Source organism: Ostrinia furnacalis, unplaced genomic scaffold (genome assembly GCF_004193835.3).
Source record: "Ostrinia furnacalis isolate ACB-3 unplaced genomic scaffold, ASM419383v2 OfSCF1653, whole genome shotgun sequence".
NCBI classification, from domain to species: domain Eukaryota; kingdom Metazoa; phylum Arthropoda; class Insecta; order Lepidoptera; family Crambidae; genus Ostrinia; species Ostrinia furnacalis.
The window spans coordinates 462,049-522,996 of NW_021131892.1; the positions used below are offsets into that span (position 1 = coordinate 462,049).

At 36.4% G+C, this 60,948-nt stretch overlaps 3 protein-coding genes across 3 annotated transcripts; 1 reads left to right on the plus strand and 2 right to left on the minus strand.

Annotated features, from left to right (window-relative positions):
- Positions 1-21,124: 21,124 nt before the first annotated feature.
- Positions 21,125-34,978, plus strand: LOC114353347 (uncharacterized). Its single transcript, XM_028305315.1, has 8 exons — positions 21,125-21,299; positions 24,320-24,515; positions 26,955-27,055; positions 27,527-27,553; positions 27,765-27,791; positions 32,062-32,199; positions 32,959-33,082; positions 34,876-34,978. Exons 1-8 carry the CDS (start codon positions 21,224-21,226, stop codon positions 34,964-34,966), a joined length of 780 nt encoding a protein of 259 aa, XP_028161116.1. The 5' UTR covers positions 21,125-21,223; the 3' UTR covers positions 34,967-34,978.
- Positions 34,979-40,234: 5,256 nt separating this feature from the next.
- Positions 40,235-48,707, minus strand: LOC114353349 (cytochrome P450 6k1-like). Its single transcript, XM_028305316.1, has 6 exons — positions 48,610-48,707; positions 42,655-43,550; positions 42,344-42,568; positions 42,000-42,274; positions 41,017-41,197; positions 40,235-40,580 (listed from the first exon to the last, which is right to left on the minus strand). Exons 2-6 carry the CDS (start codon positions 43,310-43,312, stop codon positions 40,420-40,422), a joined length of 1,500 nt encoding a protein of 499 aa, XP_028161117.1. The 5' UTR covers positions 43,313-43,550; positions 48,610-48,707; the 3' UTR covers positions 40,235-40,419.
- Positions 48,708-57,576: 8,869 nt separating this feature from the next.
- LOC114353334 (cytochrome P450 6k1-like) lies at positions 57,577-60,188 on the minus strand. Its single transcript, XM_028305296.1, has 5 exons — positions 59,534-60,188; positions 59,223-59,447; positions 58,882-59,156; positions 58,627-58,807; positions 57,577-58,281 (listed from the first exon to the last, which is right to left on the minus strand). Exons 1-5 carry the CDS (start codon positions 60,186-60,188, stop codon positions 58,124-58,126), a joined length of 1,494 nt encoding a protein of 497 aa, XP_028161097.1. The 3' UTR covers positions 57,577-58,123.
- Positions 60,189-60,948: the final 760 nt, after the last annotated feature.

The following is a 60,948-nucleotide window of genomic DNA, read 5'->3' on the forward strand; positions in this document are numbered from 1 at the left end:
ATCTACCAACTATTACTGGTAAAAATTTTAAATTTTTACCTGTAATAGTTAATAAAATAACAGGGGTTTCCGAGACCTGTTAGTCATTATAGAGTCTGATGATAGAGTTGTTATTTTTATTACAACCAAGAGAAAATAGACATTTAAATATTTATTGTGGGCACTTTTCAGGGTTTGTACTCGTCTTTTAGCTTATTCTACCAAAAAACCGAGCGAAAGCTTACTGGATTTCCTTTTAAGCCAGTTTCATAAGCCTTTGGTAAGTCCAAGAAGAGTCCGTCGATATGTATCGTCTACTATGTATAATGTAAATGTATGTATGTAGTCTTTAGAAGCCGAATTGCAGCGAAAATCCTTTTTGTAGACGGTTAAACTAAATAAAAGTGACACAACGTTCAATTTCTTTGGGACACTTGAATCTGACCGCTGGGTCTGCCGTCATGAATAAAATATGTCCACCCTAATGCGGCCCACTTGTTCCACATTTGGGTCCCCACACAACCGTATCACTGCAACTGAAACTTTATGCCACAAGAAATAAAGACTATGCAACGCAAATGGTACGGGGAACCTCTTTGCCATGTTTACTTACTGAGTCAAGAAGCAGGTCCTTTATCTTATAAGTTTTATTTGATCATTTGATTCCGAACGCCCTTTATATCCCTGACAGATGATACAAAATGGCGTCTATTTCTTGATATCTTAGACTCAAGTTTGGTACTAAATCTACTTGGAAACTTGGCTGTATTTCAGTACTTTAATGGTCTTTACATTGGACGAAGTTTCTTATTCAAATCGCGGTCTTAGCGGCGAGCGGGTGCATCTACTTGTAAATTAATTTAGTAACTAAGTATACTTTGAAATACTTTGCTGTTGAAACTTCCTCTTTATGATGGACACCACAAAGCATGTTTTTTGTTTTTTTCTTTAAGCGGGTACTTAGCACGTTATTACAATTTGCTCTTTAAGTTATTAACAAATTTCTTTTCTGCTCAACCCAAAGGTAAACTGGTCGAGAATGCTTTAGTGCATTAAGTTCGCCTTATGTACAAATTTATTTTGGCATAAAAGTTTAAATAAATAAATAAATAAGTTATTTAAATTTTATAAACAGTTTCGCTTCATAATACACGTTTATTTTTATTTTGATGCACAAAACACGCTGTTGCAATAAGGTTTCGCTTATTCATGCGAAAATCGCAGTAAAGTTTGTAAAAAAATTAAATTCAAAGCTCGTTCTTCATTAAATTTCAGAGTAAACAAAGTGTAATAAACAGGGGCAGGTTTTATTACTTATGTAACTTTCGACCCATTTGTACTGTGATAGCATTGAACTAAGTTACATTAATGAGTTATTCCAATATCTCCTTTGAATTCAGAGAAGTTCCATTAACAAGATTGGCCTACAGTGCCTACCTATAGCTAATTCGGGGTCTTTTGTCTTCCCGCCGCCTCCAGACTGCTTTCAAGTCATTCCAGTCAATGTCCGCCATTTAAAATAATTACTGCTCGGTATTGAGTAAGTGGGTCCATCACTGGGAAAATTTTATGGCGGCAGAAAACCCTCGCCTTGCCAGATGTCGCTTTCTTTTAGTAGAAATATTTAAAAGTATTTTTTAAATAAATTGAACTTTCTAACCTTGAAGACGTATTAAAGAGGAGAAACACTGGTTTCAACGCGACATTTTTATGACGTATCTTCGAATCATTCGTATATCAATTCGCATGCGAAATCAAATATAATATCACAAATTAATCCCAAAAAAATAAAAATTTGATGCAGATTCGTGTCCAAATTAGAACTGCAGGCTGCATTTTTGGCATTTCGAAAAAAAAAGACAAATGTGTCTAATTTTCCTGCGTATAAATATGTAGAGTCAAAATTTTACGCCACTTACAAAAAAATGGACAAAATCGACGCCCTTATGGCAAATCGGATCCATCATGCTCCCATTATTTACCCCCTGAATTAGGGAAAAAGCCCCTTAGTTTAACTGAGGATTAATGGTATAATTGAATAAAAACGCTTTTCGCTTACAATCGGCCCCACATTCTAAAATTCTTTTCGATTCAGAAGGGTGATCTTTTCAGGCGAAAGGCTTTTCAGGTCAAATTTCAATGAAAGGGACATCGTTCAATATGTAGCCTGACACTGAATTGGCCAAATTATACCGAATAGGCTTGTTGGAGAACAAAGCCTTTTCGGATTAGGTATCGTATTGTATAAAATAAGGGATATGTACATAATTCGAATGATTTTTGGGTTCAGTAGTTCTGAAAAGGTAGCAGATAAAATTAATTTCCCATTTCATTTCTTACATTTTGAATTAAATTTAAGTCTGAAGAAACTGTTGTGATGCTCTCTCACAAAATATTATTATTTAAATCGAGAAGGTATACAGGGCGTTAGGTAAATGGGTATATGAGCCGACACTAGCCTATGTTAACATGGGCATATAAATGGTATGGTGAAGTCAGAAATTTGATATCATGATTTTATTTTTTTTAATTTTCATACAAAATAAATTTTATAAATTCCGATTTGTATGAAAATTAAAATAATTAAAATGAAGATATCAATTTTCTGACTTCACCATACCATTTATATGCCCATGTTAAGATGTGCTAGTGTCGGCTCATATACCCATTTACCTAACACCCTGTATAGAAATGTTTAATGTTGGATAGTCATAATTGGCCTACAAAATCTACTAAAAAACATTGTTATTAGATACAGATTGATATTGTGCTGTGTACTATCCTTAAATAAATAAATAAATAAATACAAAATGCAGTTAAAAGGTTCGTGAATAGAAGGTTTTTTCAGGCGCACTAAAATTCTACTAATTACTTACAGCCAAATGAAAAAAATCGAACCAAAGTGACAAACGCAGATGTCGGCTGCTAATCCTGCATCGCGCTATCAAAGTTTCGGAAACTTTTGGCAACTTTCCCTTTAATTGCTCCGACGTTTCAACTTCGCCGGAGCGTCCCAAACGGAAACCAAATTGGGAAGGAAATTCGTACAAATCGCTTACAGACGAAAAGTTTTAATTCTTTTCATTTGCTTGAAACAGTGCTGAGTTAGTTTAGCTAACTGTTTTTTTGGATGAAATTATACAGAAGAGCCTTTTTTAGTTCTAAAGTCTACATTGAAATTGGTTCTTAATGCGCTTTGAAAGTAACTAGAGATTTCGAACAGTCGTACGTTTATTCCGAAGTTGTTTTTCGAAGATTGTTGCATGATTACTTCTAACTTTGCTAATTTGCATAGCACGCCTTGGGTATTAAGAAAAACATATTTTTTTAAATCATTTTAGTAGGATCGTATAATGACAAATTGTCATGTTTTCCCCGACCAGGCACTAAACGCAATCCTTTCCTTCAAAGCGGTGTCAAACCCAATAAGCATGCATCATGAACAAATTGATTACACGTTCAATCAAGCCCGTCCCACTAAGCCAAGAGGTCACGGGACAAAAACTGGAACTTTTCCGGTACTTTCCGGAATCCCTCATATCCAATAAACGGAGGTGACGACATTCCACATTCCGTACCCATCGCGCGATAGTTCAAAGGGTATATTGATGCGAATAGTTTTGAAGATTCGCGCGTTGTTTTCCTGTTTTTTATGATGTTATATGAGGATTTGTTTGGGATAATTTTTAGTTTACGTTAAACAAATCTTGCTTTTAGAAAGTTTCCAAGAATTACCAAAGTATGCATGCAAAAAACTGATACTTGAGTGGCTGTTGAATTTGGACTATGGTGAGGCTGAGGATTTGTTGAAGGTTTTGCTATGAGGGCTCATTCATACTACACATGCCTGACACACAAAACTCACACACTCACATAACGCACTTAATATTACTAACAGTATCACGTATTTTTATGTATAGTGATGTGCAAGTACTTGTGATCTCTCTTCGCACTTTGCGCGTGTTTATTTGGTCAGATTGTTAAGTTCAAGGAGCAAGTTGAGGGCCTGGTGATCTATCACACAGGGATTACCCTAGTTTAGACACCAGTCTCTCGCAAAGGTTCTGTTATTGTAACATTCACAATATTGTAGTGCCCATTATTCTTTGTTACCTTTGTGAAGAGAAAATAAACATTTATTTTATTTTATTATTTTTATTTTAATTTTCGGCAATCTAAGATTGCTTCAGCGGCATTAAGTACAGAGTGTGTGAGAGCGTCTTGTAAAACGTATTATAAGATGACACTCAAAAAGTACCTCATAATGGTTTGTGGAAATGTGGAATATGACACATGGCTACTATAATGTCATTGTCATTTCTTTTCTTTTGAGCTTGGATTGACACGTGTCGTGACTTCTATACAGTTTGCTTCTATAAGTACACAAGCATAAATTCAATCGTGATTGATCTAAATAGTGAAATTCAGCCAATCATTATTGCTAGCTCTAATTATCGAAATCCACAAATAGGTGGGTTTTGTATCTATGCGCTTGCTATCAATCTATATTCTAGTTGCGTTTCAAGAGCGTTTCAGGTGCGTTTCAACGGTCAGTACTTAACGATTGCGCATACCTACTCTACATTAGGTACCTACTATAGAAGTTATTGTATTTTAGGTTCATTAATCTAACCAATTACTTCGAAATTGAGAGCCTCTTTTATTAATGCCCACAATTACCTATCTTAAGTTTTCTGTCTAAATAACGAAAGTAACTTTGGTTAATAAAACAAAAGCTAAACAAGCCTTAATGGTTTGTAATAAAGAAAACACGTAAGCTAAGCCTTTGTATGGGAAATTTCAATCCAGTCTTTCGATTATCGATAGGTAGGGCTTTGCGATTCGATTTTTTGCCGTTTGACTAAGCCTTTTTTGTTATCGACCTCTTTTGCGATTTGTTTATTTGTTTGCGACTGGTTTGCGATGGGTTTGCGATTTTAAAGTGCGTTTTGACTAGACCCGGAGTTCTGTGTAGTTTTGTGCGATTTAACGATAAGAACGACAATGGTAAAAGGTAATGGGGGCAATTTTTTTCCCTCGAGGAAAAAGATGAATCTTACTTGCCCACAAGGATACTGTACGAGCACGTCAGCATCGACCGCGACCTACAACATGCTAGCCGACTGGCCCATGAACCCTGAACTAACGTGCACCGTAGGCACTCTACACCGACGGCACATTGGACTGGACACATTGAATTGTGTACATTATGTAAATCTTGTATGTAGCAATAGCATAACAGTAATAAACCAGATATCAACCGTCCGCATTGTGTTTCATTTCCCCCACTGAGGCCAAGAAAGCCTTAGTGCAGTCCTCCTTCCTATCAAACCTTTCTTTAAATCTAATTAAAAGGTATTGTTAGGGCTCTAGGGACTACAAACGAAGCCAGAAATATAGCTTGGTTATGAGTAACCAATACCTACTACCTATACCGCATGTAATCCTGTCTCATTCTATAATATATGGCCGCCTGAATAAACTTGAGTGAAAAAGTGTTTCCACTGTCTCAATTGCATCAAAAGCTCCAAACAAATCATTTAATTCAGTTTCCATTTTGCCGAATAGGCGTGATTGACAATATGCGTGACAGTTGTGGTGACAGTGACAACCTGCACGCGCAGTGATCGCCATCGCGGTCGCGGCAGTGTGAAACAACTTTTGCACGCGCAGTGGTCGCCATCGCCATCGCCATCGCTGCACGCGTTGGTTTGTCCGAACCTTTACCCGTCTCAACGCGACATTTATATATGAGTTACATTTGTGTCGGCTTGACGTTTCGGCTGTGTTACTACAGCCGTGGTCACAAGCTTTCGCGTTTAAAATTGAAAGCCCCTGTTCCATCCCAACTAATATTATAAATGCGAAAGTAACTCTGTCTGTCTGTCTGTCTGTCTGTCTGTCTGTCTGTTACGCTTTCCCGCTTAAACCTCGCAACCGATTTTGATGAAATTTGGCATAGAGATAGTTTGAGTCCCGGGAAAGAACATAGGATAGTTTTTATCCCGGTTTTTGAAACAGGGACGCGCGCGATAAAGTTTTTCTGTGACAGACAAAATTCCACGCGGGCGAAGCCGCGGGCGGAAAGCTAGTACAAAATAAGTGCCCTGCCCTTACGAGCATATTATTATCAAGATAAATGCTGAGCCGGAGCCTATTGGAGCAGTGGCCCACTAATTTTCTTTTTTTTCCCGGGAAAGGACATAGGATAGTTTTTATCCCGGATTTTGAAACAGAGACGCGCGCGATAAAATTTTTCTGTGACAGACAAAATTCCACACGGGCGAAGCCGCGGGTGGAAAGCTAGTTGTTTGTAAAGTGTGTTCAATACAGTCCATTCTTTTTTTCTCTATTCTATTTCCTGTTCCATACAAAATAAGTGCCCTGTTCCATACAAAATAAGTGCCCTGTTCCATACAAAGTAAGTGCCCTGTTCCATACAAAATAAGTGCCCTGTTCTGTGGTGTCTCCGCCTTGGAGACGTAAATAAAAGTTGTTTCTATGTGAAGATACTGTCTTTTATTTTCGATGAAACACAGAGCTTACAAGATTGCCTATCGCCATTTTGCCTTGCGAATCAAGAAGAAGGAATCTCGTATACACATCCTGAATCATGCTTAGAAACTAACTACGTTTGGATACACGCTTATATTACACGCTTACGTTATTATAACTAATTTATTTATTTTTATTTATTTATTTATTATTCATTATTGAGCAATTACATATTTGATCCAAATAGCGTCCTAAATCCTTTTTAGGTTAAATTAAATTAATAATTAAATTAAATAAATTAAATACCGATATAAAATAACGATATTAACATACAAAGTAGGTACTTGGGTGCGCGTGATATCCCGAAGTTATCGCTAATGATAACTGCGGTGTGCATATTATTGAACACGCGCCGTCTCGCCGCCTCCACGATCGATTTGGTGCATTATCGGCAACCGACTGCATTTTAATGCATTGGATATTGTGGAGGTTTCCATTTGAAATGTAGGTGCTTTTGATATTTTTCCATGTGTCTTGTAATAATTTTCCTTGGAACAATATGGTTTTAATCATTGTCGTTCAAAGTAAGGACTGCTTTTAAACTACGAGAGTAAATCAAGCTTTTAAAATTTTATCCCCATAGTCATTCAGCGTCATTATTGCTAAGTTTCCCGTTGGTAAAATAAAAAGTATCTAAATATGAAAGGCTAATGTAACGGAAATATTTTTTGACTTTTATGCGAAACTTAGAAGTACATTGTAGTTAATTTTCATAAAGTTATATAACTAAGGTAACCTCTTTGCACCAACAAAAATAACCTGCTAAAAATGTTAACAGGCTTCTACCTCATAAATACAGATACAAAAACAAATCGATTTTGTTGGGAGTTGCTAAAAAATACATGTTCGCGGCACTTTTTCAATCTCGCCGTAATCAGGGGCTTGCTCAGGGCACCCCGGGGACTCCCCGCAAATGAACTGGTAACACTGGGGCACCGGTATGCCTACTCGTATTTTATCTGTGGAAAACTTGGAAATTTGAGATGATCAGATGACCCACTACTCGCAGGTTATGTATTCTACCTTAGGTTCATTCGTTTCAGCCAAATGACGTCCAGTGCTGGCATGGTAAAATCATGTCCTGTAAAGTGTAAAGTGATAAAGTGTAAGTGGTGAAGGTCGCGGGAGGTGCCTGGATGCGAGCGGCGCAGGACCGGTCTTTGTGGAAATCCTTGGGGGAGGCCTTTGTCCAGCAGTGGACGTCTTTCGGCTGAAACGAACGAACGAACGAAAGTGTAAAGAATAAGGTATATTGTATGGTATTTATGTTTTTTTAGAGGTGGGTTCGATTGCGGTACATGTAATAGTAGTTTAAATGGATTCGGACTCGAGTAGATTCAACGGAAAACTAGTGCAAGATTTTCCCTTCTCAATGTACCGACGACCTCAAGAAGATAACTGACAGTAAATGGATAAGAAAAATCCCATCGTGCGAAATCATGATGATAAAAGTCATCAATTTTCTGGAAATAAGCTTATAAAAAGCGCTATTTGTCGAGTCATAGCAGGTCATAGCTAAAAAACCTACCAATATTAATCTATAAAAATGTAGTAAAGCGTGTCGTGTCGTGAATCGGTGGAATTTGTTGCGGCGACGCAACCCGCGTCAACGTCAATCGTCTTGTGTCATTATTGATGGCCGCTATCCTTATAATGTGGTTGCTGCTGACGTGTTGATATTGGATCTGATATTCTCTATGATATCTCATACTTTATGAATGTCTTGGTATCTTTTATCCACAGAGTTTCACAAATTATTAAAAAAATATCATTTATTTCCATGGCCTAAAGATATAATGGTAATGGTATAAGTACGCGACGCGAACTTATCTTCGTTGTTTATTAGACTTCACTGCAGGAGCTTGACTAAAATTTAACACAGGCAAATAGAGGAATTTATCAATGCTGGCAGATTCTAAATTCGAAAAAATAAAACTGAAAACCAACAATCATCATCATTATCATATATCATCATTTCACTGCTGAAAACCAATAATAGGTGAAAGTTAAAAATAACAATCCTGTCTCCAAAACTAGGCAAAATCGTAGAGCAGCGGTTCCCGAAAGGTGGTCCGCGGAACCCTGGGTTTCCGTGGAAAGGCCGCAAGGGTTCCGTAAAAAATACTATCCCACGTTTCGTGACCGACGTTTACGCACAAGGGAGGGGCAGAGCGTGCGGGCGGAGTAGCGGGGGTTCCGCTAGGAAAAGTATAATCAATTAGGGTTCCTTGGCAAAAAAAAATTGGGAAACCCTGTCGTAGAGCATACATGACATGTACATGGAGATGATTTGAATACACCTGACATAAGGCATCTTAGGCTGGGTTGCACCGTCTTAGTTTAACTTTGATAAACGTCAAAAATCTATCAAACTCCATACTAAAAACACCGGTTATCGTCATAGTTACGGTCAAAGTAAGTAAGATGTATACAATATCTGTAACAAATGCACTTGTCAATTTAACTAGTTACAACAATAACTCGAAACAAAACAATGAACCCTTCAAACAAATATCGAGGACAAACAAACGGCGCAAAAAGGTCAAAACATGTTGCGCCTCGCTTGTTCAGAAACTTTCGAGTTTGGTCCAACTGGATTAAGGAAAGGCCATTTTCCTCATAACCTATTCGGGTTATCGTTTGACCATGTTTTTTGTTTTGTTAAGTGAGAAATAAAGTTATTGTGACCTCCGAAGTTTCATATTTTTCTGATGTTGTTAGAAATAAACTCAGAGTGAACCCTGAAGATTTTTCTGATATCATGTTCCCCCTTATTAATAAGGGGTTAAAAAAGGGGGTGAAAAAGTTACACCCGAGATGAACACTGGATTATAATGAGATTTCCATACTAAATGACAATTTAAAGCAGAGTTCAACTAGAGTGTGCTTTTATTAATAAGGGGATTAGTGTTTAAGTAGATACATCAAAATATAGTTATCTATAATTTCTACAACTCCTGAAACATAAATTTATTGAAGGTAACTAAAATATTTGACCTAAATTAATAAATTAAGGAATCAAACTACAAGTTAACGTTAAACCTTTATCATACCTCTGGGAGAGTTATAACCGAAAATCACAACATACACTCGACAGCAAATAAATCGCACCACCCGCGACAAGCATTTTCAAACGTATGCATCCCTACTTCCCACCAATATTGGCACCATTTAAAAGCCTAGTTCTAAACTTAATTTTATTAAAGGAAAGGTAACATTTATTGAGAAATTAAATGTGTTTTTCTTTAAGGATATTTATTGGGCTTTCAAATAACACCAATATTGTTGGGGTACCATTATTGTGTCAAAAGAAAATCTTTAAAGTTCGCGTCGCGGGTGGTGCGATTTATTTGCTGTCGAGTGTAGTTACTTACCTACTCGTTACAACTCGTAAATCAACCTAACTTTCTAGATTAAGTTACCAAAAACATCGCGATGACAAGTCAGAAATTAATTGTAATACGAGTATATTACCCCTATCACTACCATTTTAGAATTTATCACCCGCAATATTTGATCCCTCCAAGATTGGTAGCTAATTAATATAGAATTCTGGAACGATAACTTTGTAACTAGCAATTAAAACCTTAAATTCCATTAAATTGGGTAAATTTTATTTTATCCTGGAACAATTTTAAGACAGCACAAAGGGTGTCCCCTAGGATGTTAGATAAACACAAAGGAAGGGCTTGAAACACTTAATTACGCGGTTTATTACCACTCCCCGCCCCCCTAATCCCGCGTCCTAAAAATAATTAAGTCTTGGTTTACAACGTTGTCGTGGAAAATTTCGAGCCCGAGAGAGATGGGAAAATGTGTCCAGTTTTTCTTTTTTAGGGTTCCTGATGCATTTTTTATGGGAAAACGAATAGACTGATCACCTGATGGTAAATGCTTGGTTACCGCCGCCCATAGACACTCGCAGCCCCGGGGGAGTTACAGGTGCGTTGCCGGCCTTTCAGAAATAAGCCTATGCTCTATTCTTGAAAAATTGTAGGTCGTATCGGCCCGGAAATACCGCAGACGACAGTCCATTCCACAGTTTGGTTGTGCAGGGCAGTAGGTTTCTAGAGAAACGCACAGTTGTGGACTGCCAACCATTTAAAACTTTTGTTCTTGTTAATGTGGACGATCACGTACAGGAATACGTAGTGCCTCTCACTCTTTGGAACGACGATCTGGTAAAGGTCGCGGGAAGCACCAGGATGTGCGCAGCAAAAGACCTTGAGGGGAGGCTTGTAATACCGTTTCAAATATTTTTTCTTTTTTCAATCAAAATCGTCACGAACAATACAAAATCTCTCCAAACCGCTCCGCTTGCCATTTCCTGAGAGCCAAAACACACGATGCGTTGCGGCGCTGCCTGCACCGCGAAGTTTTCACCGTATCGTCGCACCACTCTTGTGCCCGCCACAGATATTTCTATATAAAGGCTTTTTCCCACGGAGCCATCCCGTATTTTGCAGGATACTGTTTAGTAGTATATGTGTTTTAATATTAACGTTCACATGAACATCACGTTTGCAGTGTCCCCCAAAAACCGATCCGTTCGAATTTGAAATTTCAACATGCATGTGTGTTCACATGACAATACAGTTTTGCGGAATGCTGAATTACTGGCTCCTGCAAAACTGGATAGCCGTAGGATGACAGGACGAGCCCTAAAACGACGCGGCGACACCGCTCCGGCGTCGCACCGTCGCAAAGCATCGTGTGCTTTGGCTCTAACTCACATAGTGTGTTTGAAATTCGAATTACAAATTCTAACGTATCGACTTTTTGTGGAACACTGCAAACGGGATTCGAACACTAAATCAATCCTACATAATACTGTTCCAGCAAAAAACGGCCTCCGTGGGAACAAGCCCTAACACGACGCAGCGATACCGCATCGCCGCCGCAACGGATCGTGTGCTTTGGCTCTAACTCGGCCGCCATTTTGCAAGTTCTCAAGTTGTTCCCTAAATGTCGCGCAAATAAAACTGTTTGCGATGAAGTTGCTCGTTTAAACTCGACTCGATGTTATCCCAACGATCACTCGAGAGAGTTTTGTTTTCTTTGGACTGCGAAAAGAAAATCTTTTTGATGTTTAACTAAGCTTCAAAAACAGTGTAGGGTATTTGAGTAAGTAAGTTTTTAAACAGTTGTTATTATATTGCTGTGCCTAAAATTTTAACAATTGAATCATCAATAGAGAGGACACAATGTAAGTGTGGTGTGTAAACTATAAAACGACACTTTATTTAATTTGCCAGGCCTCCATAATCATGTCTTCACACTGCACTAACTCCAAACGTGCTCATAATAGAGCCAACACGCAAAATAATCGATACATGACAAGACCCGTTAATTAGTTTACCCATGATCCAATATAGCGTAGACAAACAAATCTTGGTCGAATCGGGCACCAAACTCGACGTAAACGATCAAGACGCCTACGCCGCGTATCGAACAAGCACGTGCTAACAGTTTGCGGACCGCTCGTAAACGTTGAGGGGGTGTAAAATTAACATTCGAATTTCGAACTACTCTTAAGCTGGGTATACACTTGTGCAAAATACGCGAATCAATGGATCTAAAAGATAACAAGCAATGTATTTTGTAAAAAATACGTTTACGTCATTATTTAATCGACCTATGGGGCAACTTAGGTAAGGATTTTTCCTATTTGATAATGTTCCTAACTCGCTACAATGATTCCCTACTGACCATTTTAACTTGCCTGACATCTTTTTAAACTTGTATTTTTGGAACAGGTAGCTTTAGGTCATAGCTTTTTTCACTGTTTTGTAGGAAGCTTTTATCGCTCAATTTTATCGATTTTACGCGCAGAATTGCTAAAATCAAGTGGCAGTAGGCGGGGCTCATAGCTCGTAGAGGCGATGGCCGTTGGGGCAGAAAAGTTCTCGAGTGGCGACCACGAGCTGGAAGACGTAGCGTGGGCAGGCCTCCTACTAGGTGGACCGACGATCTGGTGAAGGTCGCGGGAAGAGCCTGGATGCGGGCAGCGCAGGACCGTTCATTGTGGAAAACCTTGGGGAGGGCCTTTGTCCAGCAGTGGACGTCATTTGGCTGAAACGAACGAACGCGATAAGTCTATTTATCGTATTAATATCATCGATAAGATTTTATCACGGCGCGCATCCTAGCCCGTTTGGTGTATTATACGCACTCGTAGTTAAGAGTACAGCAGTTGTGTGTTCGTAGCCTAACACCCTAAGCAAACACACTGCGTAAACTCTGTCAAAATGCGAGTCAAATTATGGCTAACTAAGCGATATGTTTTAAAGGATAACACGTATATTACATAACAAATTAATGCAAGGGTTCTATTTTATGCTTTTGTAGTTACCTATCCTCTCAATCATTACAGACAATGAACTGATACTCAAAGAACATAATGTAAGTATTTCTAATTAGTTTTTATAGCTAAGCGTGAAATACTGCTTATCTACAGGATTGATGGGAGGATTTTTGTTACTCCTTGGCACAAAAAACATTGGACAGTTTATAAATTGTAAAGTACAAACTTAAATAACGCTAAACAACTCATAACACAGGTTATTATGATCGAATCATGAAAAGACGTAACTGCTTTATATCAATTTTACAGTAGCGACATCAGAAAATTTGAAGTATTGGAAAATGTGCATTTTTAACTGTCAATGGCTTCTGAAGTTTTGACAAAGAATTAAGTTACGATCTTTTGTGAGGTTATAAAATGCATGTTTTTTTTTAATAACATGTTGTGTTTCTCAATATCTTCATTTTGTTAGTTACGCCTTTTCGTGATTCGACCCACGATTTATCGAAATCCATGCGAGCTAATTTAAATATTTAATTTTATAGAACAAGATTTAGAATGAATGATAGTTATTTATCCTGAAGTCTGCTTCAGAAACCGATGTATTGACACGCGTCCCGATCGAACTGGAAACGTTCCCGTATCGTTCCCGTCCCGTGGGAATGGCGAACAAATTTGTCTTCGCCGCTCGTGGGTTGTTTGTAAACTGCCAGTGCAGTTTATAAGAAAATACGGAATAAATACGAAGTACAGTCGACATGAATACAAAATATATTAAAATCACTCCAAAGAACTAATAAGAACACAAGCCAAAGCCCAAAATAGGTATGCTACAAGTGAAAAATATTGGTAAGTAAAGTTACTTAATGTTATTCATAATTATTTTCTATTCTAATTTTATTTAAATCCTTATTTACCTACAGGAATAAATATTTCACCCAATAGGTATGTAAGTAATTATATCTAATTGTGAGGGTTGTGTGAAATGCATGTATAAATAAACATACAGACAGACAGACAGATATGCATGTGATAATTTTAATACTTGCAAGCTAACTAATTCGCATAGAATGCTATTTGCGAATAAATAGAGTCTTAGGGCGCATGCTGGCCGAAGAATAAAAAAATATGCTTAAAGCGGCACGATTACATAAGTACACAATAATATACTGCAAGTGTGGAAAGGCGTGTGTCATCTACTCTACATATATTTTGACCACTGCGACATTCCATTCCACCTTACACAAATATCTGTATCTTAATCAAAACATAGCATAGTGCACAAATAGAAAATTGATCCAAAGATAGTGGGAAATGCATTTGACGTGCGCCTCTGCAGAAATTTCCGATTACCCACTGCTCCAGATCTGAGAAGCAGGCCGGAAAATACCATCTTATCGCGATGAAGGGTCGGTTTGTTTCCCCATTGGTTTTTTGTTGAAGAAAAATAACAGAAGCTGAAACTTGGGCATACTAGAACTTCATTGGTTGGCTTTTGAATTGCGGTCAAGCTGTTGATCCTGTCATCACGTCAATCAAAACATTTAACATTCATCAAAGAAATTGTAACGGTAAGAGTGGTAAGTACCTAGTCAAAATTTAAACCTATGTGAGACCTTTCCGATCGGTTTTAAAATTATCTTTCTTTGTTTATTTCAAAAATTAAGGCATTTGCGGAACAGTGACATAACCTCGCTGGCTTACTAATTTAATTTGTAATTTGGTATTATGAATTTGAGTTCCTTCCCAATTCCAATAATCAAACAAATAATTATTTTAAAGCGTAATTTATTGCATTCCAACTCCGGAGAGACTTAGTAATTGGTTACCAGAATCAATTAAACTACTATTACAACCTGCCGTAGTAATTTAGTTGCATTACAGTTCAGAAAACTTAAAATTTATCGTTACAAGTCGTACTTAAATGAAAACCAGTTCAAACAAAACTACTGCTGTAAAGTTTGCGTTTAAAGAGAAAACTAACGGTGTAAAACGCAAAGATATTGAAGGAAGTAATTTCAGACCGAGTGAGATTTGCCGAGAACGAATATTAAAAAACTGGTTAAGGGCGAGCCGGGCTTACAAACGATGGGTTCCGTACCAAAACATTTAAACTGAAAGCAAACTTTAAGATACATCAAACAAGGCATCTTTTGGACTGGCTCGCTCTATTACTGATCGTGTTTGCCCTTTTCAGGTCGTTGTCATCAAAAGTCAATTCATTCAATATAAGAAAGCCTTGGCAGTACTAAAATCAACCAAAAATTCCAAGAAACATGTTTCCTTTCAAAATACATTCATATCCTGTGAAAATTTTAACTGTCTACCTACTCATTAAGGTTTATGAGACTTTTAGGGAGGAACCCTAAAAACGTTCTTTGAGTTGTTCATGCGCAACTGGTTACCGACAATCCCGAGTTGAACTGTGATTGCTTCTCTTTGAAGCAGACGGTTTTCGACAAAAATATCTCGAATCATTGCAAGTACAGTCGGGTACATCTGATTATTTCTTTTTATTGCAATATCGCAACTATTGCAAGAAGGTGTCACTTTATAGTTTCCATACTACGCGACAACGCGACACAGGAGTGTGGGCGCAATGTAAGTATTTTGCGGGCGATGTCATGCACTTGGGCATTGCGCGCACGAGTCACTTCTTGTCACACCGCCCAAGTAACACGCAATCTGTATATTCACTGAAGTTAAGATTGATTTACGTTTTAAAGTCAGACTATCACTTTAAATCAGTTTTGACTTAGTTTAAATGCTTTTGAGTAGAATGCGGTAAAATTTACAATGCATGAAGCTATTATATGGTCTAAAAAAATTAAGTTAATTGGCTTATAATCATACTAAAACATTAATTACTTTTAATATACAGCACCTTTAACAGCATTTACACTAACACAAAGGTTAAAACCGTATATTAGTAAATAAGAAAACCTAATGCATTAAATAAACGTTGTCGAAATATTCTATAGTTCATTCAGATATATTAACACATTTTACAATTTGAACGCATTTTTATGATCTTTTCTTATGCTTATTTACTGCTCAGCATTAGCCAAACATTTACTAAAGTTTTAGCTCTGTTATCTTCTTATTTTATTGTTACTTTAAAGCTTTTAGCACTATTTAGATAAGTTAAAAAAATATTTTATTACTTTAGGTCATAATTTGGCCATAAAACCACGAGCCGTATGATTATATTCATTTGTGCGTTAGTAGGTCCTGTATATTCATTAGAAAATTTATGTCGAACGTGTCACGTTATTGACATGAATAAACAGTGGAAAAAGACTTAAGGCCGGGTTGCACCAACTTACTTTAACAAACGTCAAAAATCTGTCAAACCCCATACAAAAAACATCGGTTATCGTCATAGTTACGGTCAAAGTGGAACAGGTGGAGTAAAGAGAAAGATAAAGACGGAATATTCAAACTTTATATTTGGTTTAAGAAATGCAAAACGTTTTTACAGATTGAACGCATTTTTATGATCTTTTCTTATGCTTATTTACTGCTCAGCATTAGCCAAACATTTACTAAAGTTTTAGCTCTGTTATCTTCTTATTTTATTGTTACTTTAAAGCTTTTAGCACTATTTAGATAAATAAAAAAAATATTTTATTACTTTAGGTCATAATTTGGCCATAAAACCACGAGCCGTATGATTATATTCATTTGTGCGTTAGTAGGTCCTGTATATTCATTAGAAAATTTATGTCGAACGTGTCACGTTATTGACATGAATAAACAGTGGAAAAAAACTTAAGGCCGGAATTTAATAAACGGAACTTAATTGTGGAAAACAACTTAAGCACCAACTTACTTTAACAAACGTCAAAAATCTGTCAAACCCCATACAAAAAACATCGGTTATCGTCATAGTTACGGTCAAAGTTAGGTGGTGCAACTCAGCCTAAGAGAACAGGTGGAGTAAAGAGAAAGATAAAGACGGAATATTCAAACTTTATATTTGGTTTATGAAATGCAAAACGTGTTCCAAAAAATGATACACCTCATACACAAAAAAAATACAGTACAATCGGTTGTTGTGTGAGTCAAGAAGTTCCGTAGAACATTCCTTCTTCCCTTTCGGTCGTTTGCACTATTTTAAAAGGCATCTGAAAAAAAAAACAAATAAGCTGATTTATGACTTAATAGAGAAGTAGTTACCTGAATTCTAAATAATTACCCGTATAACGCATACCCTTAAAAAAACGACTACAGCAACACTACTAACTAGTTACAAAAAGTTCCTTTAAATTATTACTATTACAATGAGCGAAAAATAAGATAGGTAGCTATATCGTGTTTCATTACAAATTACATTTGTAGTGATAATGATTTTATACTTAACACTTGTCAAACTAGGTACCTACCTAATTGGAGACAGATAAAATTGAAAGACGTGGAGTAGGGGATCATGACGTGATTAAAGGATTCTAAATTATTGTTTCGGTACCCTGATTAACACTAAAGCAATCCATTTTTATGACGTTTAAACCTAATGAACATTATAACATACCTAAAAAGTGTTACAGTAATGCTAAAGATATCACTTAGATATTTTATATGTAGGTTGAATGACTTAACCATTTTCTTTTTACTATAATAAGACTGACAACATTAAAAGACACTAGTTGAAAGTTTAAAACATTAATATTATCTGACGCCATTTGCTTTCTGTTTTCTCTAACATAGAAAATAAAATTATAATACACATATGCATGAAATACTACTTATTATCCTTTTCTTACAAGCGGAGTATCGATAGAAGCAATTTTATAAGTTAAAATTAATCAAATCGTTAAAAAAATCACAAAAAGTGTCATATGTCGATTCTAAATTTGTCCCTATTTTATTAAAAAAAGGATTTCTGTGAGGGCGCGTGAATTATAAACCACAAACATATATATATTTTCACATAAGACTAATACTCCCAGCTCATTTTCATTCTTGAAACAAAAAAATATGATACTTACCTTATGATAAATTATTTTAAATAAAGACATTAAAACATCTCCTCACAACACCATTGCACTGCAATACTCTAAACGAAAAATAATCAAATCGGACAATAAAATGCGATAAGTTTTTTCGAATACTTTCAAACAAACAAAATAAAACGTTCAGCCTTAGAATAAAACGTAACTTTGGCATTGTAATTCTGAAAGCTGTTTCAAAGCTGTACTAACATCTAATAAAATGCTTTTTACATTAGAATATGCTGTCTAACAACTTTACTAATGTCTGTCTTCAATAACATTATAAGCGCTGGTTAGCAGCACTAATAATATTTAATAATGCTCAAAGCCGTATTATTTGGGGCCCAAATTGCGCTTACAAGACACTTATAGACTTTTATACGGCTGATATGGTGCTACATATGCTGCTCATATACTGCTCTGCACGTAGGTTCATGCTGTTGTACGCTTCTTATAATTGTGTTTTGTGTTACTTGGGCGTGACAGTAAGGCTGGGTTGCACCATTCCACTTTAACTTTGACAAACGTCAAAAACCTGTCAAACCCCATATAAAAAGCACCGAAATTCCCAGAACGCATTTTACAAAGGACAGAAAGTGATTTTCAGATAATTTTCAAGATAACCAGTATAACTTTACTGTTTGAAGATCAAAAGCTCTTGTTATACTCATTTTATTTAAATCGTAACTTAAAAAAGAACATGCAGGAACAGCAAAAAAAATAAAGAGCAGATTATTTACTAACTAATAAAAGGTACTTTATTTTTTACTTTACTATTTTTATATTAAAAACGTCTCTTACCTAAGAACTCGTTTTAAATCCAATCTTTTAACATGCAGGAGGTATTTTTTTGCTCGTCGTCAATCTATGAGATCTAGCCACAAAGCGAGTGCATTTGCAAAGTGAAAGCTGGATCTAGATTTTAATACCCCACAGGAAAGTAATGGAACGGGTTTACATTTTAAAAGAGAATGTGATGAAGAACTCTTCAAATAAAAGATACTTTATGCTATGTTTGACTTGAATTTATTTTCGATTTTTTTTAAATTATTTATTTCACCAACTTAAACTAACCTAATGCGATAGAATAAATTATTTTTAGGCAGGTACACTGTATCTACTTACAGTAACTACTTATAACTAACAATAAAAAGCGCGGCTCTTACGAATTCACTCAGAGAACAATGAGGGCTATCGTTTTAGCGCTCACCGGTTAGCGCCACTGTAGAGTAAGGTCCTGTCAATCGCCAGGGGTGCCAACTGTTAAGTATAAAAACGATAGCCCCCATTAAACGGGTCTACTACTTCCGATATTTCATTGAAACGTCTTGTGGCGCGAGTGAGCTGCGCTTCTGCCAGCATTTAAAAAAGGAATCATATAATTTTACTATTAATTTCATTATTTACGTATTGGAAAAACATTAATACTCTTTATCTTAACGAGTACCAGAAAATGTAAGTATTTGTTAAACTCGTAAGAGCTATTTTGCGACAAAAATTTAGCCTAGGCGCAGACCATCGATTTTTCGTCGGCCGATAGTTTAGTCGGGTAGTTAATCAGTATGGGCATGTATGGAAGTGCGCACATTACATCGATTCGATTTTGCCGATTCTTCATAAAATTTAAAATCGGGCACAACTATCGGCCAACTAAAAATCGGTGGTCTGCGCCTAGTATAAATGTCTGATATTCTGTCAACTTTACAATCTTTGAAAGCCTTTATATCTTTCTTATTAACAAGTAAGTAGGCAGGTACATACAGATACAATAGATCTAATCAACACGTTTTTCGTGTTCGCGGATGTTCGCAGGTTGCGCACGCGCACAATAAAAGGGAAATTGCAAATTATGTAATTTATTACTGACAGATTTCTTATGAGGGAATTACAAAGTTATTCAAAAGATTTCTAGATAAAAACCCGGCGGGCATAACTGACTTTGTATAAAGTGGTTTGTTTGCATTAATATGTTAAAAAATAGAATTAACCTGTTAGTCCTCATTATTTTAAAGTGACTTTCGATAGACGTATATGGCGACTTTGATAGTTCACGACACTTTGACCACAGCTACAAACTTTGAATTGCCATACTAAAGTAGCTTTTGGACAGAAAAGTTTTCGAGTGGCGACGACAGGCTGGAAAATATTTGCTTTGTTCCACTCGGGGGACCGACGATTTGGTGAAGGTAGCGGGAAGCACCTGGAGGAGAGCAACGCTGGGCTGGTCAAAGAAATCCTTGGGGACGGTCTTCAACAAGTAAGGAACCACTTTAAATTACAAATGAAGTGAACAAAAAATAGAGAAATCTTATTAATTTCCATAATAGCATGCAAATTAATGAAACAAGCGTAACTTAACCGCGTTCGTTTTCAAGAGCACGAGGACACTTGGACAAACAATTTGAAGACCATTGTTTTGTACAATAAACAATCATCAATACGGAAACTGAACATTTGGACTTGGGCAAAGTTTATAAAATAGATGATACAGATCACTAAAAACCAAAAAAAAAATGGGTAGTTAAATTTTTTTGTCTCGGATCTGTTCGCCCAGTAAGTTCGCCCCTCATACTAATATGATTCTTAATAACCCATTTCATTTTAAGGCAAAGGGGTGAAAGAGGGTCCCATGCCCGTTTTCACCATCACTTATTTTTAAGTGACCCCTATGAAAACAAAATTCCCGTTATGTGCTAAGTATCATAGGGGTCACTTAAAGATTAGGAATTGATGGTGAAAACGGGCAGAGACCCATTTTTATTATTTTATCCATTACACAATATCACATCACGGTATCTATCGTTACTAACATAAGTGAGTTCTTGTGGACTATTTAATTACTTAACTATTTATATTTAAATATCACGATCGCTTAAAGATTCGGTACAATACTTTACTACAGCTCTATCGCATGTAACTGTACCTAATAATAAATTCATAACTATTTATAGATATTATGCCAGTTTAACAAATGGGCGTTATGTAAAAGAGAAAATAAAAAAATATCCGACGCGTGAATTTTTTTTTAAATTATTATAAAAGTTATAATGTCAATAACACTTATTATAAAATAATCTATATTCATACAATTAACTTTACAAGTGATTTGGTATTTAATCCGTTGTTAGGTGTTGTTTATATCAAACTTCCGTACATTTTCCTTATTAAAACAATAATTAAAACACAATCAGTTGAAGTGGAGTTCTTTGCAAATAAAATATTTCAGTCGCTCGACACACACGGCAATAAACGTACCGCGTACCTTTTGCTATATTTAATTTTGAAGTTTTCCTAAGTCGCAAGTGTCTGTGGTGATATTATTTTTCATTCGGAATGACGTGCGTGCGATTTACTTCAGTTAGTCTAAAATATTTCTGATGAAAATTGGTGTAAAATGAGGTTTTGTTCAAGTGTTTCGGTTTTACTGTGCGTGGCCCTGTGTAGTGCCAGGGAATTTTATGATAAGCTGGGTAAGTTTATGATCTACTTTATGTTAGAATAACAAAATAAAAATCGAAATAATGTAATTGGGAAAATTCATGGTAATTTTGCAAGTAGTTGCCAGGAGCGACTCAGAATTTGAAAAAAATAATTTTAAGTTACTAAAATTATTTTTTCAAGTTATTTTTATCCGCTCCGCATGGTTTCAAAATTGCCACTTTACTTCGTTCTTGGAAAATTACGTACACACAGTTAACTCCAAAGCTTAATAGGCAGTATGGTGCGTGAAAATAACCCTCAGCCTTTAAAAGTTACGATATTATTATGGGCATCCGCGAATTGTAAATGAGCTCAAGTAAAGCGTTCAAGTCATTTTATTCTGCAAGAAGCAACCACAAAATCAAGTCCTTAGCTCCAAACACTATTTATTGTACCTAATATCTAGGTAATTCCTAAAGACCATTCACCGTGAAATGTAACCAGGCAAGCCGATTGAAGAGTCGGTGAGCACGTCAAGTATTCATCCGATGTGACGCGTCATTCCCATGCATATTTCAGACTCCCCAGACGACAATTTGGTCCCAGGAAAAAATAGAAGCAGATATTAGATATTTCAGCTTCAAGGAAAAACTGAAAATAAAAGGCTTATTTTAATGACGATTTTTCCGGATGACCGCGAAAAACTGGTTCCTTGAAATTACGCAATTAAGTACCTACGTGCTTTTATTATAACTTTAAATTAAGTTTTTAATGTCAGTTCATTATACAAATCTAAAAGAGAAAAACAATTACCAAGAGAAAAACATTATTACTATAAGCAATAATATACCTACAGTGTGTCCGGTTCAAGTGTTTTTAAGAGATTTAAATGGGAGTTTTTGGAAAACTTTTTTAGCTGTCGAATGAATCCACTCGGACTCATAAAGTAAAAAAAAAATATAGCTGTAATTTTTTAATTATAGGGATAAAATGTTTTATTCCAGTGGATTTGTCGACAAAATTGATCATATTACTGCGCCCTAATGGGTCGGACACGGGTGACCGGACACACTGTATAAGTTTCTGCTTCTTCTCAGAACTGGCCCATTTTTATCCCAAAGCAGTGGTAGGCTTAAAGTAATACTGGGAGTGTAATCGTGCCTTTTAATAGCTTATTCGCACAAAATACCATCATTTTTATGACAATATACTTTTACATATTGCTGCAAACTCCAAATATTCCAAAAGTGTGGTAACATTACACTTCTATGTCATTTCGTTCCCTATTAGACCTTATCGAGTATTCTTTGGCCATAAATATTTATGTTATGGCGCGAAGTAATAATATTTCATCCACCCCTTTTGTTGAATGCAGACTTTTTCAGGATTGTATGGGATTTCGATTGCGATTTAAAATTCAATGGCAAACTCAGACGGGTCAGTGCCTCTAGTATGAGAGTTGTTACGATAAAATATTGGGCAGATAATTTTTCATGGACTCGTTAAGCACGAGAACTCTACCATGAACCGGTCGAGCTAACTGCACACGAGCTAGCATGAAACGTAACTAACCTTCAAGTGAGTACGGCACGTCCACGGTCATCACGTATCTGGCTGCGAGCTCCTGGATCCTACTGCGAGCCGCCTTTGTGCTCGCAGTGATACCGCCACTCGGCGGGTCGCTGCGATCTCCCTGCGAACCACGCGCGAGCAGCTCGCAGCGGGCTCGTGCCTAACTCACTTGATACAGTATCTGATACATTACATGCTACACGGCTATCTAGCCGAGTACCCTGCTGTAGCGAACGCGGGTAGGTGCGCGAGTAAGTGTGAGGGAGAATCGCATTCCAGCCAGGTGCGCAATTAGCATTAGCTCAATCAGACTGTACCCTCTATTTGTTAGTATGGCGCTGTCTACAGCGACGTGTGAAATGTCCAAATATTTACTAAATTTTTGTCATTTAATTGTTATCTTGAAATCATACAATACCTCATCAGTAATGGCAAAGAATAAAGCAATTATTTGTACAAGTTTGCATAAAGAATACATACCATACGATGATTGTAGGCACATAAAATTCACAGACATTTAATAAATACGAGTATTATGTAAAATTAAAAGCTCGTTTGGTCATACAATTCGTCCCCGGCTAGACTCAAACCGCAACCGCGGGCTTTGTGGTACGGTGCGCGACCACCGGTCAAGCGGCAAGTCAATCTTTATTAAACCAACTGCTGCGGTTATTCGGTTTTGGATCCGGGAGAAAAATAAACGTTCTATATCAATTACTGATGATGACATCTCATCAATCATTTGAAATTAATAAAATTCAATTTTGAATGTCTGAACTCTAGTAGAGTTAAGATATTAAAATTTAATTAATAATTTCTGTTGAAAAGAAAAAACAAATGATAGATGAAAAAGAATAATATTAAAAAGAAGTTTCTCGCCGGCCAGTCGCGGTCAAGGAGTTTGGCCGTGTGGTTGTGGTCTTTACAATTTACTTCAATGAGGGCTATCGTTCTTATACTTAACAGTTGGCACCCCTGGCGATTGACAGGACCTTACTCTACAGTGGCGCCATCTTGATGAGTGCAAATGCGATAGTCCTCCTACCACTTTCGCGCTCACCAGTTGGTGCCACTGTCTTCGCTACTAGCAAGTGACAGGACCTTACTCTACAGTGGCGCTAACTGGTGAGCGCTAAAACGATAGCCCTCATTCTATGCCATCAGATCAGATAGATCTAAAAACTAAATAATAAGAAGGAGAAAGAAGATTGTCAATAAGATTGCGTTGTTTATAATTTTCAATTTAGAATCCAATAGCATACCGACGCCTTAGAGTGAAAATCTCTTAAGTGTAAAAGTAATTGTTCAGGATGAAGATGAAGGCGTCTTTTATGTTTTTTTGTTAATTTAACAAGTAAATTTAATCCGCTTTTATATCCAGCAGAACTGTCATATTCTGTAAGATTGGCCGAAATGCATAAAATGTATAAAATAATATGAGAAAACATGCATTCCCGAGGTTTTTATTACAACCTTAACTTTTCTTTGTCTCTCCCAGACCGCTACCTCATAGCCTGTCACTCTACCGACTTCGTCTGCTTCAAGAAGCAGTACCAGTCCCTACGGGACAACTTCCTGCTGGGCAGCCCACAGCTGGGCCTGGCGGATTACGAGCCTTACTACTTCCGGTATGGCGACAGCGGAACCTGCATCAAGTTGTCTGGACTGGAGGAGAGCCGGTTGGTTGGCATTGGGTAAGTTAAAGTTAAAAAAATCCATTAACTTCACCATTTAAAAAAACTGTTATTAACCCCCTCGAAGCATAGTTTTGAACCGCATGGAATGTGCAATTCTGACGTCTAAAAAGTGTCAATTCTTTGTGTAATAGAGATAGGTACTAACTCTTTCAAAGTCAAAGTCAAAGTCAAAATTTCTTTATTTGTTTGGACTAATAAATAGTTCTTACAAATCGTCATTTTGCTCTTAAGGAGCCTCTACATGTCTCATAATCTTTTTACCCTACCAGCGCTTCGAGACCAACATTTGGCAAGTGCTGAGAAGAAGCGCCGCAACAAACTCAGTCACCACTGTCTGCCGGTTAATATAAATAAATAGAAATAGTAGTAGTAGGTACATTCGATTCAGGAGCAGTTCTCTGAATTTACCATGCATTCTTGTATGGTGTATCTTATAAGAATGGGTGTACAAGATTGCGTGGTATATTAAACAAGGTAGTCACGTGCTAATATCTAGACTTACATATTAAGATACTAGTAGAAATGACTCGCATACATAAATTTGAATAACTTGGATTGACCAGTCCCCGAAAGCAGCGCCTGTTCACAGACATGACGAGTGAACCAGCCATCGCTTCACTCGACCATATTAGAGGGAATGTAACGACCCGCCTCACTACTTTCTATATCGTTGATATTATGAGCAAACACTTTTTCAGCATTTTTTCTCAACATTTATTAATTTAACGAATGTAGGTACTATATTATATTCTAATGTGTCTTTTCTTAAGTAACGACTTCAATTATTTTTACTTTATTGTATACCTTTACCAAAAAGAAAGGATTAATCCAGGAGGAAGATAAATTGAACCACAAGTAATCAGCGTTAGCAAGCGAATCGATTGAAACCGCTCGAAGTGCATTTCCAAACATTAACACTTCAATCGCTGTAGAGCAGCACTCACTAGTGTGGTTTGTTTATTTTTACTTATCGATAATCCATTATGCTCTGGCATGGAAACTCGATAGTCTTATTCAAATTCTTTATTTGCATAAGAATAAGGTACTTTTAAATCCTATATGAAATGGTATTTTATCAAAAGTGCAGTCCTATTTAGCCAATGTCAGTTAGCATGCAAATTATAAATTTTATTGTAAGTTTAATAAATGTTTTACAGTATGAGTCTTCCGGTGACTTGGTTCACTTTTTTTAAGTTTATTTAAATTATTTTTTCTCTTTAAACTTGTACTTTATTTAATTCTTCTATGACATATCATGTCACTGAGAAACACAACAAATGGTACTAAGTTTGAGACATTCATTTGAGCTTAACATTTCATATAAGTTTTTGTGCTATTCTTTTTATAAACTACTGATGTCTACGTGACTTCTATCAGTATGATATCTATCAGATGTTATCTACTTACTTTTATCACACCTACACATACTTCAAAGTTCCAGCAAAGATATTTCAGCTCTCTACGATTGTTTTGTAACAACAACTATCGACACTTTGGCGTCACTCGGAGGAACTCCACTCTGGAAGTTTCCAGACAGGTGTAACCAAACTTAGCACTCACTTGGAATCTTTGGAACACGAGCAGTTTACGGTTAACAGAAACTAACAGTTTGTGGAGAATCCCGCAGACTGGTTTATTATATTACATACTTTAGCGTTGGTTTATGCTCGAAGTACTGTTATTTTGTTGAATAAGTGAATAATGTACTGAGGTTGGAATTTCTGAGCTTTATAATTACGAATGCATTTGTCTATGTGTAGGTAACTATTACCACAGAATAATAACAAGTACTATATTACACTAAAATCATTTAATAGACTTCAATTCTCCAGTGTCTTCGTTTGTAACGTATTCGATTTTTTTTAACCGCCTCTGTGGTCTAGTGGTAAGACCACCTGCTTCAGACGCAGAGGTCCCGGGTTCGATTCCCAGTGGGGCAGATTTTTCTGTTCGGTTTGGTTGGTGGTAGGGCTTGTTCTAAGTCCGCCTGGCTAGCTACCACCATCTCTAAGTCTGTCGCCATAACAACAATGTTAACAGCATTGTTGTGTTCCGGCAGTTAGAGTTAAGATAGCCAGTTCCTCCGTGGTTGAGGATTCCGGGTGAAGCTCGCTTCCACCTTCGGCCTGATCATCATTTACCATCAGGTGAGATACAGGCCAAAAGCTTCCTCGTTGTGGATAAAAAAAAATGATAGTAATTTAATTAAAATATGGTGAATCTGAATGCCATACTTCTACTGCTTCCTTCGGCATTACAATACAGAGGTAAAATACAGTAGTATTTTAGCCTCTAGAATGACAAGACCTTACTCTACAGTAGCGCTTACTAGTGAGCCTTTTCAGCTTGTAGAACATTATAATTACTATCCTGAATCACTTTTTCGTGTATAATATTAATTCCAGTACAATAAATATGAATATTTAATTGTTTCAGAATTGACAGTGACACGAATTTATACACATTAATTTTGGAGCTGCCATTGAAAATACAACAAGTGAGGAATGACACGCAACCGTGCTCCGACCCAGCTCACGGTATGTGTTGGTTATTTTAATCAATACTAATATTATAAAGCTGAAGAGTTTGTTTGTTTACTTGAACGCGCTAATCTCAAGAACTACCGGTCCGATTTGAAAAATTCTTTCAGTGTTAGATAGCCCATTTATTGAGGAAGGCTATAGGCTATATACCATCACGCTACGAGTAATAGGTGCAGAGCAAAAATGTTGCGAAAACGGGTTTTCACGCGTAAGAAGTCGCGGGCACAGCTAGTAAGTTATACAACTAGTATATTATTAAACATTAAAACTGCAGTTATATTGCTAATTTTGTGGGAATACATGAATATTAGTTAGTCCTTCACTCAAAATTACTGGATACTTTCGAATTATTCCTACTTATTTATAGTGCGGTCAGTCTGTGTAATAAAGTCATGTATTTTTATACTCTCGGCTAGCATTTTAATTTAAGAAAACCCCTTTAATATAATTTTATTATTTCTACAGCATTTTCCGGTATTGGAGAGCAAGATGGTAAGTGTCACAATACCTATTGAGATTTAACTCTGTTTGTATACTCGTAGTTCAAACTTAAGTATTATTAATATAAAAAGTGACGTATAAAAACAGATACACATAAAACAAATACTGTTGTCGAGTAATCAATGCGTTATTCAATCATATCAATATGTAAACACACTAAAATTTAAACATCGTTTATACCTAGGCTATTTTATTATTTCAGGTCCATTGAAGAAGTTCACTGGAAACGGTGAGTAATGAATTATTTATTTCAGTAATAATATTAAACGCTTACCTAATTTGTTTTTTAATTCAACTTGTAAAAATATTCATTTTTTTTACTCTATTGGTCAGAATTTTTATGAATTTATTTTTATGAAAGCGTGCATATTAATTATTTTTTTAAGTTTTTACAACCAATATTTATTTTTAGCACAGTAGAGTTTATTTTAGATGAGCCAAGTTGCAACATTTTAAATAATAAAAGAGTTTAAATAATAATATACTTTTTACCAATCCTCTATGATTTTTTATAAATACTTATTTTTAGAGAAATAACTCTTATTAATTATACCATTATACAGAAATTCGGACCATATTCGCTCGACTTTCTCATTTCCAAGTAATACATTATTATTGCCACTTAGGATTGTAATTCTAATTTCGTTCTCTAATAGCCTATTTAGTTACTTTCCGACCACTCTAATAATGTGAATAGAAACGTTAATGGACTCTTTAACGATTTAATTTTCGTTTGATCTATGGACGTCGGCACGTTTAAATAAATACTGTGGCTTCTTATGTAGTTGTAATAAAAGCGATTTTTACAACAAAACTGTATTATTATGATGAGCTGTACTTAATGAGATTCACAAATATTCAGTTGTCTCCCAGCTTGACGACATAATATAGCGCGAAATAGTTATTTTAACAAATTATCAAAGATAAAACACGCACTTAAAACTATCCTATTTTCCAAAGAGCCTTGTATTTACCTAGAATTTACTTTGAAAGGTGTTTGTTAGATCGATTCAATTTTGAAAGTGACCTACGTCTACCACAAAGTTTTTATCAATAGCTTTATAAACCAAACTTAAAAGTTTCTAATGCAAAACAAAGCTTACTTTTCAGAAATCATACTACATTATTATCATAATATTATATTTCACTGTAATAATCCTCAGCCATTAGAAAGCGTTTTTGTTTATCCTGTCCTTTGAAATCTTTTCAGAGCTTCCACAAAGCGATATCAATCATCCCGCGAAGCTTTATGCTCGGAGCTTCCAAAGTTCGGACGACGAGCTTAGTTATTTTGCCGTAGTGTTGACGGCCACACCATCAATTTGACTTTGGGTCCAAGTTTTGCAAAATTGTTTGTGAACCAGTATTCAATCTTCAACCATATTTATGCTCGGATGGGGGACGGTTTTTAATCTTAAAGCTCTAGTAGAGTTAGACAGATAAATTACCTATATGAATTCTACATAAAACTGTCAATCACAAGCATTCTTTTCGTAGTCTTTTCTTGCTAGGAAACCATACTTTCTATAAAAATTGGGAAAACGATTTTTTATAAATTAAAAGCAAATAACAATGGTAGGCGTCAAATGTTACTAAGTACTAGACGCTTAGGTTGGGTTGCATTGCACCATCTTACTTTAACTTTGACAAACGTCAAAAATCTGTCAAACTCCATACAAAAAATACTTGTTATCGTTATAGTTACGGTCAAAGTTAGGTGGTGCAACTTAGATTTTCTACGCACCGATTTAACATGTTACTATGGCTCATTATTACTGCTAGTGTAATGCGAATTTATTAATAAATTGTTCCTTAATCGTAACCAATATCAATCTACATTGGCATATTGGCTCCAACATATCATATTGGTTCAAGCATTACCCTAATCCTCAACTGCATAATAGTACAATACCCACTAGATCCAGCCCTTGGCCGCCACAAAGCACCGCAATACTCAACAATGGAACTCGAGCTATGGCGTAATTAGCGATGCATTCAGCCGAGGGTTGGGGATGAGGATGAGAAATCATACAAGATAGCTGGGCAGATGACATAGTTTTCAATCTATACTAATATTATAAAGCTGAAGAGTTTGTTTGTTTGTTTACTTGAACGCGCTAGTCTCCGGAACTACTGGTCCGATTTGAAAAATTCTTTCAGTGTTAGATAGCCCATTTATCGAGGAAGGCTATAGGCTATACAACATCAATAGGAGCAGAACAATAATGAAAAATGTTGTGAAAACGGGTTTTCTCGCGTACGAAGTCGCGGGCACAGCTAATCCCTAATTTGACATGTAGTTGTAATCCCCTATTACAACTATTTGCAACAAAATTGTATAGTCCGCTGTTTTATATACAACTTGAATCTTGCTGCTCAATGTACACACACCGGCAGATTTAGCGGAACGCAAAAAAAAGTATGAAAATAAGGAAAATTACTACTGATCTATGAAATATTTATTATACAAAATAAAGAGATAATTAAAATAAAATAAAATAACATATATTTTTTAAATATTTAGTCGTTTTTATTTAATAAAAAATCATCGAAACGAAATTTCAATTTTTCAGTTTTGAACAAAAATTAGAAATTGTGGCCAGATTAAAAATTAGGGTAGCTTATCACTATCCAAATGAATGAATTAATGATGGGTATTTCCCCCTCTTGCTCTGATGATGGTTTCCATTCATCTGAGCATGCTGCAGTTAATGATATGAAGGGTATTTTGGGGCAATGTCTGCCATTCCTCTAGTAACGCGTTTCTCAACACCACCGGTGGTATTCTGAGTTTAACACATCTTTTAAGAAAGTCCAAGACATGCTCTATAGGATTCTTGTCTAGGGATCTTGCCAGCCACTGCATCATGGGTATATCCAAATGGTTTAGATGTGCCTGTACTGAGCGAGCACTGTGAAAACGAACATTATCGTGAATTAAACTAAAGGAGTCCACAATAAATGGAGTAAATGGCACATCATGTTCTTCTAAAATGTTCCTAGTGTACCATTCAGAAGTCGTATTTCCTCCATCACCCACCACTAACTCCGTGCGAGCTCCCAAAAAAATCCTTCCCCACACCAGAATTAAGCTACCTCCATAAACCACGATATTTTCAAAATTAAGACTAAATGTTACGTTCTCTTTGTGTCTCCATATTCGCTATCTTCCATCGATCTGGTTTAAGAGAACTCTGCACTCATAAGTGAAGAGATCATGCCTCCAGTCGTTCAAGACCCAATCACGATATTCACGTGAAAAGTTCAATATGTTTTTTCGGTGCTGTGTCACAAGTTGGAGCTTTCTCGGGTATGCACGACCCTATACCAACTTCAGTAAATCTCCTGTGAACTGTGGGCTCAGTCACTCTTACTCCTCGAGTGTCTTTAAGGTTATTTCTGGCTTGAACAGCAGGTAACCGCGACTTTCTGAAAACTCGAAGTTGTAAAAAACGGTCATCCCGTCGCGAAGTACGCCTTTTTCTGACTTGAACCCTCCTCCTAACGACAGAAATGATCAATCTGTACCGTTGGTTACTGCCATGGGTGGTCGATACTGATCAACGACGTCTTACGGCAGCCGATTTGTATGCATGGCCGTTACTTCTCATTTCATCTGCCTTAATGATTTCTGACGGTGCTAAGCTGGGCATAATAAACCCTTATAAGTAACTGAATGCTTACACAACAAAATTCTCAGAAAAAAACATCTTTCACGTAAAAGAAATCCAAATTAGCAAAAGCTTCATTCAATTCAAAACACTCAACGAAACTGTTGATGGGGTAATTTAAACAAAATAATTAAAAAAATATACTGTTGGCAATTATTTTTTTCATATTTAGAATTAAATTAAAAAATAATGTCATAATTAGGCATTTTTTTCCTAAAATAATGATGATATTGATGCTTTTTTTTCCGTTCCTCTAAATCTGCCGGTGTGTGTAGTTGACATACAGATACAGAATATAGTCCATAAACAATAGGCACCCGGCACAGCGGAGTATCGAGCCGTGCTCAGTATAATTAGCTGCATTCAGCGCCGCCCGGTTAACCGGAGTGAACAAACAACACAGCATACTATTGTATGCATAGTTCATGAGGCGAGCATTAAATAGAAAAGAGAAGCGAGGGTTCTGAAACGGTTTATATGTAAAGATAGGTACAGCTTTAGGTAAAATAATGGTCGAAGTAAAATTTATTCAGAATTATGCAATAGAAAAAGTGTATGTAGTGGTATGTGGTCATGTAAAAAAAATCTGTTTTCAAAGTTAAATATTTAAGGAATTAAAGATACAGTTGCTTAGAATAAGAATCTTTACAGTTTTACAGTGTTTATCATTTCATAATATAAATTACTTATACATATAATTATTAATTTACAATACAATAAAAAGTCTATTAATTAATTTATCAAATATGCATATTTGCGCAACTTGGCCCTTATTTTTACCGTGCTTACAGTATTTTGCAAATTAATTTAAAAATTTGATGTTTCTAGCTACCGTTCAAGTGATCTACCCGTACGACTTGAAGAAGAAGAAGGGTAACATGCACATGATCCTGGGGGAAGAGGGTCTGGACGTCATCCTGGACATCCCAGACTTGGAGGAGTTGAGATTGGGAACCCAGCAAGACAGTAAGTTGTAGGGATGTTATGGATATGTAGTTTCGGTTATGGATACGGTTACGGACATAGGAACAATATTATACCGGTTTCGGTTACGGTTACGGATATTTTTTTATTTCGGATATCCTAAAGTTTCGGTTACGGTTACGGATATCCATAACATTCCTGGTAAGTTGGCACAGTTTTACCCGACTGCGCGACGGAAAGAAGTGGTAATTTAAGAAGAGGTTGGTCCATAATACTAATTTGATATACGTGTACATTGGCAAGTACAAGTCGGTCTCTATATGTCGGTAGCTATGCTGAAAATATGATGCGTGTAGTGTAGGGTAGTTGTTCCTTTATAATTAGGTACTTAATTGGTGGAAAATCGCTACAGTGAACCTGTATTGTTCACCCTTTTGTTTATGATGATATTAATAGAGGGACATCTAGCTAGGACTAACTTTCTCTCTAAGTTGCGGTCTCTACAATTCATTTAGTCGATTGAAAATAAGGAAAAAGGCATCTGCTGCTCGCAGCAACTCTCAAAGATTTTTATTCGACAAACTAATACCTAACACATATCGTTACTTGATTAAAAGTTATTTCAATAACCGTCCGTGCTTTGACCTACCTATCTAATTAAATTCTAAAAGTTTTTTTTTTTTTTGCCAAGGCAGGTATTTGACCACAATCGCACCTGATGTTAAGTGGGAAGCAGTCTAGGATGGTACTACCTACATTGTTTACTACATAAACATCTTTGAGTAATAATTTTGTTCGCAGTCCAAGAGTACGAGCTGTCAGAGTGGGCGTATGAGCTGGTGCAGCACATCAACGCGGCGCAGGACTTCGCCCTGCCCTTCACCAGCAGGCTCCATACCTTTACTGCGAAGATCGCTCTTGAAAGGTACAAACACTGTGCAGTCCTTGCAGCAAACTTTCAAGAAGAGAGTGTTTTTACACCTTAAAGGCCGGCAACGCACTTGTGACGCCCTCGGACTGCGGGTGTCTATGGGCGACGGTAATCACTTACCATCAGGTGATCCGTCTGCCCGTTTGCCTCCCATAAAAAAGTCCGCGTTTCACCCCTATAGTACTCGGAACAATAGGATTTCACTATTGTGAAATGCCTTATAGACCTAGGGGAGTGTAGAGACTACGAGGCATCCACTGTTTAAATTATTTGTAGAATGTTTTTATAAAGTTAATTTCTCCATAATCCAGCGATCGACAAGAATCTAACTACCGTTCGTCGACTCGGAGGTTAGATGCCGACACATCACTTTAAGCCTATTTTTTTTAGAGAAAAAATATCCACTCCCTTGATATAATCTTAACGGGTGATACCACAGGCAGAAATTTCTAACCTAACCTACCCTTTGGTGTGAAAATGATGATTGTTGACTTACCTGCAAATAAAGAAAAGTTAGAATTAGTTAAGATGAAAAACATTCAGTGTAATGTAACGAGAGGTCCCGGGTTCGATTCCCGGCCGGCCAGAAATTGAAATGATGAATTTTGATTTCTGTGACGGGTCTGGGTGTTACTACGAGTATGTATTTATAATATGTATTTACAAAAAAAGTATTTAAGTAAGTAGGTATGTTTATATCCGTTATCTAGTGTCCAAAGTACAAGCTTTGCTTAGTTAGGGGCTAGAAGCGTAGTAAAATGTCCAAGGATATCTGGGGGCACGGCAGTGCCCCCACCAAGTCGAGCAAAAAAGCGGCACGGCCGTACCATCCTTTTCTCGAAGCAATTCAGGCCATTTTCGACCGCCTGTAACTTCGTTGTGGATAAAACTAGAAGGCTGAATTTTCATTAGCTATGCAGGCATTGTAAAGACACGGTATATTTAAAATTTCATTCAATTTGAACCAGTAGTTTAAGAATTATAACGGGTCAAAGTTACTTAATTTTGTCACTCACTGACTGACTCACTGACTCACCGATCATCAAAATTCTAAGGCACTTCTAGCAGACCTAGAAGCTTCAAATTTGGAATATAAGTAGTGTTTGGTGTATGAATCAAGGAAAAACTAAAATATTTGGGGGCACGGTAGTGCAACCGCCAAGTCGAGTAAAATTTTTCAATTTCGGTCCAGTTTTCTAGATACATAACTGCTGTCTACAAAATACAAAAAGAAATGAGATCCCATCAAAAACAATACTTGTCAAAAAAACCAAGTCTCGCAACTCAGTTGTTCTACGGTAAAAAGTTGTGAGATCCATGTAATACCAAGTCCAGGCCAGGAAATCTTTAACGTTTTACATAAATATATTGACTTGGCCATCGCATGAAAACACGTGTAAATTAAATTATTTAGTGCGATGGCCAAGTCAATAATTTATGTAAAACGTTAAAGATTTCCTGGCCTGGACTTGGTATTACATGGATCTCACAACTTTTTACCGTAGAACAACTGAGTTGCGAGACTTGTTTTTTTTGACAAGTATTGTTTTTGATGGGATTTATTTATTACTTACTAGCTTTCCGCCCGCGGCTTCGCCCGCGTGAAATTTTGTGTCACAGAAACACTTTATCGCGCGCGTCCCTGTTTCAAAAACCGGGATAAAAACTATCCTATGTCCTTTCCCGAGACTCAAGACATCAAAATCGGTTCAAGCGAGACAGACAGAGTTACCTTCGCATTTATAATATTAGTATAGATTAATGTAATAAAATGATTTGTTTTACAGATATCTTCTCCTGTACCCCGAAGAAGAGTACACAGACATACACTTCGCGTTTACCGACTCACCATTTTTCGATGTTACTGGTAGAAAATAAAGTTGAAAAATACAATTACCTTTCCTTTTACCTTTGTTATTTTCAAAGGTAATCTAATACTACGATATGGCAAATATTTCTGAGAAGATCACGTGCATTTATTAAAGAAAAACGTTAATTCATTTTAATAAAAAACAAAATACGTAGACCATTTTCAGGGCACTTATAAATACATACGAGTATACAGTCCCGAAATAGCATACCCTACTACCACTTTGGGACAACATATCGCTGAGAAGAAATGGCAGAAGAAACTGAGTCACATTAAATATTTTAAATTTAAATGAAACCGACAAAGTGACAATAGTCCAGTAGAATTAGCTTTTAAATCGGAAATAATTCCTACAAAAGATTTTATTGCTTTAATGGCTTCATTGGTTGCCCATTAAGACTCTCCTAAGTTTTCGACTTAGACGGAGTTGTGCTAAAGTGGTGGGGGCCCCCGAAAGGGGCGCTTTTTCGGTTTTCCAGTTATACCGCGTAAATGACTTACCCCATCGAAAAGTGGTCTTCCTGATGGTTGAAGGGCATTTAATTCTGCATTAAATAAGACCAAATTCATATGTTTTGAACAAACTGTTCTCGTNGCAAAAAAATCTTTTGTAGGAATTATTTCCGAATTAATCAATTTTTGTGTTTAATTCTACTGGCCTAAAAGTATAACTGATTATCAACTCTTACAATATTCATATCTCTCCCTAACTTAATCTTTGAGAGTCGCTCTTTATGTTTCTTAGATGCCTTTAATTTAATTACGTAACTCCTTGCTACCGGTGAAGATGGATGTCTGCCTAAGCACCCCTATTTATCGTCGTGGCCCAAATTGCCTATCAGAGCTCAAGTAATGGCAAGGGTTTCAGCGATTAGTTTCGGAAAATAATTAAAAAAGTCACTCCTGGACGATAATTTATCCAGGCGGCCTTCCTGCTGGCTGGTGTGCCACAGAGTTGCGTTTGCGTCTAAATTACCTGCGTCGCTTCCACCTTCGTTCGGCCTGATCAGCAGTTTCCATCAGGTGAGAATTTGTGAATTTAAAAAACGTTTTTACACTTAGTAGAGGATCTTAGGCGCTCAGTCAAAAAGTTTGTATCTTTTGAACATTGTATCTTTTACTTCTTGTAAAATACATTATTTAGTTACTTAATTTTTGTAATAATTTATAGTTCCTGTGACGTTGTAATGGTACATAAAAGTTACATTTTACCCGACCACACCAAAGGGTTATTGCTAATGCAATTAGCATCTTGTTTTGCGTGTTTCCAAGATATGTGTGTATATCTGTTATTTATGTTTAAAACAATGTAATCCACAAATCAATCCGTGCCATGTAAGCTGAAAGTCTGTGGCGTTCTAGGTCAGGGAGTCTAGTAAAAAATGGGGGGGGGTGGAAAAATGAGTAAGATTAATATGCGAAAATTAGCTGCCTTGGAAAACATAGGCGAAGGGCCTGCCCAGTTTGCAGAGCAAACTTTCAGATACCGCCTGTCATTTAATTTTGAACCTTACCGTTTATTGTTTAGGTCTAAAACAAAGTGAAGGTACAGCTGCTGATTGCATAGAGCCTTTGTGTAGGAGTCCCAGTTTAGTGAGGATGTTGGGAAGTGAATTTGCTTTTTGTTTGTATTTGGGAGCTGGAGCTTGCTACTTGCTAGACATACAAGCTTTAATTAAATCTAAACAAAGGAATGAATAAGTGTGTATGTGTACATTCCAATAAAAATAACAGATTTTTACTAAATGCAAATAAAGATACGGGACTATTCCCGCCTCTGGTTCCCAACGCTGCAACTCCTGTGTAGCCAGGATCTACAGCTTGAACGCCAATAAAAACCCCATCAGTGAAGATCAAGTTGTGAAAGATAAGTAAACGGTATTCGTAACAAAATAACTGCATTATTTTTTCTGTCTGTTCCAGCATAACTTTAAATGATTTGTCACACTGAATGCAGCCTGTGGTCGTCAAAGTGATAGACTCTATGAATGCAGCCCGCATAATGTATGATAACTTTGAACTGACCGCAGTGTGGCAAATCCTTAAAATTGCTTTACTGATTTTGACAGGACTTTCATTGGTAGTCTACTAACTTGGTAAGGTATATTATGTAACGAAGACTTTCAATGGGTCCTTTTATTTAAGGAAAAGAACTAGCTTCGCGAATAAAATCTAACACCCGTATTCACAAACGATGCTTGCTTAAGAGAAGCCGCAAATCGAACGCACAGCGTTGAATAGAGCTCTGTGATTGGTTCATGTGTCACCCTGTGCGTCCACGCGCACTGTGAGACCTCATAGTAATGTTTGTGAATACGGGCGTAAGAGTAAACTGTAGAAAACAAAAATTACTAAAATCTTTTTTTATTAGGGTTTGTTTGTTCACACAGTTGTTTGAATATTTTTATATCCCCCATAACAACCCGTAGTGTTGTCACCATTTTATCATTTTTATTCTCCTGTCTCAAACTAAGCGCTACAAATGTGTTCCGCTTGAAATATGGCAGATTTATTCACAATCCCACATGAAAAACAGGAAGATGTGAGAAAAGGTGCAAATTAAACTTACTGTGGGTATTTGTAGAATATATGGCCCAGCATTTTGACGGCAGTTATTTTATTTAAAAGAACTACAAGATGTATGTGACAGTTTTAAAACAAACACGTATTTATTCTACATTTTACAGTGACGAGTAGCTAAAGAAGCTATAACAAGAACAACCTGTACCGCAAAAAACCGTACCTGCAAAAAACCCTTTATTCGCATAATATCAGATTCTCAAAATATCAGATTCTTAAAATATTAGATTATCAAAATAGCAGAATCTCAATATAACCGAAATTGGACATTCAACGTGAAAAATATATTTGTATTACCTATGCAGGGTGTCCAGAAAGTAGAGGTCAAGCCGAAATGAACATGATATCTACTTTAAATAAATATGAAGAATGCTAATTTATGCACAGTATACAGGGTGTTTGGCGGAAAACTGTTCATAAAAAATGTTTCATAATGTTTCATCATCTCTGTAAACAGTTTATAAACAGTCCATAAACATAGGTGATGAAACATTGTTTATGATACATGTTGCCGTACTCCCCGCTATGAGTGGAGAGCAAGTGTGGACGGTCAAGTTTCAGAAACCTGTGTTTATGGTAAACTTGTTTCACACAAGTCATAAACAGTTTATCAACAAATGTTGCCTAGTGAATACATAGCTTTAGGGTCAAATGGGCAAACTTGTATAGATGACCCAAGCTGAACTGTCCCACCAAACTCAATGACAGGGGGGCGCTACCATCGTTCAACTATATGGTTTCCAACATGGCAAAAATCGGAATCAGCGATCCGGTATTGACGGTGGCGCCCCACTGTCAATGTCATGGATAGGACAGTTCAGTATTTTGGAACTTGCCGCTGGATATAATTTTAAATCTATGGTAATCTTTTTTGTTTTCAATAAGTGTTTGTCTCATATTCAAAAATAAATTTTATTTAAAAAATAAATGTTGTCTTGATTGTACTTTGGCTATATTGAGAATCTGCTATTTTGATAATCTGATATTTTAAGAATCTGATATTTTGAGAATCTGATATTATGCGAATAAAGGCAAAAAACGGGATACTGTACTGTCGTGTGAACACGAGTCCGCCGTGCGCCAAGAAACACATTGCTGGGGGACAGGGCCCTATAGTACCTATGACACTTATGCCCGTTTTCACCATCAATCTCTAATTTTTAAGTGACCCCTATAAAAACAAAATTCCTGTTATTTGTTACCATAAGGTCACTTAACAATTAGGGATTGATGGTGAAAACTTACTTGCTTACTGACTTAGGTTCAAAAAACATACAGTTATACTATCAATGGTTCAGCCATCACAAATCACAATGGCCGGCAAACATCTGCTCCGGTTCCCGGGCCCGGGAACGTTCTGCTGATCTTGAGGCTATCCGAAGATAGTCATACAATTCTACGTAGAATCTGCTCAAAGCTCAGCAGCCACAGGAGACAAAGTTACCATAGCTCCAAATTCCGTGACATTAAGTGTCAGAACGCGTGGGACGTCCACCCACAGGGTGGACCGACGACATCATAAAGGTAGCAGGAAAGCGCTGGATGTAGGCCGCTACCAACCGGTAACATGGAAAGCATTGGGGGAGGCCTATGTTCAGCAGTGGACGTCCTATGGCTGAGATGATGATGATGATGATGAAGTGTCAGAACTTACTAGTTCGACTCATAGCTAACGTCCCGCCCCGTCCCGATCAGTCTTCCGGGAGCGGTCGCAGCAAGCGCGTAGTTGCAATTTTAAAATACTAGTTTTCCGCGCGCGGCTTCGCCCGCGTGGAATTTTGTCTGTCACATAAAAACTATCGCGCGCGTCCCTGTTTCAAGAACCGGGATAACACTATCCTTTGTCCTTTCCCGGGACTCAAACTATCTCTATGCCAAATTAATTTCATCAAAATCGGTTCAGTGGTTTAGGAGTGAAAGCAAGACAGACAGACAGAATTAGTTTCGCATTTATAATATTAGTATACAGAAACATCGGCGCCGGTGGAGGAGAGTAAAATATTTTCAGGCTTGCCCTCAAATGGGTTATTTTTTTTTATCCACAACGAGGAAGCTCTTAATTATTATTGTTTTCTTTAAAAAACAGTGCAAAAGTGGAGTGACTATGCAAAACTACATTGTGTTATAACAATATAATCTATGTTATACTAATCTCTTCGGACGAAGTACTTCGTATAATTATGATTGAACTTCACGTAATTGAACTTCAAGTTCTTTTAATCATTAATTATCTTTAAAATCTCATAGTTTCCTTCTTAGAAGACCCTAAAAAAACTGATGAATTGGGTGTCAAGAAATATTTGTTGCTGACTGTACCTGATATTCAAACACCCTGTATAAAAATATTACACTCCACATGTACCTATTAGGGGGCAGAGCAAAGACTTATAACCGCTGGTTCAGTGGTCGAAAAGGCGAGAGAAAAATAAAAGTGAACGCTTTAAAACAAACATCTGGCATAAAATCAAATTTTAACTAACAAAAATAAAGCAGATTTTATTAGTAGGTATGTATTTATTTATCGATAGTCGCAGGTTTGTTGACCTATTTAAAAATTGGGATGGAATATCTGCAGATTTATTAAAATTTAGTCTACCTATTTCTTTAATTCTGAGTGAGCTTTTTTGTGTGGGCTTTTATTTAATTTTAAAAGTAAAGATTTTATTGTTGGTTTATATTGGAACTTTAAATAAATAAATAAATCATAAAAAATCTTTATTGAATAACTTATTGACAGTTTTTAACAATAGGCTAATCTTAATCTTAATGACTTTAATAATATGACTGATAAATAAATAACACAAACATGGAGAAATATACCCGTTCCGATCATTAGCTACAATATAAGGTCGTAACTATAGGTCTAACAATATCATAAGGTCTACGATAGTTTAATGAATTGCAGATTGATTCCTTCAGCAGCTGCTGTAAAGGTGGACCGGTTGTCCAATTTGACTTCTGCTGATTTCGGTAGATACACCTCGTACTCGGACAAAATCATGGATAACACCACTTTCACGTGCAACTGGCCAACTTGAACACCTGCAACAAACGCTTGGTGTTATTGGAGCGAGCAGTGTAAAATGCCTTTTAATAACATGTTGTAGCTATCTTCGAAAAATGAAAATTATTTATTTGCAGAATGTGGTACATTAGATGTTACATACAGCAAATAATAGCACTAAAAGACTAATTTCTTTGTTGCCATCATTTTAGTTGTTCAAAGATTAAAAATACGAGACGGAACATTGCAACAGACTTGAAAGATGATTATCTCCCTTATAGCGCCTTTAGTCCCATCAGGTCAGACAAACAAACAACATCTTAATAAGGATTTTTACAAACCACAATGATATAATAACACAGTCTCAAATAGTGTTTCTTGCTCCATCTATCCATCACTATCACTATGTACATTTCGTACATGTGAAGTACTTAAACAAACTAGTTTAGAACACAAGCACGGTTATTTACTTACCAACACATTTCCTAGGCCCAGCACCAAAGGGTATGTACGCATCAGGTACGATTCTATCGTTGTCAAAACGTTCCGGCTTAAACTTTTCTGGCTCCTCGAAGTATTGTGGATCGCCGTGCAGACCATACAGTGAAATGTAGACAGGGGTTCCTTTCTCGATAACGACATCTGTGTTCGGGATCTAAAATATGAACTTCATTATTAGCTATCCGTGTCTGTTCAGAATCAAAATCAAAATCAAAAATATTTAGACCACAAGTGGCACTTATGAACGTCAAAATATTATTATAGAAAATAATAAAAAAAGAAAAGGTAGCCCTTATGGGGCACTTTACATGTCTCCTTGTCCTTATCTTTTGGGCCCTACCAGCGCTTCGAGACAAACATATGGCAAGTGCTGAGAAGAAACGCCGGAACAAACTCAGTCACCACTAATTGCCAGGAATTATCTAACGGTAAGAATAACCAAATTCGAGTAGGTACATCAAATATGTGCAGACTGAACTGACCACGCATCCTTGTCATCAATATAGTCTTGAACCTTGTGACATAAGGACATAAGGGTATTTTTATATGTTCTTAAATTTGTTTATTGGCAATTCGACAAGGTTGTGTGGTATTTTGTTAAATATGGTAATACATTTCCCCAAGAATGAATTACCTATTTTATGCAACCTAAAAGATGGAACAGCAAGTTTATTCTTATGTCTCGTGTTAAATGAGTGGACGTCGCTTTTCTTAGTAAATAAATGTAGATGTTTACGGACATACATAATGTTATCAAATATGTATTGCGAAGCCACAGTCAATATATTGATTTCTTGAAAAACTTCTCTAAGCGAGTCACGTGGTTTAAGACCGTATATTGCCCGGACAGCTCTTTTCTGTAAAATGAAAATTAATTCTATGTCTGCTGCTGAGTCCCACAGTAAAAGACCATAAGACGTTAAGTGTTGGACTGCAATAAGAAAAACATAAATTACCTGGTAGTCTTCAAAAGTACAACGATCAACAGTAGAAACCGAAGGATGTAGCCTGATACCTTCTGAAATGCATTGGTCCAAATATCTCATTTTAGCAAACGCCTCCAGGGTCCACCCATGTTTATCGATGGCACGTTTGATATCCTCTCTAACTCGGTCTTGGATATTTTTCTCCTTTGCCAACTCCATGAGTGTAAATGCTGCTGCGGTTGAGCTCGATTCAAAGCCGGAGAAAAATGTTCCGGATTGGAACAAAAGATTGTCACCGTCGAATTCTAAAACGGGATAATTATTATTAACGTCTAACATAACATATTGTCCTCAACTACCTATTTATAACTTACTGTAAAGAGAATCCTGCTTCCCATTTTTCAAGTTAATGATTGAGTCAATATAGTCTCCTCTTTTTTCCCTGCTTTTTTCGCGTGACTCCACAGCATTCCAAAACATTTTTCGCACGAACGTAGAGTCAAATAATATAGAATATCCGATCATCTCAACAAGTTCCGGCGTGAAAAATACTGTGACCAAAGCCACCATTCGCTTGAAGGAATGGAAAAACGCCATAACTAGAATAATGCAGAATTAAGAAATTAATTATTGGGTTTCTAGTACCTATAATCGTTATGTATCGAGTTATTTTATGATAACTTACTGTTTTTGCAATAATCGGAGTCGGGGAAGTTGAAGCAATTAGTCTTGGTGCCGAGAGCAACGTTAGAGATGAGGTCAGCTGTATACTTGTAGTTAACGTCCTGGGCATCAATAACTTTAGGTTTTTTACAATCAGTCAAGTGATCCAAATGATCCATCATAGGTTTACCGGTTTCTATCATCAGCGGAAGCATTTGCTTTAGTTTTCCCCGGGACAGCGTCGGGGTGATCATCCTTCTCAAGTATCTCCAAGCAGGGTTCTTAATGCCGAAAAGATTGATCATGCCAATGCTGTCTTTCTGCACGGAGCCCGCAAAGTGCCGGTTGGAGAAGTTATCGAAATCGCGGATCAGCATTTGCTTGATGATCTCCGGATCTTTCAACAGCAGGCATGGTTTGTGGAAAATGTAGAATCCAACGTAAGGAGCGTCGGCAGGCGCCTCTTTGTACAGCTGACTCATATGGTAGCCAGGTGGAGTTCGAAATAATATTCCATCCTTGAAATCCCCAAATATCCTACTTGTATTTTTTAGTTGTATGACACCTCTCCTTTTCCAGTAGTTTAGTTTGTAAGAGCAGTATAGATAACATGATAATATTATTGTTATTGTTATTATAAGAAAGTAGCTCAGATTGTGGGGTTGGAACCACTCCTCCATAATAATGTTCTATCAATCTTTTTAACCGCAACGAGGAATGTCTTGTAGTGTGTCCTTAATTTGCCTTCGTTTGGTAATAATAACGTTCTTATGCCTTCACCAATTTTAACATATTATTGCAAATAAATTAGTGATGTTATTCTTCACAATATTATTCTATGACTTTTATCTCTTTCCCATATTTCTCTTCAGCTTCTTCTTGGGAGATCCACGGAGGTATTACACAATCGTCACCGTTCTGCATAAAAAGAAGAAATATTTTTATTGTAATTAAATAGTGGCTGCTTTGATACTTGTTGCAGAAATTATAACGAGCTAGTTATGATGGAAAATTAGTCAAGAAAAATGATAAATTCTCAGCTTAGAATGAATAAACAGGGTGTCCAAAAATAGTGTTATGCCGAATCTCAGTGGCCTAATTCACTTATTTTGACAGTCAAGATCTCACTGACGTTCAGAAGTCGTCCCATTGAAAAACAGTTCTAAATCCGTATTCACAAGGGTCATTTTCGATAGAACGATTACTCGATAGGATCGTAACTCAGCGATTTGTTGTCATTAAGGTTTTGTTACGTCGTCCCATTGAAAAACAGTTCTAAATCCGTATTCACAAGGGTCATTTTCGATAGAACGATTACTCGATAGGATCGTAACTCAGCGATTGGTTGTCATTGAAGTTTTGTTACCTGGGGCTACCCGAATCACCGCGACTTTAGATAGTTTTCGGGTTATGATTTTTTTCTACAACATAAACAGGATTTTCAACTTTTTTAGTTTTCATTCGTGTTATGAATGTAAATACTTCTGAATCAGCTAGGTCTAGTATTCACTTAATAATAATAAATAATGAGGCACGAACCTTAACTATTCGCGCCACAGTGACCAAAAAAGTGCCTAAGCACAGAAATTTGAAAGATTCATCATAACTCGAATACCTACTATCAATAATCGGAGAACATACATGGGAATGATTCACCCGAATACCCAGCCTTAGTGTTGCTCGTCCTCTGGGCTTCAGCTTGACCCTATTTTTGGGACAACCTGTATGAATATATGAACTAAACTATGATAGTAGGTTTATTATGGAAAATTCCAAACAGTTGTTTACTAGCTAAATAGTTTTAAAGGTTCAGAAGTTTATAAAAGTCCTAATTAAATGCTAGTTTTGCTTTTGACGTAAGTACTTTCCAATCAGCGGGCGTCCCCAAAGAGTGTTTCAATAACTGCAGTGGTTGAATTCTTCGTATGATTTCACTGCAATTCTTTTATAGTTAACTAACTAACTTTCCGCCCGCGGCTTCCCCCGCGTGGAATTTTGTGACACAGAAAAACTTTATTGCGCGCGTCCCTGTTTCAAAAACCGGGATAAAAACTATCCTATGTCCTTTCCCGGGACTCAAACTATCTCTATGCCAAATTTCATCAAAATCGGTTCAGTAGTTTAGGCGTGAAAGCAAGCCAGACAGACAGACAGAGTGACTTTCGCATTTATAATATTAGTATAGTCACGATAATATTAAAAGTAATAGTCGGCCGTTTGGTGTAGTGGTTCAGAACGGACTACTATGCCGAGAGGTCCCGGGTTCGATTCCCGGCCGGGCAGAAATTGAAATGATGAATTTTAATTTCTGTGACGGGTCTGGGTGTGACTATGTATAATATTTATGTATTTAAAAAAAAAAGTATACAAGTAGTATATCCGTTAAGCTAGCACCCATAACACAAGCATTAAGTTGCTTACTTTGGGGCTAGCTGGCGCTGTGTCAAATTGTCCAAAGATTTATTTATTATTTATTTATTTAATAAACTCATAAAGATCTAACTACAAAAAGATCTATAAAGTCTTACTAAGTTTATGAATGACTGCGCAATGAAATTTTAATCACATTTTATTATTATTTACAGCGATCAAATCAAAACGCCTGTTATGCAATAAAAATGGATTATCATAATAATTATACGAGTACATAATAATATTTGCTACGCAGTTGATAATGATCCGCAAACTCATAATTACCGAAATCCTTTAATTAAATAGATAGTGTGAAATTAGATTAGGTACTTAGATACACTCGTCGATAAAGAAAAGATGATAGCCAAAGAACTTACCGAAATGGTGAAAAGATCATTTATTCACCGAGACAAGGTAATACAACAAGGTAGATGTTACAAGTTATACAGGTCAGCTTATCTCACCAGCAAGCTAGTGTGTGATTAGGTATTACATTTTTATTGACCCATGCATAGTCAAAAAAAATCGTCTTCTATCATTTTAGAATCATGATGACCGAATGAAGTACCTATTATGCAGGTTCTTCCTATATTGAATAGGTACCTATAACACTACTTTACAAAAAAGTTTTTCTTTTACTCAAAGACAATTCATAATATTGGATGTGTTATCTGCCTATCCCTTTACTTACTACAAAAATGCACTCAACATCAAATAAATCGTACCTTCCGCGACGCAAACTTTAAAGATTTTCTTTTGACACAATCATGGTGTCCCAACCCAACAATATTGGTGTTATTTGGAAGCCCAATAAATATTCTTAAAGAAAAACACGTTTAATTTCTTAATAAATGATTCACATATACCATAAAGCGACTTGAAAAGAGACCTCACTTTGGGCTCACCTCTGGAATCAATTAGACCAATTTTTATGGTTATACAACCAAAATGATCTCACGTGTCCTCTTTAACAGACGGATGGCGATTAATCCAAACTTAACAATTTTATAGCCATAAAAGTTGGCTTAAATGTAACTACCCTTTTTTTTTAATGAAGTGACTCTGGATCCTTCTAAAGACACATTTTTGGGGTAATAACCTTCCCTTTAATGAAATGAAGTTTAGAACTAGGCTTTTATATGGTGCCAATATAGGTGGGAAGTGGGGATGCATGTCATTTGAAAGTGCTTGTCGCGGGAGGTGCGATTTATTTGACGTCGAATGTATATTATGTCTCATATTTTTATCACGTCACGTTTTTGAGATATCCACATTAACCTAAGTAAGCTATCTTGTTAGCCATATATGAGTTTCTATTTTGTTTTTATACTTTTTATTGCGTTTAAGTATTATTTAAACATTTTGATTTGTTTTAAAATGTCACCAAGGCAGGGTAAATTAAACTCAAATAGTTAATTTTTACTATGTTTGTGGTCATATTATTTTGTCAAAAAAAGAAGAGAACAATCACTGAGGCCGTAAAACGAGCTTATTTCTAGGTATTACTTTAAAATTATGTTAACAATGGGCCTTGATAAAAATGCGAAAATTGCAGATGTATACTATTGAACTGGACTGCAGGAAAGAGAAAACATTTACGATTCGGCATCCCAACGAAATGGAGAGAACCAACAAGTCATACTACCTACTGATTGTTTACTTCTGCCTCACTGAAACTACAGGTTTTAACAACAAAAACCGTTTTTCCTAGTTTGTTTGATGCAAAACTCAAAGAAGGAATCTTTGTGGGGCCCAGAATAAGAAAGATATTAAACGATGAAAATTTTGATTGTTACCTGAGTCGAAAATAGATGCTTGAAAATTTATTGGGAAACAAAAAATTATGAAAAAATTATTTCCAATTTATTAAGAAAATAGGTACCAAAGAATGGAAGTGAATATGTCGTTAAAAATTATTTTTTTACATTCTCACCTGATTTTTTCCCTGAGAGCCTGGGAAACGTGAGTGATAGGTGTGGCGAATGTTTTCACCAAGATTTGAAGGTTTTTGAAGAAATATACTAAGGATTTTCGGATAAAAATAATTATGTTAGCGGATTACTGCTGGTCTATAATAAGGGAAACAGATACTAATCAGTATAAATTAAGGAGTAAAACGAACCATTTTTGATTTGTATTCGAGATAACTGTACAAAAGTTATAAAAAACAAATAATATCATCAATATTTACAAAATTGGACGTCCTAATTTTTTTTACTTCAGTTTTAATGTAAGGGTTTATAACTCTACCGATACATATTAGTTTCATCTCTGGGTAATAAACCTTGAAAACTAGTGTATTATCCTTTTTGATAACTTTCATGTTTTCTTATCAGAGATACGAGTATAATATCCATTGAGTTGTTATCATTCATTAATTCAGCAACGAATACAAACTACGTACTTGCAATTACATTTTGATTGTTGTAATTAAGGTTTTATAGCAGAGTTCAAGGTTTTGATTTAAGGTTCGACCAAACCAACGCGATCAGCCGGCGTGTAGCGATGGCGATCAATGCATTTATTTAAGTCTGGTCGCCATCGCTGCACGCCGGCTGATCGCGTGTAATCGCGTTGGTTTGACCGAACCGAGGAAAATGCCGAAAGGCAGTAAGTCCGCCTTATGTACAATGTTTTATGTGCATTTAAGTTTAAAATAATAATAAACCTTTATGGTCTAACTCCAGTTAGGAACGCCGTCGGATCACGACTGTCTCGTTACCCTTTCACGCTACGAGCTCCACGTTTGAACGTCAATACCTAAATAATCGTTTGATGTATATTTATGAAATTTAAAGCTAACGTTTATCTTGCAAGTCTCAACACAAGAGCCAAATTTGAAGTGTTAATGCACAGTAGTTTGCTCAATGTTGATTTAGTCGATTTTCTGCTGATGGGAACATGTAAGACAAAAATAAAATTTCCAGAATATTACAGACCTTCTAGAGCAGTTGCCGCGAAAACTATACAAGATATAGAAAAACTTGATTATATCACCTGTAGCAAATTGAATAAGCTTTTTTTGGTTCAGTAGTCATGTCACTAGGACGTATAGTATAGTTTCCGAGAATTAAGCGAAAAACCGAAAAGTGGTACCTTTAAACACGGCTTAAAGGCTAAGGGCGGGGACTTTTGCTATGTTCACCTCCTAACTAATCTAAATAAAGTCCCGAAGTCAGAAATTGTGTTTCACGGATTTCTCTCTACACCGTCGTTAAAGCATTCATTGACTGGACTATTATGTATGTGAATAGAGGATTCATAATATGACATTCGGAAAAAGATACAGTTTCAGATCATGCTTTCAATTATTTCAATGAAGTTATTGCAGTGAAGTCTAATTACTCAAAACTCGTATGTTATTAAAATAAGTACGTTACATTTCAATATTCTATTTTAAGATGTACCTTTTGTCGAAAATATTATGTATGCATTTAGTTGTGTCTTGTTTCGTGGTCATATAGCGAACTTATAATCTAGTGGAAAAACATTTTAAGTTTTAACATCACAAAATGGCTACCCAATAGCAGTTTTTAATTCATGAAATAATAAAATTCACAGTTACCTGTTTGTCAACAGTCACAGTCACGCGTCACGCCAGTCACCTCGCGCATTGTGCGCCGCTTGAGAAACGGCCCTGTATTTATAGCAATGCATCCATTTATTGATTTGATAAGTTCAACTACACATTTTAACGTCGGCTGAAATCAATCTACTTGCGCAGACGCACAAAAAACTTGTTGATTCTACATGGAAAGGAATAATCATTTTGTTTTTGCATTTATACAAAGTGTCCCAAAATTCAACGATAAGCCGGCGCCGCAGGGTGGACATAGTCATGTCTACTTTAGGAAAAATAAGAAAAAAAATCTTTCTCAATTATTTTTTAAGTTACACAATAAATTATGAAATTCGTCGAAAATTGACACCCCTTATGATATTTTACATTACCATGACCAAAATTTTTCTAATGTTTCTGTTTTTTTGTTTGTATCGGCAACCTAAGTAGTGCTGCTGTCCACCCCAACTCTTAAAACCCCCAGAATCCTTTCAGTTTTTTTTACACAATAGTTAATCAAAATATGTTATTTCCTTAAAATGTTGAACTCATCGTTTTGTAAAAAAAAGTATGAACACTACTGCGGCAAGTTTTTTATTTTGACGCAATTATTCAAGACGCTTCGTACGCGTGGATCCCGTTTTACCCCCTTCATCTATCTTACGCGGTTTAGATTTTTTAATACAAATGTTTTTTCCCGCTAACTCCTGCCCCTGTGGGAATTTTGCAATATCCTGTTGTAACTAAGCTTTAAGTTTACTAAGGTATCTGCGTGCCTTTCAAGCGTCTAACTTAAGCGGTTTAGATTTTTCATACAAAAGGATTTTCCCGCTAATTCCCGTTCCCGTGGGAATTTCGGGAATTCCTTGTTGTAACTAAGCTTTAGCTAGCTTGTTGTAGTTTACTAAGGTACCTAGTCTATAACCTGCCCAGGAGTATGAAGAATAATCGTACCAAGTTTCGTTAAAATCCGTCGAGTAGTTTTTGTTTCTATAAGGAACATACAGACAGACAGACAGACAAAAATTTTACTGATTGCATTTTTGGCATCAATATCGATCACTAATCACCCCCTGATAGTTATTTTGAAAATATATTTCATGTACAGAATTGACCTCTCTACAAGATTTATTATAAGTATAGAGTATAGATAATTTGTTATCAAACACATATACACTTTAAGGGGTAAAGAGAAAACCTTACAAAAATGAATAATTACTAATACCTACTAATGTTACTTCTCCGTTCATAAATAAAGTAATCAAGTGTGATTTTCATAATTGAGTGACACTAAGCTGATTAGTGTGATAATTATTGTCCATTGATTCTCATCAAATATTATCGGGAAAACACTCGAAGAAAAATATCTAAAACTAGCGGCCGCCCGCGACTTCGTACGCGTGGATCCCGTTTTACCCCCTTCATCTATCCAACGCGGTTTAGATTTTTTCATACAAATGTTTTTTCCCGCTAACTCCCGTTCCCGTGGGAATTTTGCAATATCCTGTTGTAACTAAGCTTTAAGTTTACTAAGGTACCTGCATGCCAAATTTCAAGCGTCTAACTTAAGCGGTTTAGATTTTTCATACAAATGGATTTGCACTCTAATTCCCGTTCCCGTGGGAATTTTGGGAATTCCTTTCTTAGTGCACTTCTACGGTACCTAAGCTACGTCTCTTCCAAATTTCAAGTGCCTACGTTTAGCCGTTTAGGCTGTGCATTGATATGTCAGTGAGTCAGTCATACAAAAGGATTTTCCCGCTAACTCATGAAAAACACTGTAGGTACTCTTAATAATCCTTTGTAAAAAGAAAAAACACTAATTTATATTATTTATTGAATGAAGATATTATTTTCAGTATACTGCAAGAATGGAGCCTATAACAGGAATATTTAGTTTCAGCCAGATGGGGTTACGTGTCACACTTCAAATGAGAGCATTTAGCTGAATCAGAATCTAAATCATCATAAAAAATTATTGGCTAAAGCAAATAATTTTCAAAATAATTTTTAAAAAGCATTTAAAAATGGATCAGGTCTCACAAATGTATATTTTCGGACATGCATATTTATAATAGTAATTAATGATGTTTTTTTTTCCTCTTTTATCTGGCTAATTAATGGCTGATGGCTGATCGTAGATAGATATCTACGATCAGCCATCAGCCATTTTATCAGATTGGATTGAATTGGTAATAATGACAGTTCCGGCTCTGCACATACCATGATGTGTTTCCTCGATTATAATAAGTATTCAGATTGATGCTATTCGCTTTCTCTTGAGCCTGAATGTATAGATCTCAGAATTTAGAAGGGATGCAGCAAGCTGATTTCATGACGCTGAAGTTTTTGTTTGTAAATCTTTACAGGACTTTTCTACAACCTCTTTGACGTTTGGTATCTCTAGGTATTCATGCACTTCAGTAGACTTTGTAAACCAAGGTGCACAGTTCAAGATTTTTAATACTTTATTTTGAAAACGTTAAAGTATTTCTACATTTGAGAGACTGGGTCGATAATATCATAAATGTCTACATGGGTCTTACAATGCATTTGTAAATCAGCAGTTTGTTCTCCAGGCTTCTTTGTTCTTAATGTGTTCACACCAGGTTAGGTTACTGTTGGACAATCTTCACGCAAGGGTGACATCTCTTGACCAGTGTGCCTACCATGAGTTTACGTTAGGTGTGCTCGCTAGCGACTGCGTAAAAAAATGACATTTAAATGTATGACATATTGTGCAGCGCCCCTAGTGGCTACTTTCAAGAAATAAGATCTTCATAGAATTTTTTGACGTATTCGCTAGCGAGCTCACCTAACGTAAACTCATGGTAGGCACACTGGCCATCAGGAAGTCTCGATTACATTCTAGAAAACTTATTTTTGTGGGGTTACCTTAAGAGTTGAGTATACTCTATAATCCAACTATAAATATTCTATATAGGTATTTAGAAGATAACCTGAGTAAAAATGTTTTAGGCCGAACATTATTTCATTATTCGCACTAAAAACAATTGTTTCATACAAAATAACTCGCCCTAGTTAAATAACCATGTAAAACCATGTATTTTTACCTAAATTTACATAACTTATCAATGAAAATGTGTACGTACATAAAAACTAGATAATTGATTGATAATAATTTGGAAGCTTTGAAACAAACACTACTAAGATTGATGATATCTTTGAAAATATGCGTTTAGTTCTTAAGATATTTTAACTGGATTTTATTCATAGATTAAACCCTTAAAGTTACGGGAAATCAAAAGGAACACGTATGGAAAATTTTCATAAAATACTTTAAAGGTTTCATCGCTAACCGTCCGCCGGGCCCAGCCGGTTTGAGGAACATATACCGGGTTGCAATCTCTAGTATAAATCATGTGACTGAAATTAAAAACAGTTCTCCTCAACCAATGAGGGTTTTCGCGAATAAAAGATCCGCTAGATGGCGGGACGTGGATGTGGGGTCTGACTGCTGCGTGATTGGTGGATTTTGACATATCTGTCAATGTCATGTCAAAAATAACCAATCATGCAACAATTGGACCTTGCGTCTACGTATTGCCATCTGGCGGATTTTTCATTCGCGAAAACCCTCATTGAGCTAAAATTTGGTATACTTGTGTAAATACGATGACAATGCAATATTATGGTACCATTGAGCTGGATAGAGTCTGGGGGTGGCCATAGGAACTTCTAAACCAAACGGCGGAATCGCATCTAGTTTGGGTTCGTTGGATTTGTCTTTTCGAGCACTTTAGTGCTAGATGATGTTCAGGGTCCTGATGAGGAAGTCAAGAGGTAGCCATGAGCTGGCCAAAGGAACTCCTAAACGAAACGGCTTATCGAGTTTGGGTTCGTTGGATTTGTCTTTCTGAGCACTTGGGCCATGAGATTGAGAAACAACTAAAAAGTTTAAAATAAAGTTATAATAAAAAAAACTGTTCTAAAAGAGGAATAAATTCCATGCGCGATTACTACCTACTACTACCTGAGTCGGAGAATAATGTGGTGGCAGGCCTTAGTTCAAACGCTCATTGCAAACGTTGTGATAGGGATAGAGACATGAGATTTTTGGTTTTACAAAGGTAATACGATAGGAAATAACACAAGTACTTAATAAAAACCACCTGTTATGGGGGTATTATTTGAAGAAATTTATCAAATAACCAAAAAAACACGAATTAAAATGCAGATTTTTCTCAAAATGTAACATTTTTATATTATTTTTTGCCATTTTTTGGATATTTTATGTATTTTTAGTATTTCCTGTTATGTAGCATTATTACTGTTTTTATTTTATCAGGATATACCCCTTAGTTTAAAAGTTATTACGTTTTCTTTACGACAAGTAGGTAAATGAAAGAAAAAAAAAATCTATATTTTTTTTTTGAAATCTCAGTTTTTTTTTACCTTTTTTTCGTCGATAAAAGTAGGTCTAGTTTCAGTATTTTAATATGTGCACTTTATCAAGACTCACACGTCACACATAAAGTTATAACATTATGTCATCAAAATTTCTAGACGACTTATGAAAGGGTAATCGTGAAAAATCCTAGCATTCGTATCCTCCGCCTACTGGTCACCTCATTTCGCTTTTTAAGTACAGAATGTTTGTAATCTTATTTCAATAAATGGTGCTTCTACGCAACTCTATAACAAGCCGGCAGTTGGGTCAATGGGGCAGACGCACAAATGGGCTACTGAATGGCGGTAGTTACACAATCCAATGGGAGGGTAGTCTGTTAATCGGTGTCCCGATCCTGTTTGTTTAGACTGGGTTGATCGGGCCTTAATGGCAGTTGTTATTCCCTTTGTTCGTTAAAAATAATGTTGGGCACCAAAAATTTGTCCTTTGCATGCCAATTTTAGTTGGTAATCGATATAAACATAAATCAGATTTAGATGCCTAATTACCTACTTTTACTTTACTAAAAATGGTTCCTAGACAGATCTTTGATTGAACTCAAAAGCATAAAATAAAAACCAAATCTCTGTCTCATTTAATTAAGCATGTAAAATGTATAAATTATTTTCATAACAAGTTTGACTTGCGTTTAATGCGTTGGATGTATCTCTACCGGTAGCTTTAATTGGAAAAAAATCCTAGTTTCCCTACCGGTGGTGATATCTCAGTAGGGATAATATGTGGTATAGGGGCTAGGGGCCAGTGTACTCGCTATGCCTCTACCCGCTAGAAATGGAAGCACATCGCCAGGAGAGCTACCCTCGGAGATGACATCACCCCACCATGTACCTCGTCAGCGCAACCACGGCCACTCTGAAGACTAAGAAGAATTTTCATTTTTAATTTGTCCTACACTTCTATTGGTACATACTAGGTATAAAAGTTTATTAATGATTTATCCAGCTTCTTTTTAATTAGGTACTCGCACTTTGTAAACAAAGAGGCGGTAATGTTGTTACATAGTAGTTATCTTTTTAGGAACTTTCTGAAGTTGTAGAGCAGCCGTCGGCTAATTTGATGCATCTTTTGTGAACTCTACGCCTTTGTTAGCCGATACTAGAGTCGCATTACACTTTGCAACTTAATTTTCAACTTAGTGCTGCTTGTAATAGAGTAAAGTTCTTAACGATCGTATATCAGTAGCTGGATGGAAACTTTCTAAGGCTTTAATTCAATTTTGTCTATAAAATCTAACATCAAAAGCAACTTTCATAAAAATATTGCGATAATTCATCAACGGATGGTGTTTTAAACGATTGATGAATATGTATTTTAAACCATTTCATTTAAGTCTATAAAAAGGCAAAATGAATATACATTACTTTTTTTATAGAATACCTGATTGAAATGTAGAGTTTGGTGGCATTAAATTATGCAAAACAATTTAAAAACCCTTGCAGACCAAAATGGGTTATCAAACGGCGTTTACCTTTATCCAAATCACCATCAAATACGCCTAAATCAATCCGAATCTTTAGGTAATGACGTCATAAAACTTGTCCTGAAAGAACTTCCCTACCATAAAGATCATGTCTCGGATAGTAGACCTCTAAAATATCCATAACAATGCCGTTATAGATCGTAAGGTCTGAAAAAGGGCGTAACACAGATCCAGATTTCAAGGGTCAGGCGTAAGGTCAACCTGTTGCCTCCAGAAGGAAGGTATTTTTTATTGCGCAGTCAGACGGAGACGCCGGATTTCTCGGATTTCTTGGGTAGATAGCATTTTATTGCTTTAGATAGCAACGGGACAAGGTTTAAGCCTGATAGAAATATATGGGTGTACAACTAGCTTTTGACGGTGACTTCGCTCGAGGTAAGCCTTGATCCCGCGGTTCAGTTAAAGTTAACCAATGCGTGCAGCCCGCGTGCGCGATAGCGATGGCGATACAGTGATTTTTTTTTATATCCACAATGAGGAAGCTCTTGGCCTGTATTTCACCTGATGGCAAGTGACGATCAGGCCAAAGGTGGAAGCGAGCTTCACCCGGAATCCTCAACCACGGAGGAACTGGCTATCTTACCTCTAACTGCCGAAACATACTGCTGTTACCATTGTTGTTATGACGACATACTTTCTAGATACTGATCGCCATCGCGCACGCAGGCGCACTCATGAAACTAATTTTATTATTGCAAGTAGGCTTTTATAAAGCACTTTTACACGTCCCAGTATTAACCCTACCAGCTTTACTATCAATGGGCCAGTGCTGAGAAGAAGCAGCTCAAGAAACTCAGTCACTATTAACCCTTTAACGCACACCCTAACTTTTTTTTTAATTCGCTATATTTCTAAGTGGATATATATTCTATAGCGTTATTTATAACAACATGTATTAATAAAATTATCAGAACTAGATATTTTACGAGAAAATACAAAAAAACTAATGGTCAGTATACTGACCACTGACCGTTCTGCATCACTAAAATCACCAATATTCATATGAAAACACTGGCCAGTAAACTGGACACTTATAAAAAAAACCGGTTATTTTTATGTAAATTACATATTAAACTAAATAAAATAATTGCGTATTTAGTTATCAATCTTTAATTTAGGCTAAAAACATAATATTCAACAAAGTATCAAATAAAATGATTGTATTTCTTCTTCTGAGCCAAAAATAACATGAAAAAAACAAAATTGAAAGTTTTGTCAACTAAAGTAAACATTATATAATAATTTCGAGACAATATTATGTTATAAAATAAAAAAAACGTGAATGAAAACTCAATAAACCCAGGATTGTTTTATACATTATCCACAGATATACATAATTTTGTATGAAAAAATACCTAAACAGTTATAATAATGGGGTATAATTACCGAACCCGTATATTTGGGCTTATTATGTTATCTATACAGGGTGGAAACGTTAAGTGATCTCACTCGATTATTTCTAAACTATTCAAGATATTGAAAAACTCGTTATTGATCCTGAAAGTGCTTCATGAGCTCTTTCAAACGGTACCAATAATAGGTTACAGAATAAACAGGATCTATCTGAAAATGAAGGTTAAAAATTATGGAGATACACACATCATATCACATAGGATACGTCATTAAAGATAAAATATGATAAATTAATAAAATAAAGATATGATAATAATGTTAAAATATGATAATCATGATAAAAAATCATGAAACATTCCCCACCTAGAAATATGACAGGCACTCAACACGTCCTGACATTTCCTAACGAACCCTAACCTTGAACAAAAAGGTCGGACATAATCTCTACATGGCATCTTCATCACGTCCCATTGTTCGGGCCCTTCCATGATAATAGGAGCCCTTAAGAACCCGGCTCAAAATAACGGCACTCCGCCAGTTCATAATCCTCCCTAAAATAAAACGGGGTTTATAAGTACGGGGCTACACATGCGACGCGATGGCGGGCGAAATTTAACTATGGAGCCTGATAAAGTACCTGTATACAGGGTGTCTCTTTTATGAGTCCACAAACAAAGGGTTAAAATTATACTTGTTAGGTTACTATACCTACAAGTAAAATTACAGTCAGCATCAAATAGTCCGTGCCACCCAAAGAAGCCAAAAAGTTCACGACATGTCTTTAAGGCTGTGTTGTGACTTTTTGGCTACCTACTTTGGGTGTCACAAACGCCGACTGTACCAATAGTTACAATGTAAATGAAAAAGTTATTTTAGTAGAATCTTTGTCATTAGAACATCTGCATTCACAGTAAAAGCGATACTACTGAAAAAAAAACTGTAGGTACGTAACTTATACTTAACTCAGTTTTTATAATTATTTTTAATACACCATGTGCACAGTGCGGGAGGAATGGCGACGGATTGTGAGACTTGCCACCGGACCTGGTGTGACGACCACGACCACTCTGGCAAGAGTGTAGCGACGAAGAAGAAGATGTATTAAATAAAACATTTTATACAGTAAAAGTACATTTATATTGCTCACACTAGTCTTATAAGATAAAAATTAGTTCTAGTAAACACATTTTACATTTGTATCTTTTTTCATTTTTTCTTTAATAGAAGGCCCTATACCACTAAAGGCTGAGAAAATAAGTACTAACTATCAACATAAGTAGGTATGAGGTACAAACTACAATTAAAAAAACAGTAGCGGTCTAAAAGTGTTCACCACACTTAGGTCTAACACCATAATAACAATGTTCAGCATTGCAGTTGGAAGCTAGCCAGTTCCTCTGTCGTTGAGGATTTCAGGTGAAGCTGGCTTCCACCTTCGGCCTAATCATCAGTTTCCATCAGGTGAGATGCAGATCGCAGAAGAACCAAAGTGACCGATATAATATAGCTCTCAAAAGTTCTCGAGGCCTCCCACTAGGTGGACCGACGATCTGGTGAAGGTCGCGGGAGGTGCACAGGAACGGTCTTTGTAGAAATCCTTGGGGGAGGCGTTTGTCCAGCAGTGGACGTCTTTCGGTTCGTCTTTCTTTCTTTCGTTCTGGAACGAACGAACAAACGAGATGCAGGTCAAGAGCTTCCTCGTTGTGGACAAATAATGTACAAGCTGGTAATATTGAATTCGGGATTCAGGATGGGCAACTCAAAGTAATCATTATTGTAAAATTCGAACAATTACACTCCACATGTTACTATGGGCCAATGTCATAACGTAGGTATTAACGTCTCGTTCTGTCGCAAAGAATCACCATTTGATGAGAGCGAGAGAAAAAGCGGAAATAGGTAGCTGGAACTGTGACCCACTGCACTACTGAAAGGCAAAGACTTAATATGACCGCTGGATTAATGGTCGAAATAGCGAATATCTAAACAAAACATTCGACGTCACATGATAAGCGTGAACGTCACGTTTTAAAATAAACATGTAATCTTAATCTGGCATACAATTGTAATTAACAACAATAAAGTTGACTTTGGAGATAGTGATAACAGCTTTATTGACCTACTATTAATTGATATGAAAAATCGGGCGATTAAAGCTACCTATTTCTTTATCGTTAATGTGACTGATACATAGAAAACTATACCCATTCAGATCGTTAGTTTCCGTTAAGATTATGAGATATAAATAACAATGTTTATAGTTTAATGAATTCCAAGTTGATTCCTTCAGCAGCTGATGTAACGGTGGACCGGTTGTCCAATTTGACCTCCGCTGATTTCGGTTGACGCACTTCGTACTCGGACAAAATCATGGATAACACCACTTTCACGTGCAATTGGCCAATTTGGACACCTGCAACATTAAACGTTGGTGATATTGGAGCGAGCAGTGTAAAATGGCTCTTTTAAAATAACATGTTGTACCTTCGAAACTGCACTATACGACTGATTGTTACTAAAAGACCTATTAATTCTTCGTTGCCTTCATTTTAGTTGTTCTAAGATTAAAATTACGTCTGCAGCAGGCTTGAAAGATGATAATTTTTTCAATTAAAATGATTAGTATTTTTACAGGCCACAAATATCTAACAGCACAGTGTCAAATAGTGCATCTTACTCCATCTTTCCAGCACTATGTACATTTTGCTCATTTGATATATTTGAAGAAATTAGAACATGAGTAATTACCATTACTTACCAACACATTTCCTAGGCCCAGCACCAAAGGGCATGTACGCATCAGGTACGATTCTGTCGCTGTCAAAACGATCCGGCTTAAACTTTTCTGGCTCCTCAAAGTATTGTGGATCGCCGTGCAGACCATACAGTGTAATGTAGACAGGGGTTCCTTTCTCGATAACGACATCTGTGTTCGGGATCTAAAATATGAACTTCATTATTAGATATCGATGTCTGCTAATTTATTGTTGGTCTGCGATAAGAAAAGAACTACCTGGTAGTCTTCAAAAGTGATACGATCAACAGTAGTAACCGAGGGATGCAGCCTGATTCCTTCTGAAATGCATTGGTCCAAATATTTCATTTCAGCAAAGGCCTCCAGGGTCCACCCATGCTTATCGATGGCACGTTTGATGTCCTCTCTAACTCGGTCTTGGATATTTTTCTCTTTTGCCAACTCCATGAGTGTAAAAGCGGCTACAGTCGAGCTCGATTCAAAGCCGGAGAAGAATGTTCCGGATTGGAACAAAAGATTGTCACCATCGAATTCTAAAACGGGATAATTATTATTAACGTCTAACAACATTTGTCCTCAACTACCTATTTATAACTTACTGTAAAGAGAATCCTGCGTCCCATTTTTCAAGTTAATGATTGAGTCAATGTAGTCTCCTCTTTTTTCCCTGCTTTTTTCGCGTGACTCCACAGCATTCCAAAACATTTTTCCGATGAACGTCGAATCAAATAAAATAGGAGATCCGACCATTTTAACGAGTTCTGGCGTGAAAAATACTGTGACCAAAGCCACCATTCTCTTGAAGGAATGGAAAAACGCCATAACTAGAATAATGTACATAGAATTATGAAATTAATTATTGGGTTCTAGTATGATCGTCATGTATCGAGTTATTTTATGCATAACTTACCGTTTTTGCAATAATCGGAGTCGGGGAAGTTAAAGCAATTAGTCTTGGTGCCAAGAGCGACGTTAGAGATGAGGTCAGCTGTATACTTGTAGTTAACGTCCTGGGCATCAATAACTTTAGGTGTTTTACAATCAGTCAAGTGGTCCAAATGATCCAGCATAGGTTTACCGGTTTCTATCATCAGCGGAAGCATTTGCTTGAGTTTTCCCCGGGACAGCGTCGGGGTGATCATCCTTCTCAAGTATCTCCAAGCAGGGTTGTTTATGCCGAAGAGATTGACCATGCCGATGCTGTCTTTTTGTAATGAGCCCGCAAAGTGCCGGTTGGAGAAGTTATCGAAATCGCGGATCAGTATTTGCTTGATGATCTCCTGATCTTTCAGCAGGAGGCACGGTTTGTGGAAAATGTAGAATCCAACGTAAGGAGCGTCAGCGGGCGCCTCTTTGTACAGCTGGCCCAAATGGTAGCCAGGTGCAGTTCGAAACAAAATTCCATCCTTGAAATCCCCAAATATCTTACTTGTATTTTTCAGTTGTATAACACCTCTCCTTTTCCAGTAGTTTAGTTTGTAAGAGCAGTATAGATAACATGATAATATTGTTATTGCTATTATAAGAAAGTAGTTCAGATTCTGGGGTTGAAACCACTCCTCCATAATAATGTTGTTGTCAATATTTTTAACCGTAACGAGGAATGTCTTGTAGTTTTTCCTTAATTTGCCTTCGTTTTGTAATAATAACGTTTTTATCCCTTCACCAATTTAAAAAAAAAAAAAAGTAGGTATAGCAAATAAATTTGTGATGTTATTCTTCATAATTATTGGGTTGCTTAACCATACAAGAAGGCAATTTTGTGACTTTTATCTCTTTCCCATATTTCTTCAGCTTTTTCTTGGAAGATCCACGAAGGTAAGTATAAATCGTGACCGTTCTGCATAAAAATAACACATATTTTTAGGTATTTTCTTCAGAATAGTAATCTTGTTGTGTTAAATTATGATGAAAAATGAGTCAAGAAAAATGATAAATATTTTTGATTTGGCGAGATATCAAATATTAATTGTTTTATTTCGAAAATTCAAAACAGTTGTTTACTAACTAATTGTTTTAAAGGTTCAGAAGTTTTTAAAAATCTTAATTAATGCTAGTTTTGATTTTGACGCACCTTCCCTTTACATACGTTTATTAATTGCTTAATTTGGGGCTAGATAGCGCTGTGTGAAGGTGTTCAAAAATATATATTATTCATTTATTTTCATTGTTTTGATATCTTTCTAACATTAACTTAATTTTGTGAGCAGTTTATTAATTCATGCATGAACTTTGTATGTTACTGACAAGAGAGAAGGATGACTATGAGGTGATCGTGAAAAGAGTCAAAATATAACTTACTTTAAGTAACTATTTATCAAAGAT

Coding starts and splice junctions, on each gene's coding strand:
- LOC114353347 (XM_028305315.1), top strand. CDS start 21,224: ATGAGGTTTTGTTCAAGTGTTTCGGTTTTACTGTGCGTGGCCCTGTGT. Junction 21,300..24,319: donor GGAATTTTATGATAAGCTGG/GTAAGTTTATGA, acceptor TGTCTCTCCCAG/ACCGCTACCTCATAGCCTGT. Junction 27,792..32,061: donor GAAGAAGTTCACTGGAAACG/GTGAGTAATGAA, acceptor TGATGTTTCTAG/CTACCGTTCAAGTGATCTAC.
- LOC114353349 (XM_028305316.1), bottom strand. CDS start 43,312: ATGGAGGAGTGGTTCCAACCCCACAATCTGAGCTACTTTCTTATAATA. Junction 42,569..42,654: donor CTCCGATTATTGCAAAAACA/GTAAGTTATCAT, acceptor GCATTATTCTAG/TTATGGCGTTTTTCCATTCC. Junction 41,198..41,999: donor GTACTTTTGAAGACTACCAG/GTAATTTATGTT, acceptor TTCATATTTTAG/ATCCCGAACACAGATGTCGT.
- LOC114353334 (XM_028305296.1), bottom strand. CDS start 60,188: ATGGAGGAGTGGTTTCAACCCCAGAATCTGAACTACTTTCTTATAATA. Junction 58,808..58,881: donor TCACTTTTGAAGACTACCAG/GTAGTTCTTTTC, acceptor TTCATATTTTAG/ATCCCGAACACAGATGTCGT. Junction 58,282..58,626: donor TGGGCCTAGGAAATGTGTTG/GTAAGTAATGGT, acceptor TTAATGTTGCAG/GTGTCCAAATTGGCCAATTG.